Source organism: Prionailurus viverrinus, chromosome A3 (genome assembly GCF_022837055.1).
Source record: "Prionailurus viverrinus isolate Anna chromosome A3, UM_Priviv_1.0, whole genome shotgun sequence".
Taxonomy (NCBI): Eukaryota; Metazoa; Chordata; class Mammalia; order Carnivora; family Felidae; genus Prionailurus; species Prionailurus viverrinus.
The window spans coordinates 82,428,313-82,500,401 of NC_062563.1; the positions used below are offsets into that span (position 1 = coordinate 82,428,313).

The 72,089-nt window shown below is 43.6% G+C and overlaps 2 long non-coding RNA genes across 3 annotated transcripts; one reads left to right on the plus strand and one right to left on the minus strand.

Annotated features, from left to right (window-relative positions):
- Positions 1-7,848: 7,848 nt before the first annotated feature.
- LOC125162711 (uncharacterized) lies at positions 7,849-19,511 on the plus strand. 2 transcript variants are annotated; one of them, XR_007151145.1, is made up of 5 exons: positions 7,849-7,893; positions 9,386-9,452; positions 15,902-15,992; positions 17,947-18,043; positions 19,255-19,511. It is a non-coding gene; the product is annotated as an uncharacterized LOC125162711 (long non-coding RNA). The 2 variants fall into 2 exon arrangements; XR_007151144.1 differs by having other exon boundaries at positions 19,258-19,511.
- Positions 19,512-22,988: 3,477 nt separating this feature from the next.
- Positions 22,989-29,309, minus strand: LOC125162660 (uncharacterized). The gene is made up of 3 exons (XR_007151124.1): positions 29,225-29,309; positions 23,476-23,534; positions 22,989-23,137 (listed from the first exon to the last, which is right to left on the minus strand). It is a non-coding gene; the product is annotated as an uncharacterized LOC125162660 (long non-coding RNA).
- Between the last annotated feature and the right edge of the window lie 42,780 nt (positions 29,310-72,089).

A 72,089-nucleotide genomic window follows, 5' to 3' on the forward strand; every position in this document is an offset into this window, starting at 1 on the left:
GGATTAATGGAAAAGATGCACACTCAACAAAGTTACCAATGATTTCTGTTAAGTGAATTCTAAAGTGAACTCGTTTTTTTTTTTTTTAATTTTTTTTTTCAACATTTATTTTTGGGACAGAGAGAGACAGAGCATGAACGGGGGAGGGGCAGAGAGAGAGGGAGACACAGAATCGGAAACAGGCTCCAGGCTCCGAGCCATCAGCCCAGAGCCCGACGCGGGGTTCGAACTCCCGGACCGCGAGATCGTGACCTGGCTGAAGTCGGAGGCTTAACCGATTGCGCCACCAAGGCGCCCCTAAAGTGAACTCTTAAGGACTCAACAACAACAAAAGACTGAATGTACTTCCCCCAAAGCCTACCTTGTATTATAAGTCAATGAAATGCATTTGGGTACTATCCACCCTCTCAGATGATCTGTGCTGGGAAATTTCTCCATTAATAAAAATAATAGAGCCCAATATAAGTATTAATAGGTATGGTTAATTCTCTAATTATGTCCCAATTAGATCAATAGATCTAAGAGTATATATATCACAAAAGTTTAATTAAAAGTTTCTAGCCTAGGACATAGACTGACACCTATTTAGAAGTCATAGATTAGATAATAAGAATGCACAAATTAATATAACCGCACCAGGACCTTTTGTGAGAGAGGTATACTGTGAACAGAGAAGTTTACTGGGATAAGAGTTCTGAAATTGCGCTCAATACATCTAAACTCTACTCTTGGTTTTCATGGCTCCCAGTGCTGGAAACAGAGCTTGTCTGCAAAACAGCAGTAGTTGCGTGTTGTTGGTGTGGAGGGACATTGAAAGATTTGATAAACTACGAGGAGCACCAAGCTCCCTTTATAAATTTGACCTCGCCTGGATTAGCAGTCCAAGACTTCAGTTTCCTTGCGCTCTTTGTAGTTCTCAAAAGCAAGTCCTGACAAAGCCCAGCTCCCTCCTTCCTTCTAACTCCCTATCATGGAGCCCCCACAGTCCTTCTAATCCTTTTAGAGGCTTTGAAATCCCGGGCTCTGAGCACAAGGCAGTCTTGAATATTCATCTGGGGGCGTGGCCCGGCTGCAGGCGCGGCTCCGGGCAGCTGGGACCGGCTGAAAGGCGCGCCAGCTGCACTCAGGGAAACAGTTCTCATTTTGTGCGCTGGGCTGACACGATGTCCTGCCTCGAGAGACCGCACATTGTGCGTGTGTGGGAGGGGCTTTGCCAAGACGAATGGACTTCTCTGAGGCAGGGCCGAGGAGCTGTAATTCGAGGGGCTCAAATCTCCCTGCCTCCCACCTGCCACGCATGTGAAATTCCATTGATAAAAATTCAGGCATTATCCTCTTAAGGAGTTTGTGCCTTTTCAAGCAGACAAATACCCCTTGTGTGAATAGTTGTAGGCTTTCTAGCCTGTGGTGGCACCTCCTCCTCTGCAGTTCTCTCCAGTGGAGACTCTTCTGCTTCTCAGGCTAATCACAACTCCTCCTCACTTTTTTTTTTTTTTTAAAGATCGTCAAGCTATCTTGTTTCTATCTCCCTTCCTCTCCATCATCCTTTACTTCGTAGTGTAGCATAGTGGTTAAAAGCCTGGCATCCTGAACTAAAATTCCAGTTCGACCAACTTACAGTCTGCGTGAATGTGGCAAGTCAACTTCTTTTGCCTCAGTTTCTTCATCTGCATAATAGAGGTGAAACCACCTATCTCATGGCCTTGGTTCGAGAATGAAATGATCTATCGATCGATCTATCTATCTAGATACATATAGCATTTACAGACATATGTATATATGATATGTTATAACATTATATAATTTATTAATCATATATAATATATATTAATGTATGGTGGTTACATGTATGTGCGTGTGTATATATATGATTATATAAAATGCTTGAACAGTGCTAGGCATGTATTAAACAGTAAGTGTTATTGTTGTTATTTTGTCTTTTGACTGGACTTCTCAACTGGCAGAAGACAGCTGAGTATAAAACAGAGTGGAAGTCAGCTGGGGTAAATACTGCTGGAGGTGGCGCCTTCTCAGATGCAAAGGGGGCAAGAATCCACATCCACCAAGGTCAAAGAGAAAGTCAGGCTAGGGAGAACAGGGAGGTGAACCTACTTGGGAGCTGGGGTGCCGCTGAGAAGGGAGTACCAAGGGGGAAGTGTGGGGACCAAGCCCTTAAGGAAGAATCATACAGCATCCAGAGAAAATGGTCACAGTACCACCAGGAGCTTTTTCATTTATTTGTTTTCAGGCTGGATCCCAGACCTTAGTCTGGACTCCACTGATTCTTAAAGCAATAGGAACGTTAGGCTGGCCTGGGAGCAGAAGCTGGCCCTTTACTTCAGGTGCCTCAGGTTGGGAGTTTGAGCTCCAGGATTCTCTGTTCTCACCTTCAAAATCCCATTATCCTCAGCATGGCACTCAGACTCTTGGCCACACTCAGTCCTTCTAGATAGTTTTGTTGACTTCGCTGGCACTGTCTACCCATCTTTTCCCCACAACACATATCACCCCTTGCCATCCCCATTGATTTCCAGATATGCTGTTCTTTTTTTTTTTTTTTAATGTTTATTTCTGAGACAGGGAGAGAGAGAGACAGAGCACGAGTGGGGGGTGGGGGGTGGGGCGGGCAGAGAGAAAGGGAGACACAAAATCCGAAGCAGGCTCCAGGCTCTGAGCTGTCAGCACAGAGCCGAATGTGGGGCTTGAACCCACAAACTATGAGATAATGACCTGAAACAAAGTCGGAGGCTTAGCCGACTGAGCCACCCAAGTGCTCCACTGTTCTTTTTATAGATTCCTAAACATGTTATAGTGCAGACAATGGTGTTCATTACCTCATTTCATCTTCCTGGGCAGATGAGAAGATATTCTCAGTTTCTCTGGTAGTTGGATTGGGACAATAATCAAACTTGATAACAGAAAAGTGAGCAGCAGGGATATGACACTTCTGGTTCAAGGAAGCTAAGAGAGAGTCTGACCTCTTCATACTCATTTTCTACTGTCTATAATCCAGAAAGTGAAGAAATCTAAGACAATGGGTTGCAAGATGGAGGCAGACTAAGTCCTGGATTTATGTTGCAAGAAAACTGACCAATTGGCATCAGATATTTTTTTAAAAAATTTGTTTAATGTTTATATATTTTTGATACAGAGACAGTGCAAGTGGGGGAGGGACAGAGAGAGAGGGAGACATAGAATCCAAGGCAGGCTCCAGGCTCTGAGCTGTCAACACAGAGCCCGATGCAGGGCTTGAACGCAGGAACGGTGAAATCATGACCTGAGCCGAAGTCAGATGCTTAACTGACTGAGCCACCCAGGCACCCCCATCAGATCTTTTTTTAAAGAGAAAAACAAAAAGCCACACAGATTATGTGTTTATTTACCATCTCAGCAGAGCCTATCCTGTCCTGACTAATAATACACGTGCCATGCTCTTTCTCATTTTGGTGTCTCAATGATTACATATGCCACTTGGAATGCCTCCCTGCTTTCCTGCCCTGTAATAAATTTGCTACTATACTTGAAGTGTCCCCTGTGCTTATATAGCACTGTGTTCGGGGTTCTGGGCTATGTGATTGGACAGATCTTGGCACCAGCAAGGAAAATGAGAAAGGTGGAAGAGGGGTACATTAGATGGAGAACAAGAGCTCCATGATGTGCATGATGAATTTGAGAATGGGGTATCCAGGCAGAGATGTCCAGGAAGCGTTTGGAGATACAAGTCTGAAGCTCAGGAGAAAGAGCTGAGCTAGAGGTAGGGAGAGAGTTGAAAGTCATCAGCACGTAGGAAGAAGTGGACAAGATCACCCAAGGAGAGTCTGTAAAGTAAGATGAGAAGATGGTGGAAGATGGAAAGATGGAACTTAATGAAACCCCAACATTTAGAGGAAGATAGACAAAGCAGAGCCCTTATGAACTTCCTTGACTTCACAGTGCCCCTCCAGGTCATTGGGAATGGAGCAGGACATCTGGGAAACTAAGACTAGTTTGTTGATCAAAATTTACTAATGTGAAACTTAATTTTGAAGAAAATAGGGTCCTGTGTAATCAAAACTGTTGAGTTTTGATGTCTTAGAAGGTGAAATTACTTGACTTTATTATTGGGGAAATGTTCCCATAAAAAATTTGGCTTCTATTGTGTTTAAGGAAACAGTAAATTGGTAAGTTTAATTTAAAAACCTACCCTGGATTGTATATTCCTGGCTTTCCTTAACCTGAAGTCTTCTGACTTACATCACCCTGAAGAAGTAAGAAAGTTGCCAGGATTTTTAACTTTCTAATGGGAATCAAATTGTCTTCACTATCCTGTTTTGTTTTCTTAAAGTAATTGCCCTTTGGAGGTGATTCTTAAGTTACTCTAAATGGTCATTGCATTACCACAGATTTTTAAGTGGCTCCTAGACTGCAGTCTTGGGTCAAGAGGGGTGTATTGGTACATATTTCAAGGCTCTCAGCAGACCACTGAGTTTCTTTCAACACTGATACTATTTAACATCTATAGTCTCAGAGGCTCCCAGGTACAGATCTCGTAAGTATCTCTCTCTCAGAAATATAATTCCTTTTGAAATCAATTCCATGTGAAAAAGGAATGGTTTCCCTTTAATACAGAGATATGGATAATAGAAACCATTGTATTGCCAAATAAAATTTCAAATGCATATCACTATGTTGACTTAATATAAGTTTTGGTTAGAAGGTGAGAACCCCCCAAATGCATTTTCAGTAGCCAATTCTGTCACAAATCTTGCCATTGGATGCAACGTTCAGTAATTAAACTCTTCCTTAAGTCTTTGAACAAATTTAAGTGTGTTTTACATCTGCTCTCAATCTTGTGAGTCTGTTTTAAAAAGGCAAGCTATAAGGTAACATTCTGTCAATTATACTTCAATTAAAAAAGAAACACATCTATATGGTATATGCATATACCACCATGCAGTATGTGGTGTATCTGATGAACATCAAATATTAAAAGCCATAATTGGGAGAGTAAGGGAGAGAACAGACAATGAAAGGCAGCCTGCCCTGTGTCAAGGGCATCATTCCAGAGTGACATCTGCTCATGAGTTGCTGGAGCAAATGAGTTGCATTTTTCTCATACTGGAAAAAATTATCCTTGTGATCTTCAGGTTGAATTACTCCCTTTCCATGTATTTATTAACTATTTTAGATTTCCTTTCATCAGGTTGGTGGAAACCTTCACACATCCTCTAAATGTATGACGCTCTGCTGTTCTTAGTGGAATTGTTCTTTTTAAGTGGCATTTTGTTTGTTGGTTTGTCTCTGAGTGCCTATAATGGACTAGTGTTCGTATTAGTGTTCCATTTCCACATCAACTCTGCAAGATGGCCATTACAATTTTTGTTTTATAGAAGAGGAAACTGAGTCTTGGAGAGGTTAGTAAATTGCTTCAGGTCACAGCTGGTGAGTGATAGAGTTGGATGCCAAACAGGACTGTCTGCCTCCAGAACTCATACCTTTTTGGTGAGAACTTACTATTTGTCAGTCTTCCTCGGGCCATCTTAGAATTCTTCCTCTGTAACTTCTTACCTGAACTTGGAAGCCCCAATTTCCTGAGCCAGGCACTGGGAGAGTTTGATGAGATAATTTCAAGTCCCTTCATCTGTTGAGGGAGCTAAAAATTCTCTGAATCTAGACCTCAAAGTCCATTTGTTTTGGAGTTCCTGCCTCCTCAGTGATTGGTCTTGTTAGTATTTGGCCAGTTCAGGGGTGGCTGGTGGGTGTTTGTGCATCTGGGCTCTTGTCTTGGCTCTGCCTCTAACTTATAAGGTGATATGAGGATTTAACTTAACCATTCCGTGCCCCTTGTTCTCCAAATATAATATGGAGGTACATTAAGAATGACTTTTTTTTCCTGGTTTGCATAGACTAGCTAATTAGGCCTCGGCCTACATTTTAGAACTATGAAGCTTATTAATTCAAGTCAATAAACATTTATTGAGGGCCTGCAGTGGGCAGAGCAGGTGGAGGCATGGTGTTCCTGATCTGTGGATGCTCTAAACATTTTCTTCATTTTGCATCCCTGTGAGACTCTATCTCACCTCTAAGAATGCCTAGATCTCCACCTACATATTTAAAAAATTTCTCTGTGTGCCAAGACTCCGTCCTGAGTGTTTTATCATTCTTTCCCACTCTGTTTTGTTTACAGAGAAATATAGCGTGCCTTCTTGACCTTTAGGAAATTCTGTTGGAATGCAACCAGTTTGGAAAATGACCTCTTCCTGCTATACTAAACTGGTCATATTTCTCTGAGTCAGGGCATGGCATCACTGATACAAGTCTGCACTCTTCTTTCAGAAAAGCACACTGTTTTTTATTTCAAACATGGCATCTGACCTAACATTGGGTCTACCCACATTGATGTCATGATAGTAAACCATAGAACTTTCCGGTCTTTGGGGATCTCTGCCAGTTGTATCCAGGAGCCTGAGATACAGCATTCATGAGATCCTCAGGTCAGATTTTCCTTGGTCTCTGTGTCAACCCAAGAGATAACAGCATGCTATAAATAAATGTAGGATGGAGTTTACCCCGTCTGGAGCCAGCTATCCAAAGGTTGAAACTTTACCTTATTCTATTGAACCTGGTATCTTATGTTTTCAACTGGATCTTTTGGTAGGAAGGCACTTTTCTGGGACTCTGTTGTGAGAAGTTCTGGAGTTTATGGGTACATTCACTTTTTTTGGTGACCCACCAGATGGAAGAGTCTTCATTTTAGTTGGAAACCTGAGATGATTTACTCTTTACTCTTTTGGCACTAACTGATGCAGTGAATGTTTCAGATACTTCGTTATCTTAGGGATACAAGGAGAGGTCTTCAAAGAATCTGTACCATAGTTAAAGATGCGTAAATAGTGTGTGCTAAGAAGAATGTTTGTTGGTAGGAGCAAACTGCTGAAAATAATTAGTGGAATTTAGCTTTCAAGGAAGAGGGCAGCATGGGTGTTAATGCTTCATGTCATGACGTTTGAGTACTGCCCATTTCAGAAAGCATTTGGCCTATGCAACGTGTTGTTAGAAATGTGATATCCCGTGACTTGATGCAGTGGACTAAAGGGAAAAAAAAAACTACCATTTTGGGAGAAAAACAGCAGTTAAACACCTGAACTTGCAAAAGCAAAACGAAGCAAACAAAACACAAAACCAACCAACCAACAACAACAAAAACCCTGTGAAAGTGCTGTTCTACTTCTTTGGGCATCATCTCTGGAAACCAAATTTCATAAGAAATATGAAAAACGGGATAAAACTTTTGAGACAAGTTCTTATCTATTGGGCTTTTTCTTCATCTTAATTATCAGATCTCTATTATAAGGGATCCGAATACATCTCATCCACTAAATTTACTCATCTGACAACATGTAGGTTTGAAAGGTTAAAGCCGGCAAGAAGGGTTTTACAGTTTGAAGATCTATTAGTGTTTTCTGAGATTGGGATCACTCTTTTAAAAAAGTTTTTTCAAGGTAACAACTGGTATCACAGAAGGCTCCATATCACAAATAGCAATTCTAGACCGAGTAGTTCTTTAGCTGTACTTTCCCCCACTTTATATTGTGTCCTATAGCATTTTATTGTCTAGGATGACGTTGCACTTGAAGAATGGCCACTGCTGAAGTATATCCTCTACAATAAGATTTCTTTTAAATAGAAACATCGTGGCTCCTCACATCTTTTATTTCTAGCATCGACTTTGGAGGAGCTTTCATTCTTCCAGGAATGTCGGCCCAGCTGACTTTCTCATAGACCCTGAGCCTTATGATTTATGAAATCAGTGATTCTACTCATTATTATGTCACAGTAGGACTGGCTTCATACTAATTTTGGAAACTCTTCAGACCAGACAAGCCATCAATGGCCTGGTTTGCCTTTTAGAAGGTAAGAAATCAAAAGTATTCAGTTAATATTTCTAAAAAATCTTACTAATCTAGAAAACTAGAGATTTTTCTTGAACACATAGTACAGAGATTCATACATTTAAAAATTCCCCGAATTAGGGGTGCCTGGGTGGCTCAGTCAGTTAGGCATCTGACTTCGGTTCAGGTCATGATCTCACAGTTCGTGAGTTTGAGCCCCGCGTCAAGCTCTGTGCTGACAGCTCAGAGCCCGGAGCCTGCTTCGGATTCTGTCTCCCTCTCTCTGCCCCACCCCTGCTTATGCTCTGTCTCTCTGTCTCTCAAAAATGAATAAACATTAAAAATATTTTTTGTTAAAAAAATAAAATTCCCCAGAATTAGAAGAAATAGCATGACAAATATGTTAAATATTCACTGTTAAGAATGCATTATAGGACCAACGTCCTGCCATCTCCAAATGGCACCTTCAGAATTTCTTTCAATTTAACGTTATTAACATTTTGCTGCTTTCATTGAGGCAAGATGCAGAAATGGTAAAGTAACTCAATGCAAGTAGATAAAAATGCTATACACGTTGTTAATTTTTTTGAAGTTGTCAGCTTTGTGCTCTATGAACTAAAGGAAGGATATGATCTCAGCCTGGGTAAAATATCTGTGAATCCATAGAATTGGAAATACTGGTATCTATAGTTTTGTCCATTCAATATATTAAATTTATTCTAAGCAAATACTCGGACATGTGCAAAGATTTAGCTATGAGTTGATAAGAAAAAAAACCTCAAAGTAACCTAACATTTAGGTAGTCCAGAATTAGGAGAATAAGTAAATAATGGCACATGCCTAATAGAATCCTTGTAGCCAGTTGAAAAAATATTGCAGAGGAGCATTTAATGACATGATAAGATGCTCAACATGTACTAAGTGAAAAATACAGTTCACCAAATAGAATATATAGCATTAGTTTTCAACCCTTTTTGGGTAATCTACCTCTCTGGGAACCTGAGTAAATGTACCTTTAGTCCAGGTTTCTTATCTCCTATCTCCTGTTTTCTCTGGCTACTGTTAATACCTTCTTGTTTTATCCTGTTTTTTTTTTCCCCCGAGGTTTGATCTTAACAGTTTACCCACAAAACTTGGGTTTCTCTCTGGTTTGCAAGTTATGTAAATCATATAATACTGGACTTTGAAACTTTCCTCTAAATTTTATGTAAACAAAAAGTTTCATGCATAACTTGTTTAAGACAGGATTGACTATTCATTCAGATGATTCTAATGTTATTAGTGCTCATTTGTGATGGTCATTCATCCATCTATTCATTCTCACATATAAAACACTCAGCACAGAGCCTGGCACTTAGTAAAAAACATAGAAGTGATAGTTGTTATTTTCACTCACATGCATTGACATATCCATTCAAGTACATTTTGAACAATTACTTTGAACATGGCTAGACAGCGGAGAATAATGCAGATATGGTTCTGCTTTCTCACAACTTTTTATGTTTTTTTGAAAGAAGCAGACATCAATCAGCCACTGAAGACAAGAAGAGGACGGTCCTGGGGCACTCAACTTCTTCTAAGGTATCAGGGAAGCCAAGATGCTAACGGTGAAATGAAATTGGATTAGAAGTTAGAGTGGACAGGAAGGAAACAGTGTTCTGAGTAGAGGGAACAGCATGTGCAGAGGGCCTGGAGTCAACACTTGACCCGGGTTCCTATAGGTTTTCATAATTTACAAAAGGTATACTCTTAGTCCTGGTCAATCAGGAAAGTTATAAATATAATTCCCCCAAAATGGACTCCATTCTGTTTTCACAGTTTGCCTTCTTTACTTCTATTTAGAAACCAGAAGATGAATGTCTGTTGCAATTATGGTGAACTTCCCAACAGTTCCAGGGATATGTAGGATGTATTGTGGGAAGTAAGCCAGCAAGGTTTCAACTACAAATCTCAAATTTGAACACCTGGCTCTAATTTGTCCTGGAAATTTTAACAGTGTTGTCTCAAATTGTTTGAAAAAAATTAAATTCAATTCAGAGTTCTGTGTTCATAAGCTCCTCCATATTCTTAATCTTTCATATATATTATTTTGGTATTAAGTGGGATTAATTGAGACTGGGGTAACATTTGACCACTGTTATTTTGCTGGGACGGGGGGCAATAAAAGGTTCTGCTGGCCCCTTAGTGTATACAGACAGATAATCTGATGTGCTTCCTTTAAAGCCTATTTGAACATATAAGTAGATGCAAGATCACCAGGAATTACAGGTATGGTAGATTATTTTGTAGGTACACTTGATTGGACTGAAACTTCTTCAACGTTTTTTTTTTAATTTTTTTTATTGTTTTTTATTTTTGGGACAGAGAGAGACAGAGCATGAACGGGGGAGGGGCAGAGAGAGAGGGAGACACAGAATCGGAAACAGGCTCCAGGCTCTGAGCCATCAGCCCAGAGCCTGACGCGGGGCTCGAACTCACGGACCGCGAGATCATGACCTGGCTGAAGTCGGACGCTTAACCGACTGCGCCACCCAGGCGCCCCTGGACTGAAACTTCTTATCAAGTTTCAGTTATATCAAATTTTGCAGCAGCCTTGAATCCATGCAACCAGACTTGCTGGAAGAGAAAGTTCAGTGCAAGTTCAGAGGCAAAAGATGTGACAGAACCACTTTGTAAGCATGAAAGATTGAAAGAAACATTATTTCCCCATATTTAAGCATTACTGCTCTCCCTCTTCCTATATAACATCATGTAAGATAATATTGCCAACAAAGGCCCAGATAGATGCTGAATTATTTATAAGAACAAGCTACTGATGTGGATTGGAAAGAAGAAATAACAAAGCAAGAAATAGTAATGTTATTGCGACTGATCAAGTAAAAGGACATAAGCAAATGTGAGTGAACAATATCTCTAGAGATTTACACCCACAGGAAAGCTGTATGCTGTCACTTGGTTCATGTAGATCCTTACTTGAGAATAGAAACAACACCTGGGGAATTAGCTGTACTGTATTATTTAACATTTTATTTATAACTTTTCAGCAATTTCCATAACCAGCATTATTTAGTCACAGATGTCTTTGCAATCAGGATCATAGACTTTGACAGCCATATTTTTTAAGAGAGATGATTTGTAGTATCTCTCTGATGTTTGACAATTTGGAATCGTCTGGTCCTTGCCTATTCACTATTGTGTTTTTATAACAGACTACGTCAGCAGGGGCAATTAGAAGATTTAGAAGCTCTATTCTAGCGCTGTTTTCAAAAGAAATGTCTAAAGACTCTCTGTTTCTAAAGACTTTATTGTTCTGTTTTTTCAGATGTTAGTGGCCAAGATAGTGTTTAGCTTTTGGCCATAAGCCAAGAGGAAATCTCAATGATTACTACTGGGCTTGGGGTACAGAGAAGCCAAAAGTCTTAAGAGGGTTCTTTCTCTTCTCAGAAAGTTATTTTAGGATGGAGATGTGCTCCCCAAACCTTCCTGATGAACCATATCTACTAAATCCTTCAAGTTTTTAAGACTGAATCAGAGTTCTTTATCATGTAGCAAAACCATATTTAAATTAAATCATAGCTTTAAAAATTAAAATATCTGTAATTCTCTGACATCCTCATTAGGATTTAGAAGGCACACAATGTACCTTGCAATGTATTTTTCTCCATGTGGGTAGGGACTTTTTCATGAAGTCAGATTCATCTTTTTCTTTTTTCTCTTTCATTCTCAGTGATTGGAACTGTGCCTGGCACACAGTAGGTTCTCTATAAGTATGAATGATTGAATGAATGAATGAATTTAAGCAATTAAAGTAAACCAGAGCAGAAACTCTAGTATAACCTATACATATAGACCTTAGTAGTCCAGAACCATAAAATTAAGTCACATTTAATACCCACTTTATGATGACTTTGAGCCTCTACCTGACACTGTAGGAAGTTAACTTCCATCAAATATGCTCATCAAATATGCCCAGGTATTTCTTGGAGGTCTTGAAGGTGAGGACTCATGTGTATTCAGAGATATGGAACCTATAGCTTCTTCTCTAGCTAGGCTGCCTGAGGCATTGGGAGAGAGGTTACTGTTTTCCTATTTGCCACTCTATCCCCAGCCTGACCCTTAACTCCCCATAGCACAGCTGGCACTAAGCCCCAATTTGGGGTAAGACTTGTTTAGAAGATTAGCACAGGGGAGATACAAATTGGTGGATATCTCAATGATTGCTGCTCTTAGAGCCCAGCAGACCTGAATCAGCCTCATGAGACTTGGTGGTGTTCAACCTGTCTCCATGTGGCAAGGGCGGGCTCATCCCCGCCGCTGGGAATCCCTTGAGCTTGTCTTCACTACTTGAAATCCAAGGCTAGGAGAGAAGGAAGCCTTCTCATTCCTAACTGAGATATAAGGCCATCCTTCCAAGTCCCCATTTTCTGTCCCAAGGGCTGTCTTCTCCCAGGATGACTGGCAATGGGAACGTTTGCTCATTTTAGGAAAACTCCATCCTCTACTCATGGCTGTCTCCCATAGAGGCACAAAGCCAGCATATACCCATACAAAGCTTTAACCCAACTCAATTGCATAATAGAACTCTTAGTTTATGTTGAAAACCTCCAGCTAATATATGTAAAGTTAAGGCTTTTCTGTAGGCTTCAACAGACACACAGTGTATTTGTTTTATATTTGTGTAACTAAATACCCCAGAGTACTTTTCCCCAAAGGAATAGTTTGCCCCAAGGATAAATTAATGTCTCTTTTTTTTTTTGAAAAAAAAATCTTTTGCAAATTTTAAATAAAAAAATGTTTTTCTAGTTCCTAGCCATTACATTTCTTAGGAATGATTTTCAGCCAGGACACGATCTTTCAATTAAAGCACGCTGGGCTAAATGCAGTGGAGTATCCTGCAGCAGAAAAAGGATATTAGTGGAAGAACTGGTGATGTCCAAACAAAGTCTGTGGCTGAGTTAATAATATTTCACCAGTGTTAATTTCTTAGTTTTGACAAATGTACCAAGATAAATTAAGATGTTAATATTAGGGGAAACTGGATGAAGGGTATATAGGACCTATTTGTACTATTTTACAACTTTTCTGTAAATCTAAAATTATTCCATTATTCCAAAGTAAAAAAGTTTATGAAAGCATAAAACAAGCCAGGGCATAGATTTCAGGCAACAGAATATAACCAGCTATTATAGCTGATTGTTCAATTTAATGTTAATCTTAGAAACTAAAACAGGGGAGGGGGTAAATTGCATGGTTCTTTTAAGAAAAAAAAAAAGATGCAGTATATTCATTTGAAGATATGAAATTTTCCAGCTCAGGATTTCAGGAGTCTGCTGCATGAGTGCTTATGTAAGAAATAATGAGTAACTTAAAGGATAAAGTATTCAACTACTGTTTAATGAAAGAAAATAAATGATCCTAAGTAGACATTTAAAATATTGTGCCTCAAAAATCTCAGGTGCATAACTTAAAAAAAATTCAGCAATTTTTGGGGCGCCTGGGTGGCGCAGTCGGTTAAGCGTCCGACTTCAGCCAGGTCACGATCTCGCGGTCCGTGAGTTCGAGCCCCGCGTCAGGCTCTGGGCTGATGGCTCAGAGCCTGGAGCCTGTTTCCGATTCTGTGTCTCCCTCTCTCTCTGCCCCTCCCCCGTTCATGCTCTGTCTCTCTGTGTCCCAAAAATAAATAAACGTTGAAAAAAAAAAAATTCAGCAATTTTTTTGGGGGGTGGGGAAACAACTAAACTTCTATGTCCCAGGTATATGACTTTCTAATGATCTTACCTAAAGAAGTTAACAATATTGGAAGTTAGGATTATTGCTTGGAGAACCTGAGTGAGCCAGTATATCCTTTAGGCTGTGTCTCTTAATTAAAAGGTTTTACCAGGGATGGGTCATAATATCATCGATTATTTTTAGAGATAGGCAAACTGATAAAGATGTATTAACTTGGGAGTCTTAAGGTGTCTTTCATCCTAAGACAGCCTACATGAGGCCTATAAGAAGAACCTGTGTTTACTTTTATCCCCAAATCTTTGAATCTGCCCAAATAATTCAATAAATATATGATGAGAGTTCTGTAACTGTTTATAGGTAAGAGATGGTTTGGGTTGGAACATTTTTATGAGTAACTTAGCAGTCAACCACTAGTTGACTAGTCAACAAACTAACATTTTAGCATGTTCCTGAAGAGTGTCCCCCTCCAAGTGAAAGTGCAGCCTGTATGTTCTTTACAAGGCTCAATAACTCCTTTGAGGTGGAGAATGCTAGCTGTCTTTCTTCCTCCATCTGTGCTCCCGTTTGTTGGCCTCCTGTAGAATAGGCAGGTTTTCCAACTGAGCTCTCGTTAATGGACTATGCGAGCGAGCTATATGGGCAACCTCCACCTCCTTTGCTTAAGCGGAATCTCTCCCTGGACTGCTCTCTTTCCCCTCCTGGACGGCCAGAACAGAGCAGCCTCGGAAGCCACATGTTGAAGATGGGAGAGGTGCTGTCAGCCCAGGGCCCGGGAAGACTGTGTGGAGCAGAGCTGTCTCCCAACGGAGACCCAGTCACCTTAGACTGAAACATCAGAGAGATGATCTTCCATATTCTCTCTCATGTAGTGGGTCTGATGTTACAGCCACTTAGCCTGCCTTGTCTGATACACCTTCAACAAACAAGAGTTCTGGAGAAATGTGTTAGGGAGTATGACTTGGACCTATGACCTCCCATCTCTGACCCTGAATCTCTGCCTTGGGACTCATGAAGTCACGTGTGCCTTCAAGCACAGGACTAGACCTGCCGCACAGATTCTAACCAGTAACCAGGCCAGCTGGGTAGGTCAAAGTTCCTCTCACTCACCCAGCCAGGGCTGAACAGGGAGGGAAGGAAAAGGGTTATCCTTCCTTTGCGAGAACCCCTTTCTAGTTTTCCTGCCAAATGGAGATGTGAAGCACAGGGGTAGGCAGGAAGAATCTGAACTCTATGAGGCAGAGACTGTTTCTCCTATTATGAGACCCGATCACCCCACCATCCATAAGAGTGTGGCTCAGTAAATTCCGGCTCTGACCAACTAAACCCGCCATTCCTCCCCTGGATAGCAACAGCAAGTCGGCGGGGACAGAAGTTGGAGGTTCTCTTTCCTTCATTCCTAGGAAGGGAGGAGAGTGGAAGTTCTATGTAAAAATGTTCCTGCTACTCAAACAAGCCAGCTATTCAATGTGCTGTCTTGGCCGATCTGTTGCACAAGCCGTGGAGGCAGCACCCACGTCAATATTGGAGAATGTTTGGCAAATAGGATGATTTTGGTTTCAGTATTTGGTAACACCGGCCTTTTGGGGCCACACCCTTTGGGAGAAGACACAGGAGCCCTGGGTAGTAGATGGAAAGGTAATGACCCCCCTCCCCCACACCGTGCAGCAGAATCATTGCCTTGGGCACTCCCCTCCTGTTCCTTCTGGGGGTGGGGTCCTGGCTCACTCACCAAACAGGCCCCTAACATTTAAAGGGGCTCAGACAAAAACATCAATGGAGTTATTTACATGTTTTAAATCAAGAAAACAAATTATAAAATACGTGCCATTCTTTGACCCACAAATTGAAACACGAAAAAAAAGCGAGACGATTGTCTCGCGGCTCTACTGCAAAACAGGACCTTGTTAGGCAATAATCTATCCCATTCGTGCTGAGGAGAAACACGGGGCAATTGTCCTCTTCTCTTGCCTGCTGAGTGCTTTAGCTGCTCAAATCCCACCCACCCTTGGAAGCAGTGCTCCTTTATGAAGTCCACAGCAGCAGAAGCCACAATCAACGACGACATTTGGAGGCCAGGCCAGAGATGTGGGGAGATGTGTCCCTGGGGCCTGAACAAAGTCAGTCAGGAAAGCAGATGTTTAGGGAGAGGGTCTCAGAGCACCACAGCTGAGACCCAGACCCTGAGCGACAAAGCGGCCATGTGTTCTTTAAAATTTTCTTCTTTGTGTTTGTGTCCTGTGGAGCCCTCCAAAGCATGGTCCTCCTTTGCCTGCACCTAAGGACAGTAGTATGTCTTGTAGATTCTCCTTGGAAGCCATTCAAGTTTTCTTGCCATTGTCACTGGGGCCACTCCTGCTCTGCTGTCTGCAGACTTCATCTGCTGCTCTGAGGGTGAGCGTTCTTTCTCACGATTCCTTCATTAGCATCCTGAAGAGACAGACTTATTCTATTTCCTAAGAGACCTCCCTCTGGGGAATAAGAGACAGGAGCCCTGGAGTTGGCTCAGAGGATATTTGGCTAGCATTCTCCTGTGTATTATCTGAAAGCACCCTTCCACACCACCAGTCAGCCAGGGCCCCTGGGCAGAATTCAGGCATCTGGGGCTTTGACTCCCATCCCCAGGCCCCCTTCAGTTCCAAAGTTCCCTTTTGCATTCTTTTCCCTCGGGGCTCACTGACTCCTCTGGCAAATCAACAGGGCTTCTGCTCTCCACCCAAATAGCCAAATGCCTGAGCTGGGCCTTTGTGTCAGCACTGCCCCTGCCCTCACCCCTATTGCCACAGTTTATGCTCAGCTGTACCTTCCAGCAATAGTCAGACGACAGGTCCAACAGCTCCATTCTATCCCAAGTTCCTAACAATAAACTTCCATGAGCACCAGGGAAGACTCTTGTCCTATTCCCAAAGGCTGGAGGGCATCCATCAAACTCACCTGATATCCGTGCCAACTACGTTACCCAGATGGTCTGAAGGGAGAAGGGCTAGCATACAGCCTGTTTCATATCGTTTGAAATTGGGGTTTCATCTGTCAAAAGACTATTCCAACCCACTTCAAGTTTGGCCATCTGCATTTAAACAGGATTTATAGCCTGAAATCTACACCATCATTATACAGTTAGTTTTTATGGACTCACAGGTTAGCAGAAGACCTGTGGAGTCAAAGATGAGTCAAAGATGACGCTGTCCTTAACCATAGTTTTGGTGCCATGAGGCAGTCAGTGTTGCAGCAGTCAGAAGAGAAACATTGAGCCTAAATCTCATATTTGATATCAGTGGATTGAGAGGCTTTGTCCTTGAGTATGTTGACAAGAAAACTGACATTCGGTTTTGAGGGAAATGTAGCAGACTTGTCTCAAAACTTGGGGAGGTAAGTTGTCTCCTTTTCGAAGATGGGATTGTGTGCACTTTGGTTCTCAGGAGAGAATCGTGCATAATTAATTAGGATAGTTCAGCAAGGATTAAGAGATCCAGTTAGAAAGTTAACATTCCCATTTGGGGCATCTTTTGGTCCATTTGTTTATGTATTTTACTTTTAAAATAATAACCGAGTATTTATGTCCAGGCACTATATTAGGCCCTGCCGCAATATTTACTCCTCACCCAAAACTTCTATAAATTAAATATGCTTGTAATTCACTTTACGGATGACAGAACTGAAGGGAGGAAAGGATAAATAATCTGCCGAAAAGCTCACAATTAGCAAATCTCAGAGCTGACTCCAGGATCCTTTCCTCTAGATCATACTATCTTCTACAGTATGCCATGGCAAATATGCCTGTGCCTAATGTTTGGTCCAAATAATAAATGCTAAGGGCATTCAGGTCTACCATGGTTAAGGGTAGCTTCACTGCAAAGGTGAGAGCTGTTACTGCTTGAAAAATATAGAAATGAACTGATGGTCCTGATATTAGGCAATGCAGTTAAACCACCTTTAAATACAGAGAAATAGCCACTTCTCAGGCTAAATAGCCAGAAAGTTTAGTCTGGGTAGAAATTTCCCAGGACTATGGCAGAATGCCAGACCCTATAGCATATTGGCTTCATGTTTTCTGTAAAGTCAGGCTTGATTTAAAAAAAAAAAAAAATTCAGGGAGCGCCTGGGTGTCTCAGTTGGTTAAGTGTCTGACTTTGGCTCAGGTCATGATCTCACCATTTGTGGGTTCGAGCCCACACTGGGCTCTGTGCTGACAGCTCGGAGCCTGGAGCCTGCTTCAGATTCTGTGCCTCCCTCTCTCTCTGCCCCTCCCCTGCTCACATTCTGTCTCTCTCTCTCAGAAATAAATAAACATTAAAAAATTTTTTAAATTCAGGAATCGGTAACGGGTTTTTCATTTCTCTCTGTTTAGGTGGAAGTTTGCTTCTAAGGAAAAATACTGGAAGGAATAAAATGCAGCCAAGAGGGGCCGTCGCTTTAACACACACCTGCTCTTTCCTCCCCATCAGGTCAGAAGTCTCCCTGAAACATTCCAGGGCCCCCAATTCCATTTGCTTTTGGTGCCCACCCTTGATGCCCTCACTATGTGGAGAGAGCTCACCATCCTGGGTTCTCAGTGTAATGAAACATCTTACTTGTGAGTTTTATGTCAACAAGGGAGTGATTATAGAACAATATGTGTTCTGCAACCTTTAGCAACATGAACCTTTATGAGCACAGCATTGGCATTTCCTTTTCTGTCAATGTTGAGATAAATTTATGGCATGACATGGAGGAGGGATGGCATTGCCTTTGAGATGAGAAGCAGGACTGTAGGCCTGGCCCCCTCAGGACATCCACACACCTGCCTCGCTCTCCATACAAAGATACTTGGGAGGATGGGTAGTTTCACGGAAGGTTGGTTTTTTTTTTTTTTTAATGATTCCTTATGTCCACCTCCTTATGTCGCCTTGTGTCTTCCATGTTTATTTATATCACATTAATTAATCTTATTAAAGAGAGGAGGTGTAGTGTAATAGTTAAGAACAAAGACTTTGGTTGGGGTGCCTCGGTGGCTCAGTTGGTTAAGTGTTCAATTCTTTTTTTTTTTTAATTTTTTTTTTAACATTTATTCATTTTTGAGACAGAGAGAGACAGAGCATCAACGGGGGAGGGGCAGAGAGAGAGGGAGACAGAATCGGAAGCAGGCTCCAGGCTCTGAGCCATCAGCCCAGGGCCCGACGCGGGGCTCGAACTCACGGACCGCGAGATCGTGACCTGAGCTGAAGTCGGACGCTTAACCGACTGAGCCACCCAGGCGCCCCAGTTAAGGGTTCAATTCTTGATCTCAGTTCAGGTCTTGATTTCAGGGTCTTGATCTCATGGTTGAGAGTTCAAGTACCATGCTGGGCTCCATGCTGGGTGTGGAGACTTAAAAAAAAAAAGAAGAAGATTTTGGAAGCAAATGGTTCAGCCTTATCATTTTCTAGTTGTATGACCTTGGGCAAATCATTTAGTTTCTCTGAGGTCACTTTATATAATGGTGGGAGGAGGGAGGAGGGGAAATTCCTCTTATTGAGGGCTGCTGAGAGGCTTAAATATAAAACTTTATGAAAGTACGTAGCAAAATGCCTGCCATGCTGTCACATGCTCAAGAAGGGATAGCTACTATTATTCCTGATTTTGTCTTTCATGTTCTAGTTTCCTGGTGAAAGGGCTGTACTTTTTTTTTTGTCTTCAGCAGGTGCCCAACAAGATTGTTGACGATGTCTGTGTCTACACCAGCATTTCTCGATCACCAGTCCCGGCCATGGAAGCAACATATTCCTGCCTTAGGTTTATTTCTCTCCCTTCTCTGCTTCTGGATCGTCTCTCCCACCTCCTCACCCATCTCCTCCTCCACCATTTACCACCTGCTATCAGAATCAGGGTGGAAAACGTGGGCACACGCCCACGAGTTTTTAGTATAGTTTTAACAAAAACACAAAATTCCACCTAATGCCATAACATTAGGTGGCTCTCTTTAAAAAAAAAACAAAAAACAAAAGACCAGAAACACAACCCAAAACTATTGTGTAGACAAGAACACATATCATTTGGTGATTGGATTTTTCTGTTTGTTTTTTCTACCAGTCATGCAATGTACACTTAATACAACTCTGAGACTCTTTGAGTGCAAACTAGCAAGAGTTGAAACATTTTACAGACTAACAATTACATTTAAATCCTTGTTTTTACCTGAGTGGGTAAAGAGATAGGATAGCTGAAAAGTACCAAGTAAAGGGGTGGAGTAGGTCATCGCCAGTGGGGTATCATATCATTGTTCAGTCGACATGGCCTTAGCCACACTTCCTGATTCACTGGGAAGTGTTCCTTGTGCATCATTTTTGCTCTTGGCCAGCTTACCCCCACTCTCCACTGCTGCTGCGGCCATGCCCACAGATGCCTCATCAACCTAATGGCCCCTCTTCCCGTCCCAGGGAATTAATGGGCTCCTGGCACTTATTAGAAGAGGTAGCAGATCTGGAAAAGGAAATCAAAACGCAGTAGAGAAGGCAGAACACAGTTTGGGGAGTCTCTGGCAAATCTGAGTTCAGGTCTGAACTTTAATATGTGCTGGCTGTGAGGCTTTGAAGAACTCATTTAGTTTCCTGAGTTTACTTTATCCGTAAAACAGTGCTTCTTTTCTTCACAATCAGACATTTATCAGGTATTTACCAAGTGCCAGGCACTGTTCTAGTGCCCACTTCCAGGGAAGGGGGGTTAGGGGCTGGGGGTTAATGGCGTGGGTACAAAGATTTTAAAATAGCTCAGAAAAGGATTCACTGAGAAGGGGACATCTGAGGTGAACACTTGAAGGAAGTGAGACAGTGAGCCATGAGGGTATCTGGGGTGGGGAGAACGTTCCAAATAAAGAAATAGCTAGTTCAAAGGCCCTAAGGCAGGAGGGATCCTGGTGCACTGGAAGAACAGCAAGGAGACCAGTAGGGCTGGAGCAGGTGAGCAGAGCAGACAATAGCAGCAGATGGGGACAGAGGGGAACAAGAGGGAGCTAAGCTGTGTTCAGCCTCGTAGGCCGTGGGGAGAACTTAGGTATTTTTTTTTTAATGTTTATTTACTTTTTGAGAGAGTGACAGAGACAGAGTGGGGGCCAGGGAGGGGCAACGCAGGCTCCAGGCTCTGAGCTGTCAGCACAGAGCCCGATGAGGGGCTCGAACCCACGAACTGCAAGATCACGACCTGAGCCGAAGTCAGACGCTTAGCTGACTGAGCCACCCAGGCACCCCTGGGTTTTTACTTTAGAGAGGATGGGAAGTCACTAGAGGGTTGTCAGCCTAGGACTTGTGTTTTGGAAGAGTCGTTCGGGCTGCTGCGTTGAGAACAGAATGTAGGTGGGCAAGGCCAGGAAGCAGGGACATGGGTTAGGAGCAAGAGACGATGGTTTGGACCAGGGTATGGCTGTGGACGTGGGGTGGAGGATGGCTCGATTCTGGACATTTCTTGAAAGTGGCATTGTTAACAGGGTTTGCTGATGAACTGGATTGAGTGTGAGAAAAAGAGAAGAGTCAAGGAGGCCTGTGAGGTTTTTGGTCTGAGAAATTAGAAGAGTTGTGTGGCCATTAGCTGAGATAGTTGCGGCTGGGGGAGGAACAGGTTCCGGATGGGAGGAGGAAATGGAGAATTTAGTGGTAATACTAGTATCTGCCCTGCCTCTCTCATGGATTAAATGTGATGACTTATGTGTGATTTACCCTCCAAATCTGCCTACTGCTGCTAGTATTCAAGTGCTCTTTCCCTTCCTATTCAGAAGTGGTCTGTTCCATGGGCAGTCCCCTCTCTTTCATGCTCAAGTGGCTCTAGTCGGTGGTGGGTGAGGGGTTCCTAGCACATGGACTCTTGGATCTGACAGGTATTATCGGAGCTATATTTAGGTGGATATTTTAGGATAGGTCCTCCAACCGTGACTCAAGTATGACTTAACAGTTAATACTTTTATTTCTCCCTAGCAGAATATTGTTTCTAATTTTTCTTTCATATAGCAACTGATGTTGCCATGCAGATCTCTTGGTTGCTATGAGATGGTAACTTTACTCTGCCCCGTGATTGGCCGGGGCCTCCTATGCTGTGTGGTTCTCACTCAGGCGACTGACACTGAGCTGTTACTATGGTGAACTTTACAATTTCCTTTGATTGGTGGATTTCAGAAATAGGTCATCAGTGGAATTCATTATATTCTGTCAGGAAAAATGAAAAATAAATATCATAACTTTTCCCTGTTACCAACATGAAGGAAACGCTACACTTTAAGACATAATGAATCTCTGTTGGAGACATAGAGACCTTCTGAGAATTGAAGGGTGATGATGATCCTGTGTTAAATTTGGGTGGAAACTATTTTCCCTCTGGATTGGAGTTGATTATTCAGAGTTTGAGGCATCAGGCTCATCAGAGTTGGGGGGGGGGGTGTGTATGGACTGAAATGTAAACTGCCCTCTCTCTGTGAGATTAGGGGTGATGCTGGTGGTCTGGGGTGGAAGGTGGGAGCAACGTGCTCATTAAATGCAGCATCTTAGGACTAAGTGTTCTCGAGGTGTTAGGAGGGTGCTAAGATTTGAGTTATCAAACTCCCTCTAGAGAGGAAAGCCACTGAGGGCTTCTGGCTTGACACAGGGTCCCAAGAGTCCAGGCAAGCTTGTGGAAGCTGAGCCCTCCTCTCTCCCACCCCCTCCCCTGCCTCACACAGGTGGGTAGGCAGATCCTGGGGAGGCAGCCCTCTGCTCATCTCTAACCTCAATTAATGGGAAAAGGGAGTGGAAGAATTAGTTTTAACCCTTCTAATTTTGTAACCTAACTCTAGTCTCTAGAAGAAAAAGTGGGAGAAAGATGGAAGAAGAACTTGGGAGGAGGGATGAACCATTTAAAGTGCATCAGATCTGGGGCACCTAGGTAGCTCAGTCAGTTAAGGGTCTGACTCTTGATCTCGGCTCAGGTCATGATGTCACGATCCGTGAGACTGACCCCCAAATCGGCACTGCGCTGACACTGGGGAGCCTGCTTGGGATTCTGTCTCCCCCTCTCTCTGCCCCTCCCCCCTCTCTAAATAAATAAATAAACAGTAAAGAAATAAAGCACATCAGATCTACCTTTCTCTAATACTTGACTAACAGGTCCTGTTTGGAGGGATGGGTGGGGTGGGGGAGGAGGCTGTACTCGAGGCAGAGTAGGTGAAAGATTGGGGTGGTGGGGCTCATATTGGACACCCAGAGCAGATCATTTCTAACAGCCCCCTTCCTATAAGACAAAATTATTTTTAGCGGTAATCGCACAGTGAAACCAATAATAATAATGGTCAGAAAAGAAATGTTCTTTTATGAAATGTATTCTGTCATTTAAAAAATTAAAAATAAATATCCCATAAAAGGAAGAGAATCTGGGGGTAATACTTTCAATGTCATTAACGTATTGTTTTGAAGAAAGAGATGAAAACTTAGACCTATTTATTGGTCTTTCACAGTGATGAATAGTAATTTTGTAGTTTCTATTTTCACCATTAACTTCTGCAACTTTGTCAGCAACTTTGTCAAACTTGTTTTTCTTCCCATATTCATGAAGTGTCAATCTGTCTTTGATCAAAGAACACTTTTTATTAATTTTAATTTTAACCTTGAAAGGCTTCTTGCATATGAAGCAACATATTAAATCAATAGGAAAAGTCTTAAACATAAGGAGGTGTTTGGCAGAAATGCATAAAACTCCCATTGCGCGATAAATCCCAGAAAATTTAAACAGTAAAAAACTCCAAGCGGGGACATAGAAGGACAACTGAAATAACTCAAGTTCTGTTTGTCTTTACAATTACTATGCTATCATTATTTATCTTGAATCAATTGTTTGAACACCAGAATATGTACTAGGAGAGGTGGGACACTTGTGTCCAGAGCAAGCTCTATTATGTACTTACCCTCAAAATAAATGCACGGAGTTGGGTCTCTGAATCAGGTTCCATGTAGAAGATGTTTACTAAAGGAGAAGCAATAAAAAAATGTGCTACATTGAAGTTTACATGTATATTATTAAAACCCAGCAGCAACTGCTACAATTGTTTAGAACCTAGCTCAACAAAAGATCTTTTTTCGTTGGGGGAGAGCAGAGTATTACTGACATTGTTTAGATTTGCTTGCCATGGTGATAATAGAAAGCAGACTGGCTTTTTAGTTGGTTTATTATTGTTTTTTAAGTCCCTCTCTAGGCCATGAAGCCCTGGGTTGCCTGCCCTTGGCCCGATGCTCAAGCAGAATCCGTATGATTATGTCTTGCTGGCAGCTGGAGGGTGTAGTAAAGGGCGATAATGCGAGAGTTTGAAGGAATGACGGAGAAACACTGAGATGCAGTGGGTCAGCAAATATCTGGTAAATCCTCTGGCCCTGGCACCACCAGATGGGTTTTCTTCTCTTCTTACTCTCATAATAAAAGGAAAACAAACAAACAAACAAACAAAAACAATCACGCATCATTAGCGAAGTGTCCTTTCCCATTAAGACATTAGTGATTCCTGAGGCTTTGGGTGCTATTTGCGCCAGCTCTGGGGTGGAGTAACATTTCCACCTGACTTTTTGCCATTTTATTCAGTTCCAGGGCATTGTTCTTTGTTTCATTTTGTTTTTAGTATGATTTTTAAATTTATTTTTTAATTTACATCCAAGTTAGTTGGCATGTAGTGCATTAATGATTTCAGGAGTAGATTCCAGTGATCCGTCCCATAGGTATAATAGTCTCATCCCAACAAGTATCTTCCTTAATGTCCCTGACCCATTTAGCCCATCCCTCTACCCAAAGCCCCTCCAGCAACCCTCAGTTTGTTCTCTGTATTTAAGTCTCCTATGTTTTGTCCCCCTCCCTGTTTTTATATTATTTATGCTTCCTTTCCTTTATGTTCATCTGTTTTGTATCTTAAATTCCACATATGAGTGAAGTCATATGATACTTGTCTTTCTCTGACTAACTTCTCTCAGCACAACACCCTCTAGTTCCATCCACATAGTTGCAAATGGCAAGATTTCATTCTTTTTGATCTGCGGCATTGTTTTTGACCCTTAATTTCATTTTGCACTGCACTCAGCACTGAGTTCATCTTTACCAATAAAACATGTGACATGCTTTGCTGAATCTTCAGAACCAGTTTAGTCACAAGGGCAATGGGTTGCAGAAACCATCGTTATGAGGGCTAGAATGATTGGTAGAGGAGGGAGAAAGAAAGTACAACAGAATCAGGACTTACCCTTCCAGGTTTATTTATGTATGACACTCCCTTTTCTTCTTGTCACCTCATCAGATATTTAGATCCATCCGTGTAGTAATAGATGGTCTCCGGGGTAGGGCGATTTAAAAGCTCTGGTGCCTGGAATTCTACCATTAGTTCTGTATATTCCTTTAGGTTAAATATTGTTTGCTCTCCTGGGGCCTCGGGGAAGCAAGGACCCCTGGTGTGCAGACACCCCTGGGAGAAGTAACACATTAAGTCTCTAATACTTTAGTATAAACAAGAATATTCAATTGTTTCCTCTGTTATCTGATCAGCAGGATGGGGACCATGGGCACTTAGAAAGCCATGGAGCCATCTCTCAACCCGGCCCTGCTCAGTCTTGAATGTGTATCTTTGCCTTAAGGAACTCCCATTCCCACTCTGAGGAATAAAGACAGAAAAAGACCCACCCTATTGATGATAGGTCTGAAGGAACTTAATATGTAAAGAATAACATGTTTTAATTTCATTTCTCTCCCAAGAACCACAACATCCTCCTGGCCTACACCACAGCCCCTGGCTTCTCCCGAAGAGTGCCGGAGGCTTCATGCTATCATTTGTGTCTCATTTTTATTCTGCTCACATCTGTCTCGGGAGAGGGCCCTTTGAGACTTCTTCTTGGCTCTGCTTCAGGCTCCATAATAGCAATGGATCCATGCTTCTTAATACAGTGAGAGCCAGTGGCAGCCATCCAAAGTGCCCTCCATGGAGGGAGTTTGTAGGAGTGGTGTTTTCAGCATGCATTAAAAAATCAGGAGCCAGCCAAGACAAAGGCCCAGACTGACAGCGTGCCCCTAAGAAGGGTGCCTGCACCAAGGTTTAAAAAAAAAAAAAAAAAAAAAAAAAAGAAGGAAGGAAAGAAAAGCATTTTCTTTCCTGTTGAGTTGAGTTAATGTCCTGTGCCAGCTTTTGTTCCTGGGAGCATTGTGTGTGCATATGCGCGTGCGTGCACGGCCAGTTGCTCACACGGCTGCTAATTGAGAAATCATCAGGGCAAGTTGTAGAAATGATGCTGGAGAGTATTAAGAAGGCAGCTGAGAGTGTGTCTACAAAGGTTATCAAGAGAAAATGAGGTGACCGTGACTTTGTTCATTGTCTCTTAAGTTTTAAAATTGTATTCGTGTCATTACATAATCCAGGAATGTTCATTAACTGCCTGTCTGGATGATTCTGTTCATAATGTGTATTTATTCGGAGCACACGTTGTTAATCGGACACACTCCAAGTGACCTGGATGGGGAACAGGATCCATTATTCTAGGGTTTAGGACTGCATATATCAATGTAGTACTACTTAAATTTATACTCCATTTCACGAGCCATTGTCTTGCACTCGATATAGGTATTTTCCCAGGAATGTGTGTCTGAGGTAGGTATTTTAAAATGAAATCTATTTTGACTGGTCCAAAAACTTTGAAATTCCTGTGGCCAAACAAACGTTCCTTTCTGAAAATTATGAGTTAGGAATGAGAAGGTCATTGGCCTGGTCATCTTCACTCTGTGGGCTCAGTTTTCTCCCGCTACAAAAGTAGAGGATGAGCACAGCAAAAGATTGCTAAGCCTCCTTTCCAGTTTTATTTTTCTGGGTTCTAAAACGGTTTCGTGGCATGAGTAATCACCTCACAATTTACCGGGGCTGCCTTCATTAGTACCTGAATTGGTACTAACAGATTGTCTGAATTCGTTATTCTTTTCCATTATTCTTTAGGGAGGAGGTGGAATGAGTCCTTAGCTGAGGAGGTTATAAAAGCACACAGAGATCAGCATGAAGACAGAGACAGGAAGAGAGGAAGCGAGACCTGTCAGCTTTCTCCCCTAGACAGCGTGAACGGAAAAGCAGACTCCCCATTGCTTGCTCACAGCTTTTGCACACAGACCTGTCAGCATCGGACACCCAGCCGTAGGGGAGCAGCCACGAGACTTTTCTGGAACCCGGCAGGCCTCCCATGCAAGCGGCTCTCCTACAGGTGTCCATGCAGGAGAGAAAAGTCTGTGAAGTGTATGAATTACAGGAAGTGAGTCTTAGGGTCATTGCTGGGGCAGGGTTCCCCCCAACCTTCACCCTATTTGGCTATTTCTTGAAACTCTCTCCATACCACAAAGGGTCTTAAGAGGTTTTTATTTTTTAATTTTTTTTTCTTAGTATTTCCATTGTAGGAAATTAAAAACCTCTTCCTTGGTGATAGTAAAAATTAAGTAATGTTGTACCATTGGTGGCTTTTGATGGCAAAAAACCATTTTTCTGGAAAAGGCCTATTGACTAAGAATATTTATTAACATGCTTTGAAGGAAATTGAGAGCAAAATATGATCTGTCTCCAGATCACACAAATTACTCAATTTGTAGTTGTATAACCACACAACTTACTGAAAAGAATAACGTGGTTGACCTTAACAGACATTTTCTGAGCATCTGCTGTTCGTACAGCAAGGTGCTAAGGATGAAGAGATCCAAACTTCCTTGCCATATTTTCGTATTCCTGGATGTCCCTCTCCTATGGACTGTTTGTGTCCTTCCATAATTCATATGTGGAAACTCTACTCCCTTCCCACCATAATGGTGGTATTAGGGAGTGAGGCCTCTAGGGGTAATTAGGATTCGATGACGTCATCTGGATGGAGCCCTCGTGAATGAGATGAGTGCCTTTCTCTAAGAGTCACGAGAAGGCTTGTTTCCTCTCTCTGCTCACGGGTGTGTCAGGATACAAGTGGAAGTTGACAGTCTGCCACCCCTGAGAGGACCCTCACCAGGACTTGACCATGCTAGCACCTTGATCTCAGGCTTCCAACCTTCAGAATTGCGAGGAAAAACAAAATTCTATTGTTTGTAAGTGTCTCAGGCTATGTACTTTGTGATAGCAGCCCAAACTGACCGAGACACCATCTTAGAGTCACTATTTTCCAGAACCACACATTTATCTGTTTTTCCTACCTAATATTTTGTGATGTGCACTAGCCTATCAATAAATTCCAGTTTTAATTTGGTTCTTATAAAGCAGCAAATCTGCCAACATTCTCTGTTCTGCATTTCGACTCCATGCCAGTTAGTTATTTTCTAGTCATGGTTGTTTTCTAATATAATCTTCAATTCACAGTACGCTGCTGGATTATTTGAACACTACTGGCTGGTCTACAGTCTTAGCACAATTATTACGGCAGCTGGTATTGTTTACCATAGGAAGCAGAAGAGAGTTTTCTTTCCCGTTGGTGACTCTACTCTGTTTGTACATAATACCAAAATACTGCTTTTTATATAACCATTTTTAAAAACCACAATGCTCTCATAAATTGTTTGAACAAACTCTTATGTCACTAAACAGCATACTTTGCCTACATATTACCTATATAATTTTGGCTGACTTGATACAGGTATATACAAAAGCACAATCTAACTTAGAACAGGATATTCTCCTGAAAACACAGAAGGTCAAAGTTCTTTAGACAACTCATTATTTGTCAAAAGTTGACGGTAAGGGACCCAGGGCCACTATAGGCACCATATAGTGTTACATGATGAAAATGGTAATTAAACCCCAAACTCTATGACAAAATGACTCAAACCCAAATCTGAACATGGAAGAAAATAGAGTTTTAAAAGGAAGGTGCACTGTCAGAATGGCTAACATTAACAACTCAGGCAAAACAGATGTTGGCGAGGATGTGGAGAAAGAGGATCTCTTTTGCCCTGCTGGTGGGAATGCTAACTGGTGCAGCCACTCTGGAAAACAGTATGGAGATTCCTCAAAAAAATTAAAAATAGAACTACCCCACGACCCAGCAATTGCACTACTAGGTATTTATCCAAGGGATACAAGTATGCTGTTTCAAAGAGAAATATGCACCCCAATGTTTATAGTAGCACCATCAACAATAGCCAAAGTATGGAAGGAGCCTAAATGTCCATCAATGGGTGAATGGATAAAGAAGACGTGGTGTATATATACAATGGAGTATTATTCGACAATCAAAAAAGAATGAAATCTTTCCATTTGCAACTATGTGGATGGAACTAGAGGATATTATGCTAAGTGAAATCGGTCAGTCAGAGAAAGACAAATATATGACTTCATTCATAGGAGGACTTTAAGATACAAAACAGATGAACATAAGGGAAGGGAAGCAAAAATCATATAAAAATAGGGAAGGGGACAAAACATAAGAGACTCTTAAATATGGAGAACACACAGAGGGTTACTGGGGGTTTGTGGGAGAGGGGTGGGCTAAATGCGTAAGGGGTATTAAGAATCTACTCCTGAAATCATTGTTGCACTATATGCTAACTAACATGGATGTAGATTTTTAAAAATAAATAAATAAAAAATAAATAAAGATTTACTTTTCTAAAGTTAAAAAATACAAATAAAGGGAAGGTGTAGAAAATGTGACTGGAGGTTGTTGAAACAAACTCACTTGCTCGACAATTTTGTATGTGGACCATGGTGGCAGTAACTATCAAAACAAGACTAGAAATGATGTCAACGTCCCTTCTTGTCAGTGCCCTTCTGGCACACTGAATAAACGCAAGGCAGGGGCCCTTTAAACGGAATGTGTTTAGTGTAAACTGAAGCTTTCAGTTGGGGGTCCATTTCTAGGAGTCTAACAGTCTTGCTCTTAATGCTACTTGGTTGTGGCACATGAAGAGGGAGCGGCTGGGATTAGCTATGCTCCCAGCCAACTCTCCTCCTGCTTTCTTGCTAGCTGCATCCTGGGGTGACCTTACTGTTCTCTCCCAGGGTTAGTTGGAGCTAACATTTTGACCTTGGGTCCATTTTTTTCCTTCAAATCCTATAAAAACACAATGCAAAAGAGGATTGTGAGCTCTTGCTGCCTTTGACCTTTGAGCAAGAAAGGTGACTGAGCTCAGATGGACTTTGCCCATTGGGTTAGGGGAGGATTCAGGCTCCCGGAACACATAGAGGAGGAGTGGGAAGAGACCCAGCATGCTCTGACGGTGCTTGGTTTCTTGGTAACGTGTAGGCTTGAAGGAGGTGACCTGTCTCAGCAGGATTGCCCGTCATGGGGTGACAGAGACATGTTGAAGGGGATGGCCACCCACCCACTTGCAAAGAAAAATTCCACCCTCCTGCTAGAGGTATGTTTCCTCCCATTCATGGATGTTCCCATTAGATGTGGCAGCACCTGAATTAATGGAGGAGAGGAGTGTGAGTGGGACACAGAGAAAGGCTTGGCTAAAAGAGAGAATCAGATGAGAGGGGGTTGACCTGACTGGTGACTAGCTCCATTTGCCAGCTCAGAAAGATTGTCATCACCACCCAAACCATACCGAGTTTAGACTGTGACTGTTACCTTCTTGATAAACTGAGTAGTGTCTATTGTCCTGTATGAATTCAGTTCTTCTCAATAAGGTTTTCTTTCTTTTGAGAAAGATCCCCTCCTAGTGCAGAGAGGTCTGTGAACAGGGTAGGCACAGGATAGTAGTACCAGCTGTGCTTGGACAATGACGCCTTGTCTGGGGGAAGGGCTGAAGCGGGGCCTGGATCTGGCCTGCTCAGCTTGCTAAGCTGAACTCTGGCCCAGGGCTGGGTCAGCTGTGGGAAGGAACACCTTTGTGTAATTGGTCTGCATTTTTCTAGTCTGTGAAAAGCCCTCTTAAAGTGTTAGCAGTATGTGGTCCCATCCCAGGAGGGTCCAGAAGTCATGAGCAGGGGCATCCTGGCACTAAATGTGTGTAGCTCATGGGCACATCTCGACAGAGCCTATGCATCTTTGGTTGGCCACTTACTACTCTTGTACCTAAAGAGAGACAAAACCTTGGCATTCAAGAGTTCCATGAATAACTGTGCTGGTCTCTCGGAATTTGATGAGGACCCAGGCTCCCTCCCGCATGGGCTCAAAGAATCAACCCTCTGGTCCTAAATTTTGTCTGACACTGTTTCCGAGAGCTGTTTGATCTAGGGTGAGTCATTTAAACCTTCAGATCCTTCGTTTCTTTACCTGTAAAAATGGGGATGACACTTTTTACATTAAAGGATTGTCCTGAGGATTAAACAGGAGAATGTTCTGGAGAACATTTTGGGGCCTGTAATATCCTGAACAAATGCAAATATTAGGAACGGTCAGTACTCTCCATGCACGCTTAGTCTCTGATTCACCTCAGGTTGAGAAACCAGATGTCCTTGTTTGTATCTTGTGCAGTGGCCACTTCAAAGTCTTGTGAAGTCTCCTTAATAATTGCTAGTGTGCGCTGAGCCCCTGTGTTCTGAGGACAAGGCTGTACCGCGAGATTTCTGTTGCTGTTTTCTTGGAGGAGACTTCCCTACCGATAAATGACACAGCTCATGGGAACTTCAGAGAGAAAATCTATGTGCCAGAAACATTTTTTTTTTTTTTGGTAAAGTTAAAGTAAAAAAACAAAAGATCAGGGGACAAGCAACATCAGGAATCTGATTCCCTTTAAGTGAATCTCAAAATTGTTTTGTTAATTTATAAATGGTAAGGATAAACATTTCAGTCAGACTGAGACAAATGTCGGTCTCCTGGCCTGTGTGTTTCCCACTCCACATAATGCTATCGGCAGCATCCCCAACCCCCTCTTGGACCTACCCCTCTTTCAGGTCTTTCTCCGTGCCATCACAACCCTCTCAACTTCATCAAAATCGTCACTAGATGGACCCACACCTGGGTTGATGGGTAGGTGGAGCAGGTAGTAACAGAGCTTAAGAAATTCGTCCGCCCCCAAACATCTCCGGAATATCTTGTTGCTAATGACTGAAATCCCATTACGAGCCACCAATTCTTCTGGATTAAAAAGTTACCTCCTACTAATATCCAAGTCACGACCGGAAGAGTAACATATAAACCTGTTACTTATACCTTAATGTGAAGGACTTGATCCAGGAGCCAGCAAACTTTTTCTACAAAGGATCAGATAAATATTTTAGGCTCCGTGCACCATAAAGTGTCACAACTGCTCACCCCTGTCATTGCGGAGTAAGCGCAGCCATAGACGGTGCACAAAAAATGAGCATGGCTGGGTTTCTATAACATCTCATTTGCAAATACAAGAAGTGAGCTGCATTCGGCCTGTGGGCTGTAGTTTCTGACTCCTGACTTAATTGAATCCTTTCAAAGGGGGCCACCAGCTGAGAGAGCAAGGGGAGCACCAGGCACCTGATGTGGGGGAGGTGGCCAGTAGGGTGTGTAAACGTGGGACAAAAAGCCACCGGAGAGGTGGATCTTATAAGCCAAACGTCCTAAGAGTTAGTCCTATTTAGACATTTAGACATTTTTTTTTCTGAGTTGAAATTATTTGACTCAATCGGCTTGTCTGTTACATATATTTCTATAATTTTGATGGGGGGGTACACATTTTTTCAGTTATTTTAATTTTAGTTAGTATATCATTCTTATTTAGCGTATCAATTAAATAGGCAAAGGGCCAGGCAGCTCCCATTCTACCATTTAACAGCGGGGCATGCTATTCATGTCGTGGAGGTTGCTAAACATTAAAAGGGTAATGCTTTTGAATACAAATAGATCTCTAACTGCATTGCACTGTCCTCTTCAGTTTACATTAAACACGTTTTGATGCTTGAAACGCATTTGCGGATGGTCTGAGAGGAGAATGGTGTTCTGATTTCCTTGGAGCTGTGCATGAAAGAAACTTTTACTCTTTTTGTCCAGTGAGCGTTTTATTTCAGGATCAATAGTGGCTGATGTAATGGTGCTTAGTCCTAGCTGTGACATGTTCTTAAAGTCAAAAGAGATTTGTGAGCATTTGTAAGCCTCTTTCAGGTGCCAGTGGGCACACAGGGGAAGGTGCGTGATACCCGCAAAGCTGGAGACGCTGACCCACGTCACAGAGGGTGTGAGCTTGGGTGGTGCTCCAGGAGCCAGGTGGGATTGGACCTAAGACATGACTCCTCTTTGCCAGTCCCTCCTGTGACAGACAGCACAACATGGAAGGTGACAAATTTAGAATTAGGAATAGAGCCTGCAGCCATGGAGCTGGCAAGATGGAATCATAACCACAGCCTCCGAGAAGACTAAAATGGACCACTGAGGTGGGGAGAGGAAGGGCAGTGGGGTTGCTGAATTGGTGCCTTCGTTTGACCCTGAGACTTACTGGCTTCTCTCCGCCTTTGGGAACTGACCCGATGCCTTGGAGACAGTCTAATTATCTTTTTATACATTCATGAAGAAGTTTATTTTTGGTAAAGACATCAAACTGGAATATACTTGATTAGTTTACATTGGAAAAGTAATTTGGGGCTCATCATCCAAATTACATTAAAAATGCTGAACTGTATTCCAGTTATCATCTAGTCTAGCCTGTTTCTTACTGTATCAGGGAGACGGGGTAATACCAAATGACAGGGCCTGCATATATTTTGTGTTCTTAAATATGAATGAGTAAGAGAAAAACTTTGCTTTTAACAGGGGACTGTTAACATTCACTAGATGTTTCATACGTGGGCCTCTTTCCTCCTTCTGCAGAATCTTGTCAGGGATCTGAATGCAGAAAGGACAGAAGATCCGCACTATCTGTGCCCAGCACAGGAAAGGACGGTCCTACATCTGCACCAGTTAGATACCTCCAGAGACAGAACCCCCTGCCCCCCCACCTCTGCCAACAGTCTGTTCTTGTTATTCACAGTAATACTCCAGTAAGTCACCACGGACACTGATTTAGCAAATACTGAGCCATTGCTCTCAGGGGAAATGCAGAGTTAGGTTCCCGGTGAGCCCCTGGGCATGGCACTGCATCAACCAATCAAGATAGAACCTTGTTTTATCTGTGTTTCAGTTTAAAGGCATCTCATTCAATGCATATTGTTAGTTCATTACCACTGAACTCGCAGCCAACAACACTATAACTCATACCTAAATGAAGCTCATCTAATATGTGCATATTCTTGTAAGGCACATCACAGACTTCTGGTGTTAAGAATACTAGACAGCACTTTAACACTATGCTAGAGGCCATTTTCAACAGCAAAATCACCAAAAAGAAGCACAAAAATGTGAAAATCATGGCACCGAATAGATCACAGAAGGGACACTTGTTTACAGTACGGCCTAAACAGGAAGGCAGAGTCACTTCATTCAACCTCAGCTGAGGAACATGCATTAGGCGACTTAAATTTTTTGTCACTCTGCTCATATCTGTGAATGACTGCAGAAGCACTGCCAGTATTGATTTGGGGGTTACAACACAGGCAAATTCACAAATATAGAATCTGTGAATAATGAGGACTGACTGTATATGTAACAAGATTTATTGCAAGGAATTGGTGTACATGACTGTGGGGACTGGCAAGTCTGAATCTGTAGGGCAGGCCAGCAGGCAGGAAACTCTCTAGCAGAAGCCAGAACTGTACTTAACAGGTGGAATCTCCGCTTCTTCGGGGAAACTTCAGTTTTGCTTTTAAGGCCTTTCAAGTGATTGGATGAAGCCCACCCAGATTATCAAGAATAACTTCCTTTATTTAAAGTCAGCTGACTGTAGATGTTAACCACACCTACAAAATACAGCAACACCTACACTAGAGTTTAATTGAACAGCTGGGTGCAATAGTCCAGCCAAACTCGACACATTAAACTAACCATTGCAGCGTCCAATTTAGAACCCAGCAAAGTGTCCCAGGAGGAGATCTTCCCTTTGCATTTTCCTAGAAGGCTAGTGTGAGAGCAATAACTCATAAACCCCGTCCTCCAGCCTGCGTCAGTGTCTGTTCGATGTTCTCCAACTTCCACTCTGCAGAGGGACCTCTTTGAGTCAGAGCGCTGACCGCAGTGGGGGTGGGGAGAGACCCTTTAATGAGGTGTTTAAAAAAGTACAAAGATTTAAGCCTCTCCCTTTGATTTGCCGGATATGACCCCTCTTTGCTTCCAATTAGTTTTCTTATATGCACTGATTCAGGTTCTTTCTTGCTTCTCCGAACCTCATCCTGCAGCCAGTTGCTTAGCCCCTCCCCTGAAATGAATAGAGGGCTTTGACTGCTCCCAGTCCATGGGCTAATGTCAGCACTGTTCCTGAGCAGTAGTGATGCTATTGCCTAATCTAGAGTACAAGGCTTCCCTATTTCTCTTGGCCTCATGACAGTTAGGGGAAGAAGGGGGAAGGATCTTGCCTAGCACATTAGCCTCGCGCTATTTAAAAGGTGGTACATGAACCAGCTACGTCAGTATCATCTGAGAGTCATTAGAAATGCAGAACCCTTTGGGGCACCTGGATGACTCAGCTGGTTGAGTGTCCAACTCTTGATTTCAGTTCAGGTGGTGATCTTATGGTTCCTGAGTTCAAGTCCCACGTTGGTCTCAGTGCTGACAGTGCAGAGCCTGCTTGGGATTCTCTCTCTCCCTCTCTCTCTTCCCCTCTCCCATTTGTGCTCGTACTCTCTCTCTCTCAAAATAAATAAATAAACTTAAAAAAAAAAAAGAAACGCAGAACCCCAGACCTACTGAATCTGAATATGCATTTTTAGCCATATTCCAGGCAATTCATATGTACAGTGAATTCATAAAGCACACTCTAGGTAGCTATCTGGAGCCTATGGTCTGTCCTTCAACCCTCATTGTTTAGGTCTTGCACCTTGACCCATCTTTGCACCTATTTTGAATCGGATATCCCAGAATAACCTTGCTCCACCTGGCACTGGTGGATGGGTACCTCCATCCTGCTCCCAACAATTGGAAGTCCCTGAATAATGCCACCTGCCAAACCTGGCCTGCATTTTTCCTTCCCCTGTTTAGGCAGGACTTTCTATTTTTAGCACCTCCCCAGGAGCACTACTTCTGCCCCATCCTGCCCTGTGTTTCTGCCAGCTCCCCTCCCTCTTGGACTCCTGTCAGGCTCTACATGCCAGACTACGGGGGGGAGGAGTGACTGGAACTTCCTTTTCAGAACTGACTTGGACAGATTCAAACACTGATTAGCACAGTTCAGAGAGGAAGTAGAATCAGCTGAGAGATTCAGGGAACAGGGGTCAGTTCCTGGATGTCTCACTTCTGGAATGAACTGAGGTCAATGTATGACCTCTATTTAAGCCTCCGTTTCTAAATTGATGGGAAAGCTACCTTTGAACACCTTCTGCAAAACCCATTAAACCAGTTTGGGATCTTAAAGGTTTTTTATACATTTGCTTTTCAGGACAGTTTAACAGGAGATCTGTGGCCAGCACAGAGTTACAGAGTTGTCTTTACTAGAAGTCTGCTGGCCTCTTTTGTTTTTTATTAAGCATGGAATACGTTAACTTATCATTATGGAATATCACCATGCCATGCAGCAAATGGTTAATTGAGTGGCATGCCTTTAATAGTATAGTCTGTAATTATAAAAGCTATTTTCAAAACCCCACATTTGATCATTTCTGAAGCGGGAGGATTTCTCACCATGAAAACCAGCTTTAGGCTTGGACAGCAATTACTCATGTTTCCTTTTCCTGGCATTATGACTAGAGGAGTAGACAGTGGATTGGTTCCAAAAATAATCTCAAGCTTTTCTCACTTAAAGTCTGTCAGTTTCTAGGCTCATCTCCCATGTCTCCAGAAGTGGAGAACATATAGTCATAAGCTGATCAACTATAGCCTGCAATTTGCCGACGGTCATTATCCTGACTCGTCTGAATCACCACATGGTTCACACGATTGCCACTGTTTCCAGATGGACTAGGTGCATGTTGATGGACATGCAAATCTACTTGAGCAAAGTAAATTAATTATACAAGTGAATTGACTTACACATGCTTGGAACGTTCCGAACTCCTGCACCACATAACTCTAGGGGCACCACTACTGGCCACGTAAATGGAGCTCATGTGCAGTGCACAACCTGTGGGACTGCATGTAGTTGGTGTCTGTTGGCTTCAGCCCAAATATCACTTCCTCAGAAGGCTTCCCTGACCATTTAGCCCAACAGAGATGTACTTTTTCTCCCCATTCTATTACCTTCATGGTACTTATCATAGACTGAAATGATCTATTTCAGTCTCTGCCTCTCTGCACCAAACTGGAGGTTTCTGGAGGGCAGGGATGTTGTCTGTCTTGTTACAAGTCTGTTTAATACACAGTGGGTCCTTAATATATTTGTGGAATGGGAGAATGAGATACACAATATGTACATTTAAAGCAATGCCTATAAGATGGGAGATTGCTTTAGGAACCTTTTAACCTATCATTAAAATGCTAAAGTAAACTTTCTTCCATGGTTATCTCTTCTGGAAATTTTTATTTTGTATAATTTCTTCTGTCCTGTCTTACTTTTTCTCCCCCCCCCCCCCCCCCGGCTCTCTTAAGGTACAAATAATGACCTTAAACCTCTCTAAAATGAAAGAACCAACTAGTATTTGAGTGCCTACTGAGTATCAGTCATGGTTGCAAATACAAAGCATGATTACAAAATACAAAACCATGGTCCTTATGTCAATGATGAAGTAAGACATAAACATGAAACACGGATACTTTTTGATTATTTAAGCTATACCTATGTTCTTAAGAATTGATAGGCAAGGGGACTATCTTTCTTGATTTTCCATTTTTTGCTCAGTATCCTCAGAATCACAAAGGTATTCCTTTTTTAAAAAAATTTTTTAAGGTTTATTTCTTTTTGAGAGAGAAAGTGAGTTGGGGAGGGGCAGAGAGAGAGATGGAGACACAGAATCTGTCAGCACAGAGCCCGATTCAGGGCTCAAACCCATGAACCACGAGATCATGACCTGAGCTGAAGTCGGAAGTTCAACCACCTGAGCCACCCAGGTGCCCCAAGGTATTTCTTTAAAATACATTTTTTTTCTAGTACAATAATATATTTAACACCAACTTAAGGAAAGAACAGGAGAGTTGTCACAAGGAAATCCATGATATTTAATTACCAAATTAACTGTACAACCATGGTCGTTACAGAGGCCTGTAAGTTTATTTAGCTGAGATAGAAAGGAGTTTATGAAGGTTTGTGCTGAGTCTGAGGTTCTTAAAGAAAATGCAGTGAGGCTCCTGGTTTGAACCTAAAATCTTTCCACCAGCAAGATTAGAATATTTCTGAGCACCTCTGATGAGCCAGCTGGGAAAACAGCTTTTGGACATCCATTTGCATGAGTAAATTGTCAAAAGTGCTTCTGGGGAGGATCAGGGGCAGTAGAATGCGAAGGACTCTGGTCTGAGCTTGTAGAAAGAGAGCAGATGCCCAAAGAGCTGCTTTCAGGAAGGATCCGAGTCACTCAGCTGAGACCAGTGTCCCCTGGAGTCCAGGAGATAGAGGCTGGCCTAGCACCTGTGACTTGAGGACTCCAGGGGCTATAGTTCTGACACCTTGAGTGTTGAGCCTTGGGTTCATCAGGAGAAAGGACATTATGGTATTCATGGAGGGCATGGACAGGAGTCTCAGCTGGAAGCATAAATGTGGAGCATATGGGTGGCTGGAGCAGAAAAGGAAGAACATGGCAGGAGCAACCTGTCTGTGGCACGTTGTGAGTCACACACTGCCTGGAGTGAAATTTCTAGGCGTGACTTTGAGGAACCTCAGAGTCTTGCACCACTCAAGCTATGTAGGGAGCTACTATTGCTGTGATTCATAGGCCAATAAAGCTAGACAAATTCAGGCCATGGTATTTGAATTCAGACATTTGAACAGAAGAGTTGGGCCCACAGTGTTGTGGAAAGATGTGAGCAAAAACTTGGGAATAGTGTCATACATGTTGTATTCCAGAGACAGAGTCTTGTAAGGGGTGATGGGAAAACACGATGCAAAGATAGATTATAGCCAGAAGCAGAGGGCCCTGAATGGTCAAGCCAAGGACTCGCCACTGGTGGCTGATGAGAAGAGTGAAGCAAAGAAAGCTGGTCTCAGGGAGAGTCACTTGGCCCAGGTGTTTAGCAGTAGTTTTTTAAACTTGCCTTAGCAGGGGAGCCTGGATGGCTAAGTCAGTTGAGTGTCCGACTTCGGCTCAGGTTATGATCTTGCAGTTTGTGGATTTGAGCCCCGTGTCGGGCTCTGGGCTGACAGCTCAGAGCCCAGAGCCTGCTTCAGATTCTGCATCTCCTTCTCTCTCTGCCCCTCCCTCACTTGTTCTCTCTGTCTCTCTCTCTGTCTCTCTCAAAAATAAATAAACATTAAACTTGCTTTAGCAGTAGAAACATTTTGTGAAATAGAATCTAATGAAGATGCTTTAGAGGTGTGAAGTAGATCAGACTGGAGTGATAGAAAGGGAGGAGGGGGAAAAGATGGGGCCTTGGGTGCAGGGTGAATCCAACAGTTATGGGATTTTGGTCACAGGATAGTTGGTGAGTTGAAAATTTTTTTTAAGCCTTATATCCTAAAATAAACAGTTACTCGTTTTGTGATTAAAAATTCCAAGGTTACTTTAAAAACTAAAACAATTCATTGCTTTGCTTTTAGAATCAATTCATAGCTCATCTTGGAAAAATGTTTCTTCTTATTCTGGATCTCACAGATTTCCTATTAGCACGTTTTGTGTGCCCCTTGTGAGTTGTGGGTAGGGTCACACAGAGTCACAGGTAGTGTACTTCTGTCTTAGTACATTTGGGCTGCTGTACCAATACCATAGACTGGGTGACTTATAAACAACAGGAATTTATTTCTCATAGTTCTGGAGGCTGGAAGTCCAAGATCAAGGGGTTGGCAGATCCAGTGTCTGCTGAGGGCCCACTTCCTAGACGACCATCTTCTCACTGTGTCTTCACATTGTAGAAGGGGTGGGTGAGCTCTCTGGGGTCTCTTGATAAGGACACTAATCCTATTCTTGAGGGTTCCACCCTCATGACCAAATCACCTTCCAAAGGCCCCACCTCCAAATGCTGTCATATTAGGAATTAGGTTTTAACGTATGAATTTTAGGGGGACCTAAACCTTCAGTCTATAGAGAGCAGGTAGCTATTGCCCTGGGTGTGTTAATGTTGCCTCCCCAACCAGTCTGTAAACTAAGGTCTGTAAACTTACTAAGGTCAACTTGTCATAATCCATGTATCCTTCCTATTCATCAGTAGGTGCTCAATTAATGCCTATTAGCTAAGGAAAGATCCCTCTGCTAAACTAGGAGGGAGCAGGGCAGGAACCATGAGAGTAGCCATTACAGCCTTATTTGGAATGTGGCCTACAGCTTTAGTAATGTTTACATATAATTTGAGTGTTGTCCTGTTTTTTACTTTTTATTTTTGTTTCTTTTAAAAAATTTTTAACGTTTATTCATTTTTGAGAGAGAGAGAGAGAGAGAGAGAGAGAATGAGCGGGGAAGGAACAGAGAGAGAGAGGGAGACACAGAATCCAAAGCAGGCTCCAGGCTCATGACCCGTCAGCACAGAGCCCAACGTGGGGCTCGAACTCACAAACCGTGAGATCATGACCTGAGCTGAAGTCAGATGCTTAACTGCCTGAGCCACCCATGTGCCCCAGTGTTGTCTTGCTTTAAAATCAATTACAAGATTCCTACTGCTATCTGAAATGACAGAAACATTATTTGTGGACCTCGCCAAAAGAGATGGTACCTAAAGAGGTCCTGGCACTTACTCAGGAGAACTTAATCTTTTACTAATTATGTTAGGAGAGAACACAGGAAAAAAAGTGTGGGTGGCTAGACGCTAATACACCTCAGCCCTGAGGAAATGCCAGGGTGATGGGTGACAGGGAGCATGTGTTACTCTCAGGATTCAAACCTGCCACATGTGTGTCTGGTCATAGGTATTTCAAGTCACACCTCCACCTGCCCACGCAAGAACACTTTGTTCTCTTACCCTCTCTCCTTCTGCCCTGGTGTCACCCTTCACACACACACACACACACACACACACACACACACAATTTCAATGTTATGCTTTCCTTGTTAATTCTTTCAGTAAGCCTTTGGTTTCGTAGATCTATAGCTTTCTGTTAAATCCTAGTCCCTTTTGGATCATTGAACTCACAGAGATTGTCCTCTGTCTCCAGTTTTTGGTTCTTCTGTTAAGTGCCTAAGGGGAAACAAACATGAACCAAGAGACAAATGGCAAAAACTAACCCCAAAGGCCTTCATATTAAAGCCATTTCTTTATGTAACAATAACACAAATCCCTAAACAAGTGGAGACTAGGATGGGATGCAGACAGATGACTTATTCTGTTTGATATGAATTCCTTTCAGTTGAAAGGAAGTTGTGGTGGCAAGTCGGTGATTAATACAACTACCTCTTAACATGGATGTCTGATCCATCACCGCCACGGGCTTGAAAGGGAGGCAGTAGCCTCAGCCACTGGCATCACGTTACCCATATTGTATAATCCAGGATAGGTTTTGCAGTAGTTGAAGAAAACAAAGGTGTAAAACCAGGGACTTCTGGCAGAGAGGAAGAAGTGAGGCTTCCTGCCAGATGAAGCCCTCAACCCAAAGGAAGAGAGGAATAAGGGAAAGGTATTTCTCAGAGGTGGACCCAAGGCTGCTTCTGTTTCCTTCTAGCCTAGGCTGGGTCTAGCTTTTAGGACACTGTGGCCCAGAATGACTAGAGGGAATTAACTACACCCTCCTATGAGGCTTCTACCAGGTCAGGGCCAGAAACACTCATCTATTTCCATGGAGAACATCACTCAGTCATGAGATCTGTGGTTTGCCTCATTCTCCACCTCTGGAAGCCAACCAGGGCTAACTGGCCTGGGATTTCCATCTGGGATGACTAGAACCCATCCTGGTGAGCTCTGGACTTCAGTAGGTACTGGCCTTATGGGTATTTCCAGGAGATTCTGAGTTCTGGGGTCATTCCTAGAGCCATCCTTTGCTTTTGGGCTCTGTGAACCAGTGAATTGAGGCTGGGCCTCACTTAATCCTTTACTTCACTTCCTTCGCTTACCATCACTTCATCCCTGCTGCTAAAAATCTAGCCCAGGCTTATTACCTTTCATCTGGACCTAAATCGAAAGCAGTTTCCATCTCCTGGGCCAATTCCAAGTAATTGGTATAGGCTATTGGAGTCCTATGTTGAAAAGAATTTTGAGTTTATCAGGAAAGAGTGGTTGTCCATTAATAGTGACCATCATGGGCACAGGAGGGAAACTGCAACATGCATCCTGATTTGGGCTATTACCTCAGCCTTCTGAGTGTTGCGTTTCTATTTTCTTCCAGAAAAAGAAGATTAATCTTCTAGAAGCATTATTTGATAACATCTTATCAAAAAAACTTCAACCCCACTCCACTTTAGCAACAGAGTCCTGTTCTACCTCTGCTATATATATCTAATTGCATATGTGTATGGATATATGTAATGACATATGTATGGACCTCCACCACAGCCCCCACGCCCTCTCCCCAACCATGGTCATGCTTCTCTCAGAAAATGACCAAATCTTCTGTTTTAGTTCAGGCTGCTATAACAATACTATAGATGAGGTAGCTTAAACAATGAACATTTATTTCTCACAGTTCTGGAGACTGGGAAGTCCAAGATCAATTGTTTGCAAATTCAGTGTCTGGGGAGAGCCCTCTTCCTGGTTCGCAAATGACTGTGTTCTTGCCACGTCCTCCCATGGTAGAGAGAGGGACGGTTCTGATCTCTGTTCTTATGAGGACACTAATTCTCTCATAGGGGCTCCACCTTCATGAACTCCTCTGAATGTAATTACCACCCCCCCACCAAAGGCCCTACCTCCTAATACCATCACATTTGGGGTTAAGGCTTCAACATATGACTTTTGAGAGAACACAAACATTCAGCCCATAGCATCTTCTATTTTATGAACTCCTTCAATTCCTACCCTCAGAACTTCGGACTCCTCTGCCATCACATTCACCTTCCAGCCCTCCCCTCCACTTTCGAGGGAAAAGCTGGGTTGTCTCCTCCATAGAGCCTCTTCTGGGACTCTGGATCCAATTTCTTTTGGCCTTTTATTCTCTCCTTTTTTTTTCTTCTCCCCTCTTCTGAACCCTTCCCAGCAGCCTATAAACGTGGTCATGTTTCTCCCTTCTTAAAAAATCTCTCTCCCTTGCCAGTCTGCCACTGTCCAGCTCCCTCACAGCTAAACTCCTGGAAAAAGCCCGTTCCTTCATGACCCTGTCCACCTACCTGTCTTACCTATTCACTTTACACAGAGCCAATCACTGTTCTTGGCTTTCTGGATCCCAGACCTTCCTGGTTCTTCTCTTTTCTCCTTGATTTGTCTTCTTCAAGCCTTACTCTTTAAAATTTTTTTTTTCAACGTTTATTTATTTTGGGGACAGAGAGAGACAGAGCATGAACAGGGGAGGGGCAGAGAGAGAGGGAGACACAGAATCGGAAACAGGCTCCAGGCTCCGAGCCATCAGCCCAGAGCCCGACGCGGGGCTTGAACTCACGGACCGTGAGATCGTGACCTGGCTGAAGTCGGCCGCTTAACCGACTGCGCCACCCAGGCGCCCCGATCAAGCCTTACTCTTTAAATGATGGCATGGCCTGGAGATTTGAAAGTGAATTTCAGTCCGCCTGAGTGTCCCAGTCGGTTGAGCGTCCAACTCTTGATTTTGGCTCAGGTCACAATCCCAGGGTCATGGGATTGAGCCCCATTGGGCTCCATGCTGAGTGTGGAGCCTGCTTAAGATCCTCTCTCTCCCTCTGCCCCTCTCCCTGGTTCACACGTATGTGCTCTCTCTCTCTCCCTCTCTCCCTCTCTCAAAATGAGAAGAAAAGGAAAGGGAAAAAGAGGGAAAGGAAAGGAGAAAAGAAAGGAAAGGAAAGGAAAGGAAAAAGAAAAGAAAAAATAAAAAGAAAAGAAAAGAAAAAAAGAAAGTGGGTTTCTAATGCCAAAGGCTGATCCTGTGGGCACTGTGCCATGCTCTAGTTCCTTCAGAGCTGTTACCAGGTGAAGAGGCAACTATTCTCCAGGGCAGGCTCTGGAAGGTAGGCTATTGTCACACCTGGGGATGAAGAAGATGGAGAAAGTAATATTGTTACCAACACTGGGAAAAGTATGAAGAACATTCACATTGCCCAAATTCCTAATCTGCTCTATTGCTTTAGCTCTGGTTAAAGAATGTGAAAAACGTAAATTTCCTGTTTGAATAAGATGCCTGCATTTAATTGTATTGTCACGAAAAGGGTACCTAAATATCTGTTTGCAGTGAGGGCAGCAGCTAGAACTACCTGCCTGCCTGGTTCAGGGATCTGAAACATCTAAGAGACCACCAGGGTTTACTTCAAAGAGGATCTGAAGGAGAAGACCTGTCTCCAAGTCCTGGATATTGGAATTAGGACATTCATGGAAAGGAGCAAGAAAAAGAAAAGACTTCCTTCAAACTCCTTTATGAGTTGGAGAACTTGCCCTGAGTGGGAGGGGTTGAGCTCAGAGTCCCAGAAAGGGTTTGAGAATCAAACCTCACCTTGTCTAGGTTGAAACTGGTCCTTGGTTCATCAGACAGGGCAGTAGATCTGAAAGTGGTAGACCCATGCTTTCTGAGGCCTGCAGGGCAGACTTGCCTCCCCATGGAGCCAGAAAGCTCAGACCCTGGGCAGGAACAACCCAAGTAGCCTCCTAAACTCTGGTGAACATTGGCATCCTATGAAACGAGGAGGTGCCTGAAATCAAATACCTCTTTGTAACTTGGGACCCTTGCTTTCTCTTCCTGTAGCCAGTGAGGCCTGGGAAATAAGCTACCCTTGGAAACGAAGCCCAGAGGTAAACAACTGAGGAGCTCACCAACCAGTTGGAGAAGTTCCACTTCGTCTGCAGAATGTGGGTTTTGGAATAATAATGTTCTTCTTCATAAACTGCATTCCAGTGTGAGAGCCCTGTGACTGTAACCATTCATGTCCTTAGACAATTCGTCTCTCAAAGTCCTTTTCAAGCTGGGGAGGCTCTTGTGTCTGCTCTATACCAGCTCTGGGTGTGGGGGATTTTGGATGAGGCTGCGCCACAATGAGGCGGATCCCAAGATGTGAATATATAATCAGATCCACCATTTGACAAACCAGAGTGCTAATTTCCCAAAGTGCTTAGTCACTTTTAGCCCCTGACTGCCTCCTCTGTGACTGGGCCCAGTGTGGATCTGAGTGAGTCATTTATGGGGGCAGGGCAAATGTGGGAGAGAACAGAGCAGGACTTTCTACCAATCTCAGATTTACTGGCTACATGAATTTGGCATCTGGTTGGTGCTCTCTGTACCTCAACACTTCATAATTCTTTTTTTTTTTTTTTTCAAGAAAGAGCCTTAGGAAGTAAGACTTCATCTGTTTTGGTGGAAGATCAGCAGCGGTAGCTCACCTACACTTGGTGCTACAGATCCTTCCGGTATCTGTCCTGTGTGCAGAGAATCCCCACTTTTCCTCGGTTTCCAGTGGAGTTACGGAGTCCGAAAAGAGACGGAGAGACAACATTTGAGAGACCCGCCCACCCAAAACGAACCCAACCCAATTCCAGATGACTCGGCTCAGTGCTGAATGGGGCTTTATTATTGTTTTCTTTGTTCCTTTGAGATTGGTTTTCATTATTCATTGTTTCTCTAAGTGGATGGAAACTGAAAACTATGGGTATTACATTTTAATTGGGGCCAGTACTATTCTAACAATCAGGAATTTAACTGACGTTTTTTAGAAAACGCAATTTGCTGGCATGAAAAAAAAATCTTTTCCCCAATTTTTCATATATTGATGCAGGCAGGTAGGGAAAGCCATTTATGTCCAAAATACAGTATTTTCCAATAGGTTCAAATAGTAGACTATTACCCAGTTCTGCATTTATTACCTACAGATAATGGGATCCTTGTAGGTGTCACCACCAAACTGGTTATTACAGATATCATCTCATAGCATTCTTAGTTTCCTCATTAACTCTTGTTGAGTGGTTTGAGACAGAAAACCATTCTTTCCAATATTAGAACTTCCAGAAAGAATGGTGTTAAAGAATTAATCATACTCATTATTAAGAGCAGAGCCAGAATAAATGTGATGTGATACATTATCATACATTCTCTGTTTGCGAATATGAAGACATCAACTAGGAATAAGTGTGCTTGCTACAAACTTAGGGAAACAGATTAAAATCCCCATTCTATATTAAAGATCTAATTAATTTATCAGCTATTTGCCTCATCATTTGAACATGTGAAAAATACCATATATATATAAATTATATCGTTTTGGTCATATTTTATTTTCCAGACTATTTCTGTAATTATCTTACCCAGAACATGTGCAGTGATTTTATGTCTTTTGTTATTTATTACTGTTGTTTTTTGTAACTTGGAATATACTACTGATGATTAAAATGTTCTTTAGAGTGTGTGAGCCATTTACCATAAAAAGTGGACAATTCAATAGTTCAGTACCTACCTACATCTAGGAAATAAATATCAGATCTCAATATCTGATCTACACTATCTCACAGAACCTAGATATAGTCTTCAAAATACTGGAGGGGAAAGTGGAGGGGGAAAGGAATTTGCTTAGTTTTTAGTGAGACAGAACACAGATGAGCCCACTGCTCCTAAGTGGCCAAAAGTGAAGCCACATCAATCCATCAATCTGCGAATGTTTAAAATCTGTCTAGTTCAATTTTTTCCAATCCCTGGAACATTCAGGAACACACACACACACACACACACACACACACACACACACAAAACAAACAAATAATCCCCTCCCCCAACACACATACTTTAAAAAATGTAGTAGCCTGCTGAACATTTCTTGGAGGAGGAGTAATAAAGCTGCTCATCATCTGACTAGACCTTCTGTTTCCTCAGAGCTCATGGAATACTCATGACCTTTTCATTCCTACCATACTTGCTTGTGTTGTAGACATCAGGGTGTTTGGTCTCATCAGCACATTTCACTATCAGGTAAGCAGGTTAGGGGGGACTCTGAGTGAAATCTAAAATCAGAATTGACTGATTCTTGTTATTTGGGTACATAACATATAACATAAACAGAATTAGTGTAGCTCCTTAGGATTTAAGTTAAAGCACTCAAAACAGAGTGGACCTTGAAGAAACTCATGGGATTAGTAAATGAATCCCAGTAGCTCTTATTAACTACTTCTTTAATTCCCATTTTTGCTTCCAGAGATTGTTAAAGTACTTGCCCTCAGCTCCTACTTGACCAACCTCTTAATCTCTTGATTATATATTGACTGCTATACAAATAATACTCCACTTTACATAGAAGGGATCTGAAGATGCGAGTTTTACTTATAAAACTGTGGCACCAAAGACACAGCTGGAAGATACAACTGTGTCCCTGTGCAACTGGACACCTGAGCTTTAGGAACATGGTCAGGACATGACAACTGACTGGCTGGCCTCCTGGGGATTCCACAGCTACAATGGCTACCATAATCAGGTGGGCTGGGGGGCTTCTGGCTTTTCCAATACCCTTATCCCGCCATGGAGTGAAGATGCTATAGAATTGCCCACAGAGCAGAAAAGCATGTGTTTTAGCCACTAGCAAAGCAAATGCCAATCTCTCCCCTTCCCTGCCCATCCAATCAGTTGAAAGTCTTGAGTGAAAAGACTGAGAACCCCCGGAAGGAAGGAATTCTGTCTTTGGACTCAAGACTACAACATCAGCTCTCCCTTGGGACTTCATCCTGCCATGCTCATTTCATGCTAATTCCCACCACACCATTGTATGAGACAATTCCTTAAAATCTCCCCTCTCTCTTTCTCTCACACCCTCCACCCCCCATCTCTCTCCTATGGTGCTGTTTCTCTGGAGGGCCCTAACAAAGCAGGAAAGGTAGGCATGGAAACAATGGGTAAAATAATATGCCTGAAATTTTAATAAATGTTTCATTTTCCGATTATTTCTCCTTTTTCCCATCCCTCAAGCCAAGCTGCTTGGTACTCAGTGCCCATTGCTTTAAGTTTAGATGTTAACAGAAAGAAATGAATCTTTCTGACTTTGGTTTCCAAAAACCTAATAGCCCTTAGAGAACTGTAGAAGACTTTATTTAGAACTAAAATATTTGGGAGATGTGGAGTTTCAGGGAAGCCTGTTTCCTCTGGACTAGGAGAGATCCCCCAGGCATGTGGAAGGGTAGGTGAAGGAGACATGAAGTGGCCAGAAATGTTGTCAGTCCTGAAGATCCAGTGGGGGGGTGTGGGTCAAGAGAAGGCAAGACCCCGGCTACAGAATGGCTATGCGATGAGTCTGGACAAATAGTTCTTTCACAAAGAGAGTTCTTATACTATCTCCAGGCAGAGAGTCCTATCTCCCAAATGAGACATGAAAGTCACAATGAGAGCCTACTACTACCTGTGAAGGGGCAAAAAGACTAGGAACTCCTTTCAGCAGTGACCTACATGTCTCCATGGCCTATAATTAGGAGAACAAAGGATGTCTCGGCAGTTGACACCCTTGTAGACAGGTGGCTCAAGACCAGTGGGCCTTTACCAACACAACGACCTGGCACAACCTAAATGTTAGGAAGTCAGACAACACCAGAGAAACTCCAAGTTGGCTGAGATAAGTTTCCACCACTTTATAGAATGGAAACTCAATAGTTTAGAGAAAAATATGTCTCAGTCATCTAGATTGTGACAAGCAACACACAAGAATGGGATGGCTTTGGGGAATTGAAAGATGGTCATGAGGGTGGAGCATGGTGAGTGAGGGGAAGGTAGCCCTAGATGAGGTTGCTAATATGGGCAGGGGTCAGATTGTGTAGGACTGCACAGAGCATGTCAGAGAATTCGTATTTTAAATGAATTGGAAAATGTTGAAGGATTGCAAGCACTGCCCCATTTTTAAAGATCACGTTGCTGCATGGGGAAGGGATAGCCTGTGTGCAGGTTGGCAGACTAGTTGAGAGCCTATTGCAGTCTCCTAGGTGAGAGAAGATGGTGGTTCAAACCAGACTGAGGGCAGTAGAGTGAGTGGATGGATCCTTGAAATGTTTCAGTAGTGGAATAAACAGGTCTGGCCATTGGGGGGAATTTGGGGAGTGAGGCAAAGTGAGGGGGTCAATAGAACTCTCAAGTTTCTGTTCGAGCAATGAGTGGAAAATGAAGCCATTTACTGAAGAAAGGAAATCTGGGGAGAAAACAAGTGTATGTAAAGGAATCCAAACTTCTGTTGTGGACATAATAAATTTGAGGTACTCGAGAGACAACCCAATGGGAATCTCCAGAAGGTGTGAATGGTGCAGAGCACAGAGAACACGTCTGGGTTGGAGATAGGAATATGAATGTCACCAGCTAGACTTTGCTGCTTTTTGTTTTGTTTTGTTTGCCTTTGCGTCTGCTCTTGATCCTACACCTGCCCAACTCCCATTCACCCTTCAGCTCTCAGCTTTAACATCGCTTCCTCAGATGTGCCTCCTCTGAGGCATGAATCAGTATAAATCAGTGTGAATCAGCCTCTCCACTAGACTCGCTCTCTATTTAAATGCTTTCTTCAAAGCACTTATCATGGTTTGAAACTAAAGACTTATGTTTGCTCGTTCTTTAGGAATGAATCTCAGACCATGATTAAAATCTCTAGAAAAAAAGGATTTTATTTTTCTATAAAGAAATCATTTGGGGCTCTAAATTTGAGGAAGAGAAGCAGGTAGGAAAGAAAAGAGGGCCCAGAGCTGAGTGTAGATAAATTGCCACATTTCTGGGTCACACAGAAGGGAAGAAGCTGACGAAACCAGCCAAGAAGGAGATAGGAAGAAAACAAAGAGTCTGGGCTGCCACGGAGACAAAAGATGGGAGAGTGTCAGGAACTAGGGTGTGTCCCTGTATCAAAGACCACTGAGAAGTCAAGCACGCAAAGCCTGCAATGACTATTGGATTTACAACATGGTGGGCGTGTGGTCTTTGTAAGAATAGTCTGGGTGGAGCGGTGTGGGTAGAAGGCAAGCTGCAGTGAGGAGAACAAATGGAAAGGAGGAATGGGAGAGAATATGTGAAGACAATTGTTCCAAGGAGTTGTATTGTTGGGGGAGAGAGAAGCAAGGCAGTAGCCCCATCTCCTGGGGTTAAAGGAGATGTTAGAGCTGTGAGGTAGGGAAGCGTGTCTGTATATAGGTGGCAACCATGACTGAGGGGTGGTGTGAGGAGAAATAATATCAGAAGGAATTAGAGAGGAATAAGGAAGGCAGAGGAAGGGAACGAGCAGATATGGGAAGTGGTGACACACAGAGAGAGAATGGAGCCAAGGAGGCTCCGAAGCCCACCGCCAGAGGGGCCCCCAGCCATGCCCAGATCCAGACGAGCCGGGAGGCTCCTCTGCAGCCTGCAGGGCAGAGAGGAGATAGCAGCTGCTGCTCCTGGAGAGGAGGCCGTCGTTCTGGCTAAGTGGTTAGGCAGTCTGTCGGCGGCCAGACCCTGGCCGCCAGCCAGCTCCATGCTGGGAGTGGAGTAACGAGTCTCCTGGCAGGCGGTGTTGAAGAGGAAGGACAGTGTGGGTGAGCACTGAGCAGCGGGAGGGCAGCCAAGACCCAGGTCAGGAGCACGCTCAGTGGGAGCCTGCAGGGAAGGGACTGAGAGGTATCACCCAGCCCCCTTCGTTTCGCTCACCTACAGAGTCTATGGCCAAAGGGGCGGAGGGGGGGTGCGATTTAACTCATTTCTCTCATTACCTTACTTGAGGGTGACTGTCCCTCCAGCCGCCTGGCTCTTCTGCAGGAGCAGATGGGCACAGCTCCCAGCTGCCTGGGAAGGAAAGCCACCGGGGGCCTCTGCAGCGCCCCTGCTGACCTCACCCTGGTGGTGGGGAGCCTGAAGCAAGGAGGTAGGCGGCAGCGATGGCTGCTCGGTGGGAGGCCCAGGCTGGCTCAGCCACAGAACCACACACAGGAGCGGAGCCGCAAGGCCCCCAAAGGGTGTGTGCTACAACACACAAGAACAGTAATCCAGCGTCCCCACCTGCCTTAGGGCAGTGCTTTTCAAACCTAACGTGGGAGAGAATTACCAGGGGATTGTGTTAAAATGCAAAGTCTGAGTCGGTGGATCTGGGGTGGAGCCTGAGAGTCAGCATTTCTAAAAAAAATTTTTTGTAATGTGTTTGTTTATTTTTGAGAGACAGAGACAGAGCACGAGCGGGGGAAGGACATAGAGACAGGGAGACAGAATCTGAAGCAGGCTCCAGGCTCCGAGCTGCTAGCACAGAGTCTGACACAGGGCTCGAACTCACAGACCGTGAGATCATGACCTAAGCCAAAGTTGGTCACTTAACTGACTGAGCCACCCAGCCACCCCTTAAACAATTGTTTTTGATGTTTATTTTATTTTTGAGAGAGAGAGAGAACACAAGCAGGGGAGGGGCAGAGAGAGAGGGAGACACAGAATCTGAAGAGGGCTCCAGGCTCTGAGCTGTCAGCACAGAGCCCACCGTGGGGCTTGAACCCACAAACTGCAAGATCATGACCTGAGCCGAAGTGGGACGCTTAAGCAACTGAGCCACCTAGGCGCCCCTGGGAGTCAGCATTTCTAAAAGCACCAGGGTGATGCTCTGCTTCTGTTGCTCTGACCACACTCTGAATAGCAAGGCTTGAGAGACCCGACGGGAGGAAAGACCACTCTTTCCTGAAAAATATACACAAGCTTCTAACGCAAACCCTTCATACCACATAGGGGTCCCATAATTCATAGGAGGCCAGTTTCTTTTGCCCTTGACCCCCCAAGATAGTGAGCCCTGACCCACATGCTTATTGCCAAGTTGTTGCCCTTCCTCTTAACCCTGTTCTAGAGGTTGTCAGATTTCAGAGGATATCAGAATCACCTAGGACACTGGTTGAAAATATAGGTACGCTTCCCCCTTTCTCCTTCCCATGATTCAGCAGGTCTCGAGCAGCACGCGGGAATACACGTTTTTATTAAGTTCCCCCAGCTGATTCTGACCTAGGTATTTTCATTGACCACACCTGAGAAACACTCAATAGAAATCTTTTCCAGGGATATGTGTATTGAGATCTGCAAACCTGAAGGCTCGACAGAAAGAAGCTTTGATTCAGAAAGTTAAGGGGCTGAGGTTGGTATTTTGGGGCAGGGGACTCTACCAAATATTCTCTCACATCACCCTAGAGTGATTACTTTGACCGCATGTTGGATTGATCCTACCTTTCAGCAGACCAGCTGCTGCCCCCCAGGTTGGTGAGAACTATTTTTCGAGCACTGGTGATGGATTTCAACAGGCTGATCAGCTTCCCCTGGAACTAGGGACACCTCCTTACTTAGCTGCCCCATCTCTCCATTGTGGGAGGATGTGTGGGGCTTTTCAGGCACCTCCAATTGGAACAGAGGTCAGACAAACAAACCTTTCACCTGCTAATGTAGTAGGCAGGGATCTTATCCCACTATCTAGGGTATGTGACAAATGTCACATTAATTTGCTCTATTTACATCTGATTCTAAGTCTCAGATTTCCCAAATTTGAGCTCAGTAATTATTGGAGATCTTAATCCCTCCAGGGTGGTATAAGGATCCTCAGAGACCATCAGGTCTTTCACTCACACCGGTCCCTTTTCAAGAGCGTTAACGAAGCTCATGTGGCCCCTTTGAGCCAGTAACTTTAATCAGAGCCCATGCTCTGTACCTGATCACTGTAGAGGCTGAGAACACAATGCCTGGGTGCCCTAGTCATCATCGCCCTCTGGGAAACCTACTAGTTTCCCAGGACTCTGTGAGAGAGCAGGCCAGGGGTCAACATAAACTTTAGAACCTGTGGGCCCATCACCTGCCCAGTTTGGGGGGAATCTCCCCGACTCCGTATGGCTGTTTCTGTCTTCTTTCCCTCCCCACTGAGCATAAACCTGCCAAGAAGCTTAGGCTTTTGAAAAACAAAAGCCAGAAAGAGAAGGTGTCTGTAACATAAACCAGTCTTAAAAGAATGTTACATTCTCAAAAGGTTAAGAAATGTGACTCTCGTGTAAATATAAAATGAGCACATGTAGAAGATTGTATTCAGCCCCATTTTGCAAAGAAACTGGTTGGATGTGAAGCTGCTCCAAACAGCTTTTGAGAATCTTGTACACGGCTTCGTAGATTGCTGGTTCACATACAAAATGGGGTAAAATGTCCAACAGGGCCATTCACTGTAACTTTGAGGGTTATCTGTTCTGAGGGACAGAAATTGTTTGCATCTCTACCCGACAAAAATCTGTAAGTTCACCTCATCCCTACAGAGTTGTAAAATAGGCCTAGTAAATAGACAGGTCCAGCAGTGCCCTAAAACAACACTTAAATCTTACTCTCTCTTGCCTATTTCCAAGTTTGGGACAATTTTTCTCCTGGAAGGAACCTCAAAGGGCCCAGCTACCTTCTTGGAATAGGGGAGGAAAAAACTAGCAAGACTAAACCTCAAAATAATATCTCAATCATTCCATCACAGAAACATATAACCCCTACTAATATGACCCCATTCTTTAAAAAAAAAGTTTTAATCTTTATTTATTTATTTAAAAAAAATTTTTTTAACATCTATTTATTTTTGAGACAGAGAGAGACAGAGCATGAACGGGGGAGGGGCAGAGAGAGAGGGAGACACAGAATCTGAAACAGGATCCAGGCTCTGAGCAGTCAGCACAGAGCCCGACGCGGGGCTCGAACTCACGGACAGTGAGATCGTGACCTGAGCTGAAGTCGGACGCTTAACCGACTGAGCCACCCAGGGGCCCCTTAGTCTTTATTTTTGAGAAAGAGAGAGAGACAGTGGGGGTGGAACAGAGAGAGAGGGAGACATAGAGTACGAAGCAGGCTCCAGGCTCTGAGCTGTCAGCACAGAGACCGATGCAGGGCACAAACTCACGAACCGCAAGCTCATGACCTGAGCTGAAGTCAGACACCCAAATGACTGAGCCACCCAGGCGCCCCAATTTGACCCCATTCTTAAACTAGCAAAGTATGTCTTTGCCTCACCAAAAGACCCTTCCCCTTCCCACTAGGGGAGGCGAATGATGAGGACACAAAACTTCTTCTTGTATTATATTGAACACTCAAGCCTCAGCCCTCTGGCCTGTCCCTGAAGCACATTTATAGACCTTCTGCACATTGCTTAAAAGTCCACAAAGAGAGGGAAGGCCCACCCTTGATCCCATTATTGTGAAGTGTTAGCTCCTTATTCCAGTGCCAAAATACGCATGTTTTCTACAGCTTGCTGCCTGACCAAAGCCTGGCTTAGTCACAAGATGGAGGAGAAGAGCTGGATACCTTGGGACAAATCATACCTATGGCTACACATTGTTACACAGAGGGGGCAGCCAGAGAAATGCACCTGCAGGGAGAATTCTCCTTCCTTAGGTCAACTGCAGTAACCTCTCCCTCTGCCACAGGTCTCACTCTGTGCACCTGAGCCATAAAGAGGAAACTCACTTCCTGTGAGCAGATAGTGTTTGTTTCCTTAGTTCTTCTTGGGTTGTGCCTTGGAGGCCCTGCAGCTGCTTTCTCTGCCCCATCTTTTCTTTATTTAATATGAAAGTCATTGGGAAGTCAGCCTTTGGGCAGGAGACGGCGTAGCCTTTGGCAGAGATCCTGAGAGGGGGATCAGAGAGATCGTGAGAAAAATGTCAAGCCATCGCTCCAACCGGATGTGTCCCAAGATGGGAGGAAGGTGGCTCTCACAGAGGAGAAACTGCTATTTATTTATTCCAAGTCTTTTGAAAGCCAAAGCTGCACAAAGAGGTTAGAAAAGTGAGTTAACCCCCAAATCTCTCAAATACTCAGCTGGCCAGATTCCCTGGTGGATTTGCAATCTGAAGTTGTTGCCTTCTCCCTTGATAATTATTGTTCTGAAACCATAATGGATGGCCTGTTAAAACGAAATCCTAAACTTCATCTCCCAGAGTTTCTGATTCAGTGGCCCATGAATTTGCATTTCTAATGAGTTCTTAAGTGATGCTGTTGCTGCTCTAAGGAACACACTTTGAGAATTACTGCTCTAGACCAATGCTTCTCAAACTTTACTATACATGCTAATCACTCAGGGAATCTGTTTACAGTGCAGATTCTGAATCAGTAGATCTGGGGTAGAACTTGAGATTCTGCATTTCCAACAAGTTCATAGATGATGTCTATACTGCTGGTCTTTGGACCACACTGAGTGGCAAGTCTCACAACAGTGAGACACAGTGGTTTTCAACCCTGGTCACACACTGTAAACATCTGGAGGCGTTTTGAAAAATCTCTCTGCACAGAATTAAATCAGAATCCCTGGGAGTGAGGTCTAGGCATCAAAAGTTTTTAAAGCCCCCCAGATGAATACAATGTGCAGCCAAGACTAAAGACTATTGTTTTAGAACAGTGGTTCCCCAACCCAACTGCATATTTTAAATGCATGGGATAGTTTTGCAAAATACCTATTCTTGAGTCATATGCCCAATACCCTGCTAACCGGTCTCTGCAATCTGTTATGCAAATAAACATCAACACACATGCATGCGTGCGTGCGCGCGCACACACACACACACACACACACACACACATATCCTTAAAACCTTCAGTAGCCTCTCCTTGCCTTCAGGATGAAAACAAAATCAGAATTTCTGGACATGGAACCCGGTACCTTTATATATTAAAAAATTACCCCCAGTGATTCAAATGTGCAGCCAGAATTGAAAACCACTGCTTAATCACATTCTACCTGCTCTTTAACCTCTGACCATTAAATGCAGTCTGTCCTGCTCACCCAGGCAAGTAGACACCTGCTTTGGGCAGCAGTCCCAGGGTTGCTGACCCCTCCAACTTGCTCGCTCGGCCTGCTAGTCCTACTTTCATTGCTGTCATTGTCTGGCCCTCTGCATTTGTTCTTTGCTTCCCCAGAACTGCCTAGGGTCTCCTCCATGTTTTACTAAGTGCTGGCCCCTCTTCTCTGGTCCTGACCCTATTCCACATTCTCCCATGCCCTGACTTGACTTTTGGCTCTACACACGCTCTCATCTTCAGCCTTTCCCCCATCGTCCAATGCTGGCTGTCCACTTAGCCTCCCATCTTCCTGGTCAGATATATAGACCTTTTGCAAGTATTTACCATGGGCCTCCAATGTGCCAAGCACTGGGCTGGGCAGAGACTGCCATGTGAACCAAAACAGACACAGTCACTACCCTTGGGGAACTTTACATTCTGGTGTGAGAAACAGTGATCAAACATTGCCTAGGGAAATGGGGGCACATCTACTGATTATTAGAGGAAGACATAGGTAGCACGGTTTATTTTAGCTCACCAGACACAGACTCAACACCCAGAAGACTGTTCAAAAAAATCCTTTATATTCAAGTTGTGCATCTTCTAATCTATATGCTCTTCACAGGGTCTAGGGATCTGGGAGGAACTCCCTCGCCCCATTCAGTTGCCTCCCACATCCTGAGCAGTTGGAGTGTCTCCCTTTGTCTTAACTCCAGGAAGCCATCCCCATCTTGTCCAGCCACTAAAGGACAACAGCAAGAAGACACCTTCCCAATGGACCCTCTTCACAATAAGGTGTTCTGGGAGGAGGTGACTGGCAGCCGTGAAGAAGAAGGGATGGTCCCAAAGGACTTCATGATTCAGCAGGGAACTCCAGAGCTTCTGACCTGTGGGGTGTGCTCCTAAGGCACATCAGTGGGCCTTTGAGTGCCAAGAATTGATGAGACCTGGCTTCTCTGCACTTGACCCAGGGAGAACAGCCTAAGGGAAGATGCCGAAAGAAACAACTGCAATTACAGGGACAAAAAAAGTGATGTGTCATAAAAAATCTACAGCTTCTTAAACTTGATAAAGACTATCTATAAAAAACTTACAATTAACATCATACTTAATGGTAGGAAACTCGAATATTCTCCACGAAAATTAAGTACAAGGATGTCCCCTCTCACGTCTCCTTTTCTTTTTTTTTTTTTAATTAATGTTTATTTATTTTTGAGAGAGAGAGACAGAGCGTGACCAAGGGAGGGGCAGAGAGAGGGGGACACAGAATCCAAAGCAGGCTCCAGGCTCTGAGACATCAGCACAGAGCCCAATGTGGGGCTTGAATCCATGGACCGTGAGATCATGACCTGACCTGAAGTTGGATGTTTAACCAACTGAGCCACCCAGGCACACCTTATGTCTCCTTTTCAATATAGTACTGTATTTGCAAGGCATAATACAATAAGACTTAATTAATTAATTAGAAGGTATACAGATTGGGATGACCATCTATGTAGAAAATACAAAAGAACTGTCCAAAAGTCCCCAGAATTAGTGATTATGGCAATGTTGGAGGATTAGGGTTTATGTACAAAAGCCAGTTGCTTCCTAAATGCCCACAAGGAACAAGTGGAATTTGAAATTAAAATTATAATGCCATTGACATTAGCACCCCCCCCAATGAAATACTAACAAGATACATACAAGATCTGAATACAAAACCTGATAAATGAAATCAAAGAACTAAATAAATGGGAAGATATTCCATATTTATGGATAGGAAAATTATATTGTCAAGAGGTTACTTCTTCCCAACTTGATCCATACATTCAGTGTAATCCTAACAATAGCCTTGCAGAGAAAGTCAGTCTGCAGAGAGAATGGGGAAGATAAGCAGGGCAAAGAAGAGATGTTGGGCATTATGGTTTCTAGGTGAGGGGTATGGGAGGGGGTGGAGAGGGAGAGGAAGGGAAAGGGAAAGGGATAGAGAGATTAGCTCTACTTTCTAAACTGGTTCCTATGAGATTCTTCCCTCTTTCTTTATGATTCCCCCTTTTTTAGTTTCTTTAAATGTATTTCAGTATCTTATAACCAAAGAGTCTCAACCGAGGCAAGTAGGAAATCAGAACATCAGAGATGACCACAGTGCCATAAACCTGGAAGAAAACCTAAAGAAAGCTACAAAGAGAATGTGGTAGAAATCACACTGTACCTTCAGGTTTTGCCTCTTCCTACTGAAGGGCTATTTACATTACTTGGTTTCCAGAAACCCACATTCAGTCCAAGAATTTCGGAGTTGCAAACAAGGTCCTGTGAGGAGATGCTACATGCCTGGGATTCTGGACCATGCCAGTTTATAGCAGATCTGCAGAGAGATTTGATAATCTGAGATTGCAATGCAAGTTTAATCAAGGTAAGAAAATCACCCAGAAATAACAGCTCTCCGTCTTCACAATATCTCAATGATGTGCATTTAGGTGGTTCTTATGCTATGCAATTATTCTTTCTTTCATGTAGTTATTCATCCATCCATCGATTCTACAAATATTTATTTAGCACCTATTGAGTAACAGGCATTGGTGATACCAGAACAAATAAGACATACTCTATGTCCTCAAAATGCAGTGAGTACTGTTCATTCATAGAACTTTTACAGCTTGTGATTATGTTGTTGTGGGTTTCTTTGTTTAATCTCTCTCTCCCCTGCTATGTCAGTTTTTAAATGTCTCATGTCTCTTTTTGTTCATTCTCATATCCTATCACCTGGCACACAATAAGCACTTAATACATATTTGGTGAACAAATCATGAACAAAGGGCTTTGAGTTTGTTCAAGACTTAGAGTTGTCTTTCTTCTGTTTTTACTTAGCCCTTATTATATCCCGCCCCATAAAAGGATCTCTTTGTAGAAGATCCAGGCAATAATACATTTTGAAAGCTGGGTGACTAATGTCCCACGGTGTTTGAAAATTGCAGACTCTGACAGGTGCCTAAGCTAACAGAACCTGGTATCTACGAATCCTCCCTATAACATATACCCTTGGGGTCTAGGGAATCTTCCTTTCCTGGTATCTCTCAGATTAAAACTGCTCAGGACAAAGTACCTAAAATGCAGCTGATTCACTGACCTTGAGCAAATTGACTCTGAAAAGCAGAAGAGGATGTGAGAAATGACCATCTCTACACTGGCAGGAGGAGGTGGGCAGTAAGGACAAGGGACTCCATGCACAGCTGTGCAGGTCGTACCCTGCGCATGGGCATCCGACTAAGGGAGTAAATGGAGGCTGAAATCTAGCCAGGATCATTTCCCTGGATATGAACCTGGGCAAAAGGCTGTGCCAAAGGAGCCCTAAGGACCAGAGGCGGCCGGGGTTCTCTCCCAGTGAAGAGTGCTCAGGCTCTTAGGAAGACCAACGAAGTAAAGAGGGAGTGATGGAGGGAACCTGTGCTTAGCAGTCAATCAGAAGTCAGTGAGGAGGAGTATTGCTCACTCTGATGGCCTTACTCTATGAGCCATTGATTGCCACCCTCACCTGCCCACATCCCTGTATCCTGCCCTGGCACATTCAGTTCCCAGAGTGATAAGGCCTGTCTCCTAGTAACAGCAGAAGAGATTTTTAGAAGACATTTAAGACCAAAGCTGTTAGAAAAAGGAAAAGCCCCCCCCCCCCAGCTTCCCTGAAGATGAAGGGAGAAGGGACAGCAGAAAAAGGGGCTGCTGACCTGCCTGCCCAGGTCTTTGTATTGGCCGGCAGTATAAGGCTTTCTTTCCCCAAATGTGGATGGGTTCTATTGACTCTGGAAAGAAGTCGTGTACACAGCCCAATACAAAAACAATCAAGTACCAAATGGCTTGAAAAAAAGTTACCCACATCCATCCCTATTCTATTCTTTATGGTACATGGAAACTGCTGGGCTATTTCTAGCTCTAGATGCAGGGGTGCTGATGAACAGTGGGGTTTCTGCAGCTAATCTCTGATAGGACCGAGCTGTTGCCACCCCGCAGAGGTGCTAGGGACAGGCGGCTTGGCTGCACATGGCCAGCACATGGTGGGTGGGCGGGAGGACGTCTGGCTGGTTGGGGCGAGGGGGAATGGAAGCGGCTCTGAAAATGCATTTTGGAAGCAATAAGCTGAAACGATGTGGCTCCGTGTGCCTCTAACACCACCTTGCTTCGAGTGCTCTGTGCTTAAAAAAGGACCAAAGAGAGAAGAAATGAAAACACTAGGGATATCAGTGCAGCTTCTGGGGCTGTTTCTCTTGCTTCAAATCTGGGATGTCATTGCGGAGATCCAAATGCCGCTCCTGGGGCACCTGGGTGTCTCAGTCAGTTAAGTGACTGACTCTTGGTTTCTGCTCAGGTCATGATCTCACAGTTTGTGAGTTCAAGCCCCAAGTCGGGCTCTGCTCTGATGGCTGGGAGCCTGCTTGGGATTTCTCTCTCCCTCTCTCTCTCTCTCTCTGCCCCTCCCTGGCTCGCTCTCTCTCTCCCCCCCCCCAAAAATAAATAAACAGAATTTTTTTTTAAATGCAGTTCGTGTCCCTGATGGAGAATCTTCAAAACATCAAGGGAAGGGGAGAGAGGGGAAGGATTGACTCAAACTGTAAAATTTCATAGACTTTGAAATCAGATGACTTTGAGTTCAATTTCTGTCTCTTTTATTATCAGGAGTGTGACCTTAGGCAGCTGCTCAAACACTCTTGCCTCATTTTCCTCATCTGTAAAGTGGGGATAATCCTAGAGGTAGCAGTCCTGAAGTATTCTGTTTTGGTTGGGGGCTGTCCTTGCATGGTCAGCCCTTTGCCCATGGTTCTAAATGTTCACTTCCTTCGAGTCAGTCAGTCTTTCCCAAACCCAGGACCCTGCTGATGCCTCTTCAGCCTCTGTTAGGACAGTATGCATTGTTTTTCATTTTTATGTTTTATGTCAATGGAAAGCTTGCAATTTTTGCACACTCAAGGAACAAGTAGAAATGTGACTTACATTCCATATGTTACATTACTTGCATAACAAAATCCAAACACTGTTTGGATGGTTTAAAATATGCTTGCTCTAGGGTATAGGATGTCAGCCATTGGTCCCCATCAAAGCTATGTCTCCAGCAACAGTAATACATACATTGAAATGATTTTCATAAGAATTAAGCATGTAAGTCCTTAGCTCCATGCCTGGCATAAAAGTGCTGAGGAAAAAAGTGGCTTTTGTGGCAGGTATGTATTTGTAAACACCACACTTGAGTACAAAAAAAAAAAAATTACCCAAATACTTTCTAAATCAGATGACATCTTACCCTGAGCCTTTACCGTCTACATCTTATTCATTACTGGAAATATTCCCCTCAAGATATGAGAAGGTCTGAGGAAACTTACATAAAGCAGAACTTTCGAGGAGGCTCTCTGGCCTCCGGCCCACACCGGTCAGTTGCTGATGTGCTCATTGTCCAAGCACTCAGGGGGCGGGGTGTCCTACTGCTTTCACTCCTTGCTTAGGTCCACAGTGTTTATAGGAGCTAGAACCCCAGTTCCTAGCACCCAGGTCCCCCCACCTTCCCAGCCCTCCAGTTTACCACCTCACTATTTTCCTCTGAGAACGAGACATATCTCTGGTGACTGCAAAGAAGCGGAAACTCCATTACCTGGACTCCTGGAGTCCAAACCATGATTCTGTTGTCAGGCTTAAGGACCATCTTCTTTTCCTGGAAGGGAGGAGGGCCAGACAGGGCTGCTTCAGCTTCTACTTCTCCAGGCACCAAGTAATTATCTTCCAAGGGGGGCCATTTCTCTTTTAATTCCTCTTTTACTGCATTATCATTATTATTTTTGAATAATAATAACAGTATATATCATCTTATCATAGGAATTTAGGACTCTTGGGTCATATTTCATTTTGAGAGTCATGAACACTCAATCCCATTCAGTCTGGTGCCAAACAGAGACCTACAGCCGCAGAGCAGAAATGAGCTCAGGCCCATTGTGAAATAGAGCTCCGTCTTCTCTTTGTTTTCTGCTCCCTCCCAGACAGCGCCATGCTAAGGGTGCCGGGGTGGCTCAGTTGGATAAGCATCCGACTTCAGCTCAGGTTATGATCTCACAGTTCCAGAGCTCGGGCCCCATGTCAGGCTCTGTGCTGACAGCCTCAGAGCCTGGAACCTAGCCTGTTTCAGATTCTGTGTCTCCCTCTCTCTCTGCCCCTCCCCTGCTCATGCTCTGTCTGTCTGTCTGTCTCTCTCTCTCTCTCTCTCAAAAATAAATACACGTTAAAAAAAAAAAAAGGCAGCACCATGCTTAACTTCACTGCTAATCTCTGTGAAATACCCTCCACTTACCCTTCTCTGTCAGAGACATTTCCTACCTCATCCGTGAGTTGTTTTCGCTTGACTACACTGTGTGCTGGGGAGAGAGTGGTTCTGTAGGCGTCTGATCCTCTCAAGAGAGGAAATATGTTTGCCTGGGATCTTTCTGCAGAAGGCAGCCAGCAGCACAATGTCGTGGTCTATATGTAAAACATCTGACTTTCCTACTAGTGTGGTTAAATCTTCTGTTTTCTTACTCAGCGGGAGCTTGCTGAACACTGACGTTGTAGTTGCTGGCTGAGAGATCACGGCTCTGCAAATTACTTCTAAGGGTATGCAGCTTTTCTAAAAGGCGTCAAGCAAGGTCAGCACGATGGACATTTGTCTGATAGCCTCTGGGGTTAACGGGCGTTTTTGTTTACTTCGAGGAGGAAAGGAGAGGAAAGGATGAAGACCTGTAGTCTGCAGTCCAGAAAAGCTTTGTTATTGGCTGCTACCACATGTGTTTCTAATTTTTTCATCCATGAAAGAAATAACTAATAAATATTTGCAAACTTAGCGGTCACCTCTTAATAGGTTTATTTCTGCTATTATTGAGTGCTTTAAAAGTCATCAGAGTGGGGCGCCTGGGTGGCGCAGTCGGTTAAGTGTCCGACTTCAGCCAGGTCACGATCTCGCGGTCCGTGAGTTCGAGCCCCGCGTCGGGCTCTGGGCTGATGGCTCAGAACCTGGAGCCTGTTTCCGATTCTGTGTCTCCCTCTCTCTCTGCCTCTCGCCCGTTCATGCTCTGTCTCTCTCTGTCCCAAAAATAAATTAAAACGTTGAAAAAAAAATTAAAAAAAAAAAGTCATCAGAGTGTTGAGGAAGTAGATGTGCCTTTGTTGACAATCCAAATAAGTTAGGAACCCCAAAAGGAGAAGGATGGGAATGGGCCCAGACAGACACGGCTGATGACAGAAAGCTACACTGTGTTCTCTATCACAGGTTTTCCAACCTCTGATTCATTTGTGAAGCCAAGAGAGATGTTTTACAGGGTTATCAGGAGGACTTCAGCTAAAGATGATAAACACACAAGTGGAAGTCCTTCACTCACTCTGAACGCTTAAGAACTTCTAGATAAAATATAAGCAAAATGTTCTTAGTATATGACTTAGCATGAAATCAAGAAAAGAAAATTGCCAAGTTACAGAAGCAAAAAGAAAAATCAAAGCCAGGGGTGAATAGGAGTTGTACTGTGCATAAGGTGAGATCTGAACTCATATTATCTACAGAATGTAGAAACCCAGGCTATGATCCTAACGTTAAAAACTTGTCTTGGTCTTGGGGTGCCTGGGTGGCTCACTTGTTTAAGTGTCTGACTTCGGCTCAGATCATGACCTCACAGTTTGTGAGTTTGAGTACCACATTGGGCTCTGCGCTGACGGTGAAAAGACTACTTGGGATTCTCTCTGTTCCTCTATCTCTGCCCCTCCCCCCTCCTCTTTGTCTCAAAATGAATAAACTTAAGGAAAAAAAAAAAAACTTGTCTCAGCCTTGATGTAAAATATGATTTCGTTGCATACTTACCATAATGAGTACCGAGTCATGTATAGAATTGTTGAATCACTATATTGTACGCTTGAAATTATTATAATGTATGTTCACTATACCTCGATTAAAAAAAATAGTAAAAAAGGAAAAAGAGCTCATTGAAAGAGATTTAAAAGACCCCCAGATGAGGGGTGCCTGGGTGGCTCGGTCAGTTAAGCATGGGACTTCAGCTTGGGTCATGATCTCACAGTTTGTGAGTTTGAGCCCCAGATTGGGCTCTCCGCTGTCAGGGCGGAACCCCCTTTGGATCCTCTGTCCCTCTCTCTCTCTCTCTCTCTCTCTCTCTCTCTCTGTTCCTACCCTGCTTGCACATGTGCGCTCTCTCTCTGTCAAAAATAAATCATCTTAAAAAAATAAAATAAAAGTCCTCCAAATGAAACATAAGTTATGTTCAAGGGTATGAAGACCTAGTAACATGAAGATCAATTTGCCCCAAGTTTATCTGTAGTTTCAATCACTGGAAATATTTTGTGGATATTCTGCAAAAAAACCCCAACTGCTTATAAAACGCATATGAAAAGGCAAAGGGCCAGAAAAAGGAGACCAAATCCTGAAGAGGGAGAAGTAGAAGAAGGAGGGAGAGAACTTGCCTACCAGATATCAGAGTTTACTGTAAAATCCTAGCAATTAAGACATGGCGGAGGGGAGAATTGATGGGGGGGTGGGGGGTGGTAGGCAAAGAGACCACTCCCATGGAATGGAAGAGAGCTTAGAAATGAATTCATCGTATGAGAAAAACTTGATTCATAATACAGCAAGCATTATATATCAACCAAGAAGGGAATGGGGTAATCAAAAATGGAGCTGGGGTGGCGGCGGGTGGGGGGCTGGTGGTCTCCACCTGGGTGGTTCAGTCAGCTAAGCATCTGACTTTGTCTCAGGTCATGATCTCAGAGTTCATGGGTTCAGGCCCCATGTCAGCTTCTGTGCTGATAGCTCAGAGCCTGGAGCCTGCTTAAGATACTGTGTATCCCTTTCTCTCTGCCCCTCTCCTGCTCGCACTCTGTCTCTCTCTGTCTCTCAAAAATGAATAAACATTAAAAAAGTAAAAAAAAAAAATTTAATGGAGCTGGGATAATTGGTTAATCATTAAAAAAAAGATGGGGGGGTGGAGAAATTGAGTTCCTACATCATACCACACACAGAAATCAATTCTAAATAGATTAAATATTTAAGTGTTAAAAAGACAAAACTTAAACATTTTTTTTTTAATTTTTTTTTTCAACGTTTATTTATTTTTGGGACAGAGAGAGACAGAGCATGAACGGGGGAGGGGCAGAGAGAGAAGGAGACACAGAATTGGAAACAGGCTCCAGGCTCCAAGCCATCAGCCCAGAGCCTGACGCGGGGCTCGAACTCCCGGACCGCGAGATCGTGACCTGGCTGAAGTCGGACGCTTAACCGACTGCGCCACCCAGGCGCCCCAAAACTTAAACATTTTTAAAAAAAATGTAGGATGTTCTTATGACCACTGAATGAGGAAAATTTTCACAAAGAAATGTGCAAAAATATAAAAGAAACTATAATTTGAGTATGTAAAATAAAGTAAAACTTCGGTTCATCATAACATGCCACTAAAAGAGTGAAAAAACAAAGTAAAAAATGAAAGAAGATAATGGCAACAAACTAGCAAAAAATTAATATTTTGGATATATAAAGAACCTCTCTTAATTTTCTTAATAAGAAAAAGACAAGGTTGATGAGATACTGATATATTTGAACAGGCTAAGAGAAGGTTTAAACAACCATCAGAGGGTTGGGATTAAATGAGCAATAAATTCATAAAAAAAAAAAAAATAAGCAGTTGAGAAAAACAAGTATTGATTCCATGGGAAACAAAACTGTTACAGGAAAGGCAAAGTAGTCTTACATGGCCCAGCAATCAAAGGTGTTTCTGTGATCACAACAATCTAAACACTGAGTAGTGATCTAATCAACTCAGAGAATAACCTATGGAAGGATGGAATGTGGGGAGACTGGGTGAATGTGGGGAGGCATGACCGGAAGCAAACTCAAACCTTATTTTCCATAGCAGGATTGCAATATAATGCCAGTCGCCCAAACTAATAAGCAGGCAAGAAACAACAATACGAACATGTTATTTAGAGAGAGAGCAGTAAATCCCAAATAATCAACTAATAGAGCTGAAAGTGATTTCTCTGGGGAGGAGAACAGAAGATTCCCTTATAGGACCATTTGTCTCCTTTAACAATGAGCACATGTCGCTTTATAAAAATAAAAATGGACTCCCTGACTAATAATAACAAAGAACCAAACTGAAAGTCTAAGCCATTGGAATTAAAAGCTTGAGAGATGGATTAAACTGAAGAAGAGACACCCTCTCTTCAGAGACTCCCTCTGAAGTTTTTTGGTCCAACCAATAAAGCAGGGAAATTAGGGTGAGACCTTGTCAAGCGAGAGTCTCCACCAGGAAACGGGCCTGCTGGGCAGAGGGGGGTGTTTCTAAGCCACTCAGCAGGCCCAGCCCTGTCTTTCTTCTCTACAGTCTGGATAATGTCCCAAGAAGAGAGAGGACAACTAGTGGTACCATCTCCTCTTCTCTCTCTGTAGAGAGCCTCGATTTTCAGCATTACCTGCCTGCCCCACAACAGCGATGACCATTAACGGTAATTGAGCACCTGTTGTAAGCACTTCCCGTGTATGATCGTATTAGCATTTCATCCTTACGATCACACTAGGAAGTAAGCATTATTCTCATAATTAAAGCTGAAGTACACAGAATTAAAAAACTTGCTTAAGTCACCCAGCTAGTCAATAATGGATTTGGGATTTGAACCCAGGCAGTCTTTCTCCAAAGTTCACATTCTCAACAATTCAGCTGTGTCGTGTTATACACACACACACACACACACACACACACACACACCTACCTGAAGTCTTTGGTGAAATGGCAAGGAGTTTATCTCTGAAAATAGGTGGAGAATCCCTCCTACACCACAAATGAGAATAAGCTGAAAGCAGAATGGATTCATAAAACAGAGGATTGTAAAATTGGTTATCGATTTTATTTATTCCCTACCTCGTTTAAAAAAAAATATGAAGCAGCTTCCAAAAATGCTTCATGTACGGGAAGTAAATAAAATATGGGCAAAATTGAAAAAAAAAGAGTCAAAGAAAGTGGATAAAGAAATATGCCAACCAAAAAGTTCAAGAAGTTTGCTGTATCTGAAAAGAAAGCCCAAATATGAGCCTCCCAGAAGCCAACACAAAGAGAGACATGCAAGCAACGCAAAAGTCTCATTATAAAATAGGAGAGAGTTGACTGAATGTTTACATGATATACAAGTTGAGTGCACGATAAAGAAGAAAGAGCAGGCAGAATATCGTGTAATTATATATTGAGTCACAATGGTTTTGGAGAAAGTTACCACTTTCCTTCAACAATTGGGAAAGCAGATTTGGAAAAGCTTCATGTGGCCCTTCTCTTTGCCGTAAAGCTATCTGGCTCCTTTTTTAGACTCCCAACATTAAAACAACACTGCAGATTGCTTTCATAAGTCATTAAAACCATCTTTAAGATGAATCAAGCTAATGCAGGGTCAACAAGAAAAGCAACCAGCAGAGATCCAAAGAGGACCTGAACCCAGGGCTGGAAAAATAGAATGTGAATGTATTTCCCATCTTCGTGGGGCTTGTTGGCAACCTTCTTCCTCTGCTATGTGGAGGAATTGATCGTGCAGATTTTGGAAACTCTGGTGTTCTTAAGTCAAGCTGGGCTGGAGGCCAGCTGTGGACTGGCAGCCAAGTGCGCCAGACATTGGAGTCGAGAATAGAGTCCTTAGGTGCTCCTGGGATCCTGGGTGCTCTGAGAAGATATCAGCCACAGCCACAGTGATATTTAAGAGAAGAAAACCAATCACTGATCAGTTCAAGTTCTTGTACCCTTCCTTGTCTCCTTGTCTCCTAGCCCAGCCATCCTGGGACCCCTCTCTTTTCTGGGAGATTAGCATTCACCCTAAGCACAAGGAGATTTGGAACTCAACAGAAATTCAGATAATCATTTGAAGTTCCCCAGGTGGCCTTCCCTTGCAGTCTTGAGTCCCCTCTTAGCACAACCATCACGTCCTCCTCCAGCAGCCCATTTCTCTCTGCCACAGCCAAACTTCTGGAAGGAGTTGTCTACACTTGCTGTCTCTCCTTCTTCATCTCCCGTCCAATATTCCAGTGAAACTGCTCTGGGAAGAGTAGCTAATGACCTTCTTGTTGCTAGGCGGGCACACCTCACTTCTTGTCTTACTTGGTCTTCTTGTAGCAGGGGACGATTCTTTCTTCAGTAACTCTCACTTCCCTTGGCTTCCATAACCCCATCATCTCCTGACTTTCCTTCTCAGGTTCTTCTTCGGTGCCCTGAGTTCTTAGTGCCCATCCTCCTGCATGTAAACCTGGTACCCTGTGAGTTCTGTGAGGGGGGCGGGGAAGATTGGTTTGCTCACCATTGTTTCTCTGTCTACAATGTGACTAAACTCCCAAAGGGAGGGAAGGCAGCTAGTGATACCTCTGGGGAGAAACTTGCAAAGGGCTGGGCAAGTAGGAGGTAAGCAGCAAATATTTTTGAAGGCATGAATAAATGCGAGTTTTATTCATATTTATTTAGGATTTATATCCTGATGACATTTAAAAAAAAAGGATTGGAGGTGGTTTATGATGTTAAAATATACCCAAAAACATAGCAAAACTTTTCAAGAGAGAGAGAAATAATGGAAACAATTAAAAGTGGAATAAGATAGACACACTAGCTTGGGCAACGGAGCATTCACTTTTGTGCTGAGCTTCCTGGGAGGCAGAGCAGAGTGAGAAATACATCCAGTTATGTAGCTCTCATTGGTAAATTAAAAAAGCACACAAGTTTGAGTGTGGATAGAAATATTTTCTGGTACTGAATTTTAGTGTTTTATCAAGCAGTTACCTTTATAAGGTGAAACATTAGGTAAAACTGTGTCTGACCATCATTTTCCAAAGTGTCTAGATGCTTCTCCAAAGTGTACTTTTAGACACCCAGATGATACTAATAGAAAGGGGAGGCAATCCAAAATGTACCGTGGTTGTCTTAATTAGGGAAGTAGATTGAGATTGTGTGGGATGAACTCCTTCTGGGTACCAGGTACTCACAGGATGCATTCATAATGTGAACTCAAATACCATGGCTCTCTTGCCCTCGTTGGAAAAGTCTAATTTTGGTGGAGGCCAGGAAGGTATAGCTATTCTGATTTTCACAGGGAAACACACACACAGAGAAATCCTAATTCTATTTTTCTTCAGAGACTCAACACTATGGCATCATAAAAGCTCCTACTTGGAAGTGGGGGGAAAATCTGTGTTCTAACGATCAGGGCTCTTGGGAGCGTGTGATGTTAAAGTCCCAAAGGGAGAGCAGCTAGGATTTCTGCTTGTGCTTCCCTCTCCCACAGTTTTGGGTTATAGCCAAAGAACTAGGAACAATAAAAACCATGTTCAAAATGAGGTACAAAGAGATTATTCATAATGCCCTCTCTACATCCAACCTAAAAACAGAGTTGAGAGGCAAGATTTTCATTAAGGATTCTTGGAGAAAGCTGATGGTATGCTGAGCTGAGGGCCCCCACATCCTTGTACACAAGTGGGATGAACAGGATGTGCCTCCTTCCCCTCACAGTAGAGGGGCTTATAGAGAACTTAATGTGCATTGCCTTCAGTTTGGGGGTCACTGTGGCTTAGATCAGCCTGGAAAACCTAAATGGACCGGCTGGTGGCCTTGCTGGCAGAACCGGGGAGAGGACCGGGCGAGTGCGTGCAGGACAAAGAATGCAGTAACACGGAGCCACCTTGATGGCAGCGTTGGAGGGCAGGGTGTAAAAGGACTTCAGCTTAGAGAAGCAGAGACGTCACTGAATTTCAGGGAACCAAGGAGGGATAAGCAACCACTGGGATCTTGTCCGTTGACCACTGTCCCAGGGCACACAGGTGAGAGAACCCAGTGATTCTGGTAAGGGGGTGGGGGTTCTCTGAAGAAAACGGAGCTGTCATATTGGCCAAGTCCTGAGAAAGTCCAGCCTGGAACTTTCCTGTTCCCTTCCCCAGTTCCCCCTTCTTCTCCAGCAGTGGGGGGGGGGGGAGGGACCTGGGGTGGGGGGTGAGGGTGGAGACAATGTGTCAGAAACTGGAGTCTACGAATCAAGAGAGGAGAAGTGGGAAAAGAAAATCAATCACATCGGTCCCCCCACTGCCCGCCCCCAATAGTTGGCCTGAGTCTGGAGCCAGGAGAGGCCTCAGCTTTCAACCTGCTTCAGAGTTTTCATTATTACATAAGACCGGACATTTTAATTTCTGAACTGAGGTTGCTTTTGTGACTTCAATGACCATAGGACTCTTTATGTTTTGCTAAATGGGGCGTGAAAGGTCAGAGGCTTTGTCTGGGTTTCCTTCCGCGGCCAGGGGAAAAGCCCACACTGTAAGTTCTAAGAGATCCCGGAAGACAAAACAAAGCTGCCGTGTGATACCTGGCCCCAATCACACTGGCACAAAGTAGCGGGGACATAAGCAAGCCCAAGCCCATTCCCGCCTTGAAGCTGGGCCAGCGAGGGCATCAAGTCCACGCAGGGCAGGGTTAGGATCCCTGCACCATGAAAGGAAAGGCCCTTTCCTGGCGGCAGAGGCAGGAAGCCGAGCTCACTCCCTGGCACCGGGGAGTCTGGGGAGCCAGGGCGGTGATGGAGAGAGGCTCAAGCAGCAGGAAGGGACTGGGAAGAGCCGGCCACGCTTCTAAAAACGCCCCAGGGTCAGGCCCAGCCACCAGGTCAGACATCAGAGGAGAAAGCCTGCTCCATCAGATAACACTGGGTGGAGGGCAGGCCAGACACCCAGGAAAGTTAGCCCGGGTGATGCGCCCTTGCGCCTTGGGCTCTGGGAAGGAAGAGGAGTTTGGAACTAGAATCAAAAGAAGGTATAATTAGAATCTGCAGGTAGACACAAACGAACTTGTAATACCTGCCCTCACGTAGCTGGGAATGCTCCCGGCGCTTTGCAAGAAAGGCGCAGGGAAAATACAAAGTGATATTATTATTGTCTTAATTATAATTAGAACCTACAAGTTGAGTCTTGAAAGACATTTATAGCACATCCTTACTTGTTTAGGTCAGCTTCCCAGAAAGAGGGGAAAAAATAGACTTGGACATTTTTAATTTAGATGAGAAACAGGTCCATGTGTCAGGGCTGCTATCTGGAGCTCCCCTATTTTAAGGATGTCCTTTGGGGCTCAGGTATATTAACGCAATGGCTAGAGCCTGAAAGCTCAACATGGTAGAAAATAGGCTTGTTTTTAAGCTTTGGAGGGCTACAGGCCAATTGGAAGCTTCCACCCCCTGTGAAGTAATGTAACCGATAAAAAGGCTGGTAAATTATCCATGACGCAGGGCGTGTTGAGTGATGTGCAAAGCAGAGCATGAGGGAAGGATGCTGAAAAATTATCTAGGGGAACCCCGGTGGTTCTTGATGATCCCAGGGCTTACTGGGTGGGCTGAGGATATTCAGACATGCTGACCTTTTCCCTTTCACCTCCTACTACTCCTCTTAGAGGGCAGAGTGGGGCAGGAGGGGAAATGCCACCTGCTTATTTAGCTGTTAAAGGGCAGCAATGGGGAAAAAGTCCATGAGAGCAGGTTCAGGCTGATGGCTGTAATCAGACCTCTGCCTCTGGATTTCAGGGACCCATGCTGCTCCTGCACGCAGAGCACTTTGGGAGGGAACAACCCAGAACGGCCGAGATTGGTCAAGCCAGTGAAACCAGAGGTGCATAGACTTGTGGCAAGAGTCATGCAGCTGTGTGGTGCAGCTAGGTTTGCAGGCTTTGTGATGACTGAAGGCCCGTGTCGCGTTACAGTTTATGAAAAGCTGGTTAAAAAAAAAAAAGATGTGTACCCGTGTCATAGTCGATGAGGACTTAACTGGACAGGCAGCCAGCGATTATTTTGCTTCTCTCCTACCTCCTATTCCCAAAACATAGGCCCCCAAGGTTCCCTTGGCAAACCAGGGCCCCCTTCATGCTTGGCACCACCCCATCTTATACTCTGAACCTATCTTTTGATCCCCTTTCCCTTCTCCACTCAGTTCCCAGTTTCCAAATGTACCCAACCTTCGTCTCTCCCTTAGGGACTCTGACACTTTGAAAATCAGTCACGCTGGACGAATGTATCCCCTCTTCCAGATAACATTTTATTCTGCTTTGTGGAGATGTGCCTTCACCTAAAAGAAGACCGGTGGGAGTGTTTGAGGCATCATGTAGCCCATTGGGGTGAGTAGTTGGGGGCAAGGGATGTCTCAACACCACCGGATGCACACTGGTCTGAAAAGTCTTGGAGCAACAGGATTTTTTACCCCCAGTTTTCCTCCGAATTTTTTGGCTACTCTCCCTGCTCAGATAAGTTTTCCTCTTTCTGAGTTTCTAATCCCTAGGTTTGTCATGACTCACATTTAAAACAAACAAATTTTACTTCCCCCCCCGCCCCCCAAAGCGTTCTAGCAGTTTTTCCCTGGGTGGGAAGAAACTACAAGTTGGCTCCAAAAACTTTGGAAAAGGAAACCCCGATCTCGCCAGTGATCACTATATTTCACTTACAGGAATGATTTGCGAAGTAAAGCGCATTTTGAAATGCCTTCTGGATAATTTCGTGCAAAAATTCACAATGTCAAGAGGACGTGGTTATGAGGAGCGAACTGTACAACCCTTTATCTCGTTCTCTATGGGCCCTCACCACGGGGGTCAGAGCCAAGTGCCAGCTCTCCGTGCTAAAAATGTTCACAATTTGGTCTCTGCCAGCAGTGAGGACTACAGTGTGAATGTGTGAAGTCTTGCTCCAAACTGGCTCGACCCACACTTTTGTAAATGTCATTTCTTGGGATCCTGT